The 72089-nt window shown below is 35.8% G+C and overlaps 3 protein-coding genes and 1 pseudogene across 4 annotated transcripts in view; 2 read left to right on the forward strand and 2 right to left on the reverse strand.

Annotated features, from left to right (window-relative positions):
* Positions 1-31361: 31361 nt before the first annotated feature.
* On the forward strand, positions 31362-33181 carry LOC120202097 (protein TRIGALACTOSYLDIACYLGLYCEROL 5, chloroplastic-like). 2 transcript variants are annotated; one of them, XM_039202577.1, is made up of 5 exons: positions 31362-31450; positions 31566-31615; positions 31707-31751; positions 32863-32895; positions 32976-33181. In XM_039202577.1, the coding sequence occupies exons 2-5, from the start codon at positions 31579-31581 to the stop codon at positions 33152-33154; spliced, it is 294 nt and encodes a 97-aa protein (XP_039058508.1). In that variant the 5' UTR covers positions 31362-31450; positions 31566-31578; the 3' UTR covers positions 33155-33181. The 2 variants fall into 2 exon arrangements, with proteins under 2 accessions (XP_039058508.1, XP_039058507.1); XM_039202576.1 differs by lacking the exon at positions 31362-31450 and having other exon boundaries at positions 31486-31615.
* A 1166-nt stretch (positions 33182-34347) lies between these two features.
* LOC120202096 lies at positions 34348-37264 on the reverse strand (annotated as a pseudogene).
* Positions 37265-40332: 3068 nt separating this feature from the next.
* On the forward strand, positions 40333-41880 carry LOC120202049. Its single transcript, XM_039202540.1, has 3 exons — positions 40333-40562; positions 41392-41453; positions 41539-41880. The coding sequence occupies exons 1-3, from the start codon at positions 40475-40477 to the stop codon at positions 41710-41712; spliced, it is 324 nt and encodes a 107-aa protein (XP_039058471.1). The 5' UTR covers positions 40333-40474; the 3' UTR covers positions 41713-41880.
* Positions 41881-70948: 29068 nt separating this feature from the next.
* LOC120202070 (nifU-like protein 1, chloroplastic) overlaps positions 70949-72089 on the reverse strand; it is a 2953-nt gene continuing 1812 nt past the window's right edge. The window contains 4 exon segments of the mRNA XM_039202556.1: positions 70949-71187; positions 71284-71420; positions 71498-71674; positions 71677-71766. Of these exon segments, the coding sequence (XP_039058487.1) occupies positions 70999-71187; positions 71284-71420; positions 71498-71674; positions 71677-71766 (593 nt within the window). The 3' untranslated portion in view covers positions 70949-70998.

Here is a 72089-nt window from a genome sequence, read left to right on the forward strand (position 1 = left end):
TTACCAAAATACTTACCATTTATCTCATAAGCTCGTAAGCTTATTTTACCATATACTTACCATTTATACCATAAGCTCGTAAGCTTATTTTACCAATATACTTTCCATTATTCCATAAGCTCGTAAGCATATTTGCATACTTACCATTTATTAACCAATAAACCATAAATCATAGACCATAGTATAACTGTATGAGGAACCCGATATAGGAGTCAAATATTGCACCGAAGTGCTGAGGTCGAGCTTTGCTTACCTAATAATGCACCGTAGTGCTAAGGCCGGGATTTACCCACCTAGTACACCGTAGTGTTTGTACTATGTCTTCACTAGACACTAAGGCCTGCACTATGTGCCTTCTCTAGACACTCTAGTGCTACCTAATATTGCAGCTGCTAGACTCTATGGCATGCCATTAATACCACTGATCCTCAATAACATACTTGGGCATATAATCAATTTTATTCGATCCATCCATGGAAAAGTATATCATTTAACATTGGGCAGTTCATACCCACAATACTATTCATGATAAAAATCATATATGTTCATAGTAACATCATATGCAAAAATCAGTGATCAATGCATTTTATATTCAACCTTTGACATATTTAGAATATGTCAAATATATGATAAATGACATAAATATCATGTCAACATAAGCAAGGTCGACTTATCGCAAGTCTTCCTGATGATGTATAAAACATCCATGTATAATATCATGCATGTATTGCACTCACCTTGACACTTTATAATTTTCCAAAATATGAGCCTCACTATTGTTCTACAGTATACCATTTTCTATTTGATTTGCTTCGATCACAAATCAAACACTATCTGTATAAATCACAAATTCATAATAATACATATGTTAGTATTGTACTAACATAAATACATCCCATAATAACTCCATACTATATTTAAAACTCATTCTCTATCAAAATACTTAACTCGTAATAATTCCTTTTAACATTGGAACCAAAATTTCCAATTTACACAAAATGGTCCTTCACCATTTTACCACTTAAATTCTTAATATCCATAATTCCAACATTGAAATTATTTCCATTCAAATGCTTTTACAAAAGCATAATTACATTTAAGTACACCAACTATACAATTGTTGTACTTAAATAACTAATCTTTTCAAACTTCCAAAATAATCATATTTCACAACTAACACTCATTTCAATTCCCAAAAAACAATTTCCAGCATAGTACATCAATTATATAATACTTACACAACAACCCATCAATTTTCCATATTCAGACAACTCGCGCTACCTTTAAAGAATCAGTATTCTGTATTGATATACACACTGGAATTTAATTCCATTTATTCCGTTGAAAACTAGACTCGAATAAGAATCTATCAATATAAAGAACTCCTTATAATTCATTCTTTACAATTTATGGTGAATTTTCAAAGTTGATCAACAAAATCTATTTTACGGAAACTGTTGTTCGAATTTCTGACCTTTCCCCGGTTAAAAATTCATATCATTTTGTATACACCTTGAAATTTATCCCCGTTTGTTTTAAACGAAACTAGATCGATATATGAACACAAATATATAAAAATAACCTCGAAAGTATTTTTATATAATTTCTGGTGAATTTTCGAACCTACTGCCAGATTCAAAATATAAATTGTTTTCTTTACTTCATCCTTAGGTTCTTCATCAATTCTTACAACCAATTCTTTAAAATCACTTAACTCTTCAAAACCCATAAAAAAACAAGAATCAACATCCCTTTTCATCAACTCAAGATGAACTTGAACATGAACCCTAGTAATATTCATGTCAAAATGTAGAGAATTGAACGTAGAACATTTTTCCTATTCACACCGAAGTCTAATTCTCAACAAGATTGCTTTAAAATTCAAAACAAGAATACTTACCTTGAAAGCTTGGGGGTGTCGGTCTTGGATGAAGAAGAAGCTGAAATGTTCCCCCAATATTGTTATTCTAATATTAATTATATCTATCACATGCTTAATATAATATCATAATGGAATTTTTTATTCCATTCCATAAGAATTTTCATTTTTGCCCTTAATGAATCTCCATAATCACCATAAAACCTTGACAACTCATCCTTATCATATTTCAAAGTCAAAGCTAAATTATTTTGACTTTTAATTCCGAAATTCCCCTTGAATTTTCAAAAATTGCGTTTTAGTCACTAAATTCCACTGTTTCGGTTAAATATGAAAAATTAAACAATTCCAAACCAAATTTCTCTAATCCAAAATATTAAAATAATATTTCCAACCAATTTATAACATCCTTTCAATTTTTGTAAAATTCCAATTCGATCTGAAATACCGATTTTCTTACCGGCTTTGACACTTTCTAGTTTCTTCTTTACTAAAATTCTAAATCCAAAAATATGATTTCCATAAAACCCCACTCTCAAGAGTAAACCATCTATTTATGGGATAAAAATCTTTTTAGGAAATTTATCACTTAATTCCCTAAATATTTTCCCAATTTTCTACTTTGACCATCAAACTTTCAAAATTTTCATTTCATTGTCTAAATTTTTGGGGTATTACAACTATTTTTTAAATAGTTGTACTTACTTTTTTTTTATGTTTTCAGATTTAATTATGGGTTTTTAGAATAAAAATGTGTGTTGTACATTTTTTTTCTTTTTATGCTTTTCTCACACACTGTGCACTGCATTATCATGACATGAGCTAAAACCCCGCTCTATACCATTTTAGCTTGAATGAGAAGCTACTCCCTCGTGTGGTTTTCAGCTCCGTATGGGATAGGGGACCATTCCTTGAGCTCATACCTTATGTTCCTCATGTGGTTTTCAGCTCTGTATGGACATAAGGAATTGTGTTCATTCGAATTGAACTCAATCCAAAACTCTGTAATGGACTAGGATTGAGGGTTTGGCAGCCCAAGGGGCACCGACAAAGGACAATTCGATGACCCTTTTTACCTTAGAGCCAAACCCAACATATAATAAAACTAGAACCTGAATCTAGATGAAGCCTAACCCAAAAGAATCTTGTAAGGTTAGCACACAAAGAAAAGCTTGTTGAGTCTTTTAACTTACATAGTAGTACTTTATTTTATGAATAAATATATGCGTACTAAAAATCATGCGGTTAGGTTTATTTTTCCGAACAAAGCATGAAACTAGATTGCATGAAGTTAGGATTTTATTGATTTTATTTTTTCATTTTTGCATTGCATTTTTCATACCATGGTGTTGATTCATGATTGATGTCTATATAGAAAGATGGGAATATGGAACAAAGAGTCCAACATGAAGTAGAAGACAATGTAGATGTTCTAAGATAGTCTGAGCAGTTTCAACTTATCAAGAGAAATAACTTATCATCGGGATACATGTCAGATATGATTGACTATACTCATATCAATATTCACCAAAACAATCTGAGTGAGCTGAAAGAAATCTAGGGGAAATGGGAAATGATTGACAAGCAACTAGCAGTTATATGGTGACATTAATTATCTCTTAGACATCCCTATTGACAGACAGTTGTTTAGAGCTCTATCAAAATTTTGGAATCCCGCCTATAATTGCTTTACCTTTGGTAGAGTGGACTTAACACCTAGTATGGAGGAATATTGAGCTCTTATTCGTTGTCCGAGATCCCATGAAGATGAGGTATATACTAAACCACCTAATATTGGTCCTTTTAAGAAGAAAGTGCTTTTAATAACTGGAATGAGTGAAGAATGGGTCACTAGAAATATCAAAAAGAAGGGTGATAGTGAATGTATCACTTAGGCTGCTCTGAGAGAAGTGATCTACTCCATCCAGACAAAAGAAAGAAGATTGATATGTTTGCTTTAGGTATTTATGGATTGATCATTTTTTCCAAAGATCCTGGGGCATGTGAATATATCAGCTGTGGATTTATTTGAAAGATTGGATAAGAATATAGATCATGTTCCAACTATTTTAGCTGAAACATTTCGTTCTTTGAATTCATCCAGACGTGAAGGAGAGGGATGTTTTATAGGTTGTGCACCTTTGTTGTTGGTATGAATTCTTAATCATCTCAAGCATGAGGAAAGAGCACCTGGCCGAGTATTTCTGGAAGATTTTTCACCCCTGTAAGATTTCATTTCCCGAAAATGGTCTGGATGTTATGATGAAGAAAAATGTATGAATATCTTCAAAAATCTCAAAGACTGTGATGTATTATGGCGACCCTCATGGAATACTTCTTCTAATATGTTGTATAGATGTGGAGAGCACGATTGGGTTCCTTTGCCAGGCATCTGGGGTTCTGTAGGATATGCACATTTGATGGTTTCCAGACAATATGGATCGAGGTAGTTTATTCCTTTAACATCGGGTTTGTCTAAATTAGAGTTTGCATTTAGAGGTGATCATTACAAAAATAAAGTCAGAAGGGTCGTTGATGCTTGGAAACAAAAATAAACTCATCGAGTAAATTTGTTTACTTTCAATCAGAAGCTTTCACAAGAATACGAGCAATGGAGAATTAGCCGAATCAATGACAACATCCCAATGGTTAATCTTGAGAGTGTTCAACCTATCAAAGAGCATTTGAGAGTTATAAAATCTCCATTAGAGTTGGCAAAACAGGACTTCGAGATTAAAAGGAAACAATGGAGGAAAACTCTGCAAAATTGGAAGAGGAAGTATACCATTGAAATAGACATCCTTAAAGGACGAGAAGATCAAGTTAACAAGGTTGAAAATAAGCTCATATTAGATTTTAATAATCTCTAGTCATCCTATCAGCAAATGGTAAAGACTGAGATTACAGAAGGTTCGAGCAAATTACCTGCTGAATGGAAGCAATAATCGGCAAGTTTGAAAAGAAAAGCTGAAGAAAGCAAAGAAGATCTCAAACGAAGTAAACATCATGCCAAGACACTTTCCAAAGAAAAGGAGGTATTAGAGCAACGGTTGCTAGAAAATCAAGCCCAAAATCATAAATTAAAAGGCAAGATCTTAAGGCTGGAGACATTATTGCAAAGCCAAGAAAGTAACTCAGAAGTTAAAAGCCTGAGAAAGCGAGTAAATAAACTTGAGGATAGGGTCCAAGATCTTCATAGGATGGAAAATGATCTCCCTATTATCCCTTATGAAGGAATTTTGCAATGGCGCTATCGTTGGGAATGTGCTCAATGGAGAGTCAAACAAAGGGATGATCTTATTACAAAATATTTGGAGAAAGTTCAGGGAGTGGCTCAATACTTAGTTAACTTGTCATATGAAACCACTACTTTAGTTGAAGGATTAGAGCTTGAAACCGAAGAAGCTCATAAGATTTTTGAGTTACTTGAGCACATACAGTAAATAGGTGAAATTGCTCAGATGTATCTGTGATGTTGTATTTGTACTATGTTTAAAAGCTTTGTAATAAAACTTTGTTTTAGTATAAAAGTTTTTCTAAAGGAATCATTCCAATATCAACACCTTGCATCTTGCATATCTTGCATAAGTATTTTTATTTTTCTCACATAGCATTTTACATTACATTTTAATCATATTTATCATATTCATTAAAAGGTTTTTTTTCTCGAAGAATACTGGACACCTCTAAGCATCCATACAGTACCAGAAAAAAGGTAATGGACGATAAGATTGCCCAAATCGAAAGGACTCAGCTTGAGATGCAAGAAAGTTTTAAGAAAGCTGAGGAAGAAATGTATGAACAAATGCTGAAATCCCAGAATGATATGATGGAAAATTTTGCAAGTATGTTACAAGGAAGAAGTATGGACCAAGAAAATACCTCAGCTATTGGTACCACCACCGAAGAACCTTTATACCCCCAGGTTTCAAACCACGAGCATATCGTCAAAAATCTCCAGTTATTGAAGAACCTTATACCCTCCAAGCTTTATACCACCTTATGTTAAGGTCCAACCAAGAGCAATTACTCAGTCAGAAAGAGTAAACATAAACTTACCTAGTGCCTCTATAAACCAACAACAAGCTGAATATGTTCCAGATTTTGATCAAGAAGTCAATAAAGAGTCAAACAAACAATGAGAACAACTAGTAGAAGAAATAAGGGCTATGAAAGAGTGCCCTATCATGTATGGAATTGAGGCCAAAGAATTAAGTTTGGTGTCTGATTTGGTGTTACCACCTAAGTTCAAGATTCCAGATTTTGAAAAAATTCGATGGCACAAAATTTTCTGCTCATATTACAATGTTTTGCAAAAAAAAATGACGGATTATATAGGGAATGATCAACTATTGATTCATTGTTTCCAAGAAAGCTTAACAGGTTCAGCCGTTCGATGGTACAACCAATTATGTAGAGCTCATATTAAATCTTGGAAAAATTGGCAAAATCTTTTCATGAACAATACAAGCATGTGAAAGATATAAGACCCAATAGACTGATACTGCAAAACATGGAAAAGAAATCCAATGAGAGTTTCAGACATTATGCTCGGAGATAGAGGGATGTAGTTGTACAAGTACATCCACCCATGGAAGAAGAGAAGACAAATATGCTATTTGAAAACACTTTTAAAGCTCATTTCTTTATTCACCTCATAGGGAATTCCTTTAAAAGCTTTGTTGATATAGTCACAGCTGGTGAAATGATTGAAATAACAGTTAAGAGTGGGAAACTTGACAGTGGTGAATTTAGAAAGAAACCACCAATGAAAAAGAAGGAAAGTGAGGTAAATCATGAGAGGAAATATGAATCCAATAATATCATGGTCTCTCGACCTCAGGATATAGGATCCTCTACACAAAACCCTGAATTTAGAAAGAAACCACCAATAAAAAAGAAGGAAAGTGACGTAAATCATGAGAGGAAATATGAATCCAATAATATCATGGTCTCTCGACCTCAGGATATAGGATCCTCTACACAAAACCCTGCCAAGCAAGGGGTAAGAGAACCGAGATAGGAAAGAGAGAAGCCCCAGTTTGACCCAATTCCTATGACATACAAAGAGTTGTTTCATATATTGTATGACAAACATATAGTGTCACCATATCATGTATCACCTGCACAACCTCCATATCCTAAGGGGTACGATGCTAGTTTACGATGTGAATATCATGCAGGGGCTCATGGACATTCTATTGAAAACTGCACCGCATTCAAAAGAATTGTCCAAAGCCTTAGAACAAAGAATGTCATAAATTTTAGTGACAATGAGAATCCTAATGTGGCTCAAAACCCATTGTCAAACCACACAGGAACGGGAATCAATGCAGTTACAGAGGAGAAATGAAAGCATGTTATAATACAAGTTAGTGAGGTGGAATCACCTATGTTTTGGGTATGGGTTCAAATGACCAAGGTTGTTTTATTGAGACCAAATCTATTAGCAGTACGATTAAACATTGGAAATATATGACATTACCATTGCCGCGAAGGACACGTTATACAACAATGTCCAGATTTTTGGGCTTTGGTACAAAAGATGATGAATAAAAATGAAATGGAATTTTTCAAGGAAGTACCAGGAGAAAAGGAAATGTATATTTATGCCTCTGAAGGATCATCTAGAGAGGTTTACAACTCTAATTATCCACTAATTATTACGCCAAGGATTCGTGTATCTGATAAAATATATCCAAAGGTGGTTATCACTACTCTATCCCCGTTCACGTACAAAGATGACAAGCATGTGCCATGGAATTATGACTGTAAAATAAAGGAAACAATGAGAAAAAAATGAAGAAGTAGATAAGGATGGTCATTTTACCCGAAGTAGAAGATATTATTCTAAAGAACTTGAGAAGCAAACTATTGTTGATAAAGGGAAGTATGTTGAAATACAACTGAGAGAAGATGAAATTGTCATCAACGAGCCAGTAACTGAAAATGAAGGTGTAGAAATTTTGAAGTTTCTCAAACACAGTGAATATTGTATTATTGAACAGTTACACAAATTGTCTGCTCGTATATCAGTCTTAGAACTTTTATTAAGCTTTGAAGCACATTGGAATGCTTTATTTAAGGTGTTAAATAAAACTTTTGTGTCAAAGGAATTGCCTGTAAACAAATTGGATAGGTTGATTGCAAACATACAGGTTGACAATTTCTTTTTTTTTTCTTCTGAAGACGAAATCCTTTCTGAGATGAATGGTAGCCTTAAAGCCTGCACATCATGGTTGAGTGCAAAGGACATTCTATCCCGAGTATTAGTTGATAATGGCTCAACTTTAAATGTAATGCCATTGGTGACTTTGAATAAATTACCAATCGACAGCACTCATAAGAAATAGTCAGAGTGTTGTCCGAGCTGTTGATTGAACCAAAAAGGAGGCATTGGGAAAATTGACATTCCTTTAACTATTGGTCCAGCTACATATGAGGTGGAATTCCTTGTAATGAATATTATACCCACTTACAATTGCTTACTAGGGAGGCCTTAGATTCACCAGGCAGGGGCATTCCATCCACACTACACCAAAAGTTAAAATTATAATAGATGGAAGGCTGATATGTCTTAATGCGGAAGAATATATTATTGCTTCAATCTCTACCACTGCTCCATATGTTGAATTGGATGAAGAAGCTATTGAGTGCTCTTTTAGATCGCTGGAATTTGTTAATGCCATATTTGTGGCTGCAGGAAAAAGGATGCCCAAACCCAAAATTTCGAATTGCACTAAAATGGGGCTCAAATTGACCATAGGAAAAGGGGCAAAACCAGAAAATGATTAGGAAATCACTTGCAGGGACCAATTAATCCAGCTTTTCTTATCCCTAAGAAAGATTTATTTTGTTTGGGATATCAACCGACTCTAAGGGAGAAATAGAGGGGCATTAGGAAGAATCAAGAAATGAGGAAGACAAAGTTAGCTGGAAAAGATCTCATATGGGAACCAATGACTTTTCCACCATTGAGTAATCATTTTGTGTCTGGAGGACATATTTTCCAAGAAGTTCAGCAAAATAAATGGTTGATTGTCGAGAATGCTTTGAAAAAGATAAGTATCAATGTCATATCAGATGATGAATCTGTAGAAAATAAAGCTATGAGCATCTACCCCGCACCATCAGACTTTGAGTTGAATAATTGGACGTCGTAAGAATTACCTGTAGTTTTCAAGTCTTTTTCAGAGTAATATAGAAGAACTTTCTCTATTGCTTATACCCTGGGGTAATAGTTTGATTTTGTGTAAAGGGTTAAACTATGTGTTTTTCTTTTTCAATAAAAGATGCGTTACTTCCAAATGACAAACTTTTTTACATGCATTTTTATGATTATATTTATATATCCTTGTTCATTTTTGCTTTCAGGAACTCAAATATCAATAACATGAATATTGATGACACTGACCCGGAATTTGACTTCGAACAACCCATGTGTCATGGGGAAGTCAAAGGTTATGATAATGGCGAGGGATGTGATTTACCTTCTGAGCTGTTAAAAATGGTGGAGAAAGAGGATGAGCAGATTTTGCCTCATGAGGAACATACGAAGATTTTAAATTTGGGATCAAAAGAGGAGAAGAAAGAAGTGAAAATTAGTACTACTTTATCTGATAAAGGGTGACAAATTTGATCGAGTTGCTTCAAGAATATAAGGACATATTTTCTTGGTCATATGAAGACATGCCAGGTTTAGATACAGAGTTGGTAGTACACAAGTTACCAATAAAGCCAAAATGTAAGCCTGTGCAACAAAAGCTAAGAAGAATGAAGCCCGAAATGCTGTTAAAAGTCAAGAATAAAGTTTAAAAGAAATTTGATGTTGGGTTTCTTTAAGTGGCCAAGTACCCTGAGTGGGTGGAAAATATTGTCCCTATATCAAAGAAAGATGGTAAAATCCACATGTGTGTTGACTTCCGAGAACTCAATAGAGCTAGTCTAAAGGATAATTTTCCTTTGCCACACATAGATACCTTGGTGGATAACACTGCTAAAAATTCTTTTTTCTTATTCATGGATGGTTTTTATGGCTATAATCAAATTAAAATGCACCCTGATGATATGGAAAAAACAATGTTTGTCACCATATAGGGAATATTTTGTTATAAAGTGATGTCGTTTAGACTGAAGAATGCAAGGGGCAACATATCAAAGAGCTATGGTAACATTATTTCACGCATGATGCATAAAGAAATAGAAGTTTATGTCGATGATATAATTGTCAAAGCAAAGTCAGAGGATGAACATATTGAGAATTTGAGAAAGCTTTTCCAAAGATTAAGGAAATGCCAGTTGAAGCTTAACCCAAATAAGTGTTCATTTGGGGTAACATTTGGAAAGCTCTTGGGATTTGTTATAAGCTAGAAAGGAATTGAAATAGATCCAGATAAAGTCAAACCTATTCAAGATTTACCACCCCCATAAACACAAAAGGAGGTTCGAGGCTTTTTTGGGAAGATTGAACTATATTGCTCGATTCATCTCACAGTTGACTGAGAAATGTGATCCCATTTTTAACCTTCTTAGAAAAAGCAATTACGGGGCTTGGAATGATGATTGTCAAGAAGCTTTTGAGATAGTTAAGAAATATTTTTCAAGTACCCCAATCCTGGTACCACCCATCCCGAGCAAACCCTTAATTCTTTATTTATCAGTTTGGGACAATTCAATGGGGTGTGTATTAGGACAACATGATCAAACTGAGAAAAAAGAGAGAGCTATTTACTATCTCAGCAAAAAGTTCACTGAATGTGAAACTAGATACTCTCCAACTGAAAAATTGTGTTGTGCTTTGGTATGGGCCACTCGAAGGCTTAGGCAGTATATGTTATATCATACTACATGGCTTATATCTAGATTTGATCCTTTAAAATATCTTATGGATGTACCTACATTATCCTAAAGGTTAGCTCGTTGGCAGATCCTGTTGTCAGAATCTGATATCCAATATGTAAGTTAAAAAGCAGTAAAAGGGAGTACAATAGCAAAATTTATTGCAAGTAGGACTTCTCAAGAATATGAGCCGATAAGCTTTGATTTCCCCGACGAAGATTTAATGGCAATTTCAATAGAAGAATCAATTACATCCATTAATGAATGTTGGAAGTTGACTTTTGATGGTGCTTTGAATGCCTTGGGGCATGGAATTAGGGCAATCTTGGTCTCACCAAATTGAGAACATTATCCGTTTACCAGTGTAGACACCCGTTTTTAACCGGGTTCTCAAAAATTATTATTACTATTATTATAATTATTAACATATGTACACTGTTTTGCAGGCCTAATTTCAAGCCCGAAACAATTACCCACATGAGGCCCAATTCTAGTTACTTTTACAAACCAGCAGCCCAATACTCAGTGGAATCCAAACAACTTGAAGTGCTCTGCAGCCCGACCACTAATCCATGTTTCAAGCCGGCCATTAATCCCTATTCCAATCCACTCAAGCAATAAATCAAGAGATATTATATTTAAACATAATGACAACAAATGTGTAATAATTTTTTATTATGTTTGATATGTAAAATGGCTATAAAAGCCAACTGAAAATGTAACCCAAAGGAGAGGAATTTTGGGATCGATTTGTTCAAGTAAATACAAAGCAAGTCTTAAGGTATTTTTGTGTATTTTTTTTTCTTTTAGAAATACCAGTAATATATATATGCATAATAACCATATTTTTACAGCATGTAGTAAAAAATAAAGATAGATTAAAGAGGATAGAATAGAATCCTAAGCTACTTCATTAATCCTAGTTTTAAATTTGTTTGCTTAATTCTCAGATTACAACTAAAAAATCAGTTAGTATAATTTTTATTTATGGTTTCTTTTTTCCCTAAAAATATATATGAGTTAGGATTTTAAAATTACCTAGATGCTGTGGTGTTCGTCGGGTTAGCGTTGACATCGCCGGATTTGGTGTGTCGTCGTTGTCGGATTTAGAGTGTCTATCGTGGGAAGGTTGAGTGATTAGAATGAAAGAAAAGGAATAAAAGTTAGGGTTCTATAGCAAACTGAGAATGAAAATGGGGAAAGGGTTTTTTTGCCTTAATTCACGTGTTCTAGAAGTGAACAAGGAAGGAGGAGTGTTTTAATTTAGATTGTGGGTTAACCTCACTTAGGGTCCCCATATTGTTTGTCATCTTTTACTTTGGTAGTTTAAAATGTTGGTCTATTCACTTTCCGGTCCTTAAAACTCTATATTTTATTTGTTTCATTTCTGGCACTTTAATTTCATTATTTTTAATTTAATCACTAACATGTTGTATTTCTTGTTTTGTTTGTTTCTAATTTGGGTACTTTATTTTCTGTTTATTTTATTTTAGTAATTATTTACTCTTAATTTGATACTTTTTTTATTTCTTTTATTTACTGTTTATTATTATCATTTTTCAATTTTAATACTAACTCTTTGTTTTTGTTTGTTTTATTTTGATTTTTTTAACTTCATTTATGATTTTTTTTAGGATAATTTTAATCAATTAAAGGTAAGTTATTTGAATCGAATCTCTAAAATTTAATTTTAATTTCAAATTTCGCAATTAAGACAACCGACAAATTAAATGGTACTGAAAGGGAAATTGAAGGGTGCTAATCTTTCCTTAATTGTAATCGACTCCTGAATCCGAAATATTTCTTGAAAAACGCAGATCAGGTAAGATGGTATCCGATCAACCAAATATTTATACGAAAAATAAATGATCGGTGGCGACTCTAATATTTTATTCCAAGTCGAAGCTGAATTCCGGGCCTACCCGAGAAGCGGTTGCGACAGCTTGGCGACTCCGCTGGGGATGAGGGTAAGTGAGTCAAGCCATAATTAATTTTCGGTTGTCTTTTTAAGCGAAAATAAAAATTTAAGTTTTAATTTATCTATTCGATTCTAATTATTTATCTTTGATTATATTTTCGAGTAAATAGTTGTACTAATCGTTTTATAATGATTTCAGCCATCAAAGTTCTCTTTTCACTTAAGGCTCTAAACCCGAGCTCCGAACCCGTTTTTAAGTGGGACCATGATTATTATGGGGTGGACGCAATGGAGCTGAGCTTGGTTCCAGATTTGGTGCTTCCACCTAAGTTTAAGGTTCCTGAGTTTGAGAAGTTCGACGAGAATAGCTTCCCTTCAGCCCATATCACTATGTTCTGTCGAAAGATGATAGGGTACGGGGGAAATGACCAACTCCTGATCTACTGCTTTTAGGAGAGCCTGTCTGGTTTAGCTATCCGGTGGTACAACCAGCTCAGCCGAACTTATATCAAGACGTGGAAAGACTTAGCCAAGTCTTTCTTAGAGCAGTACAAACATATCAATGATATGAGACCAGACCAAGTTATGCTGTAGAGCCTAGAAAAGAAGCATAACGAAAGTTTCCGACAGTACACACAGAGATTGAGGGATTTATCTGTGCAAGTTCATCCACCCTTGGATGAAAAGGAAACTAGAAAGTTGTTTGTACAGACGCTAAAAACACCATACTTCAGGCACCTGGTGGCAATCACATCGGGAAGTTTCTCAGATCTGGTCATGGCCGGTGAAATGGTCGCCATAAAACAAGGAAAAATCGAAGGAGTGGACTCCAGTAAGAAGCCTCCCATGAAGAGCAAGGACCGTGAGATCAACAATGTCAATACCTACAACGCTAACAAAGGTGTAACGATCTCAAGTTCAAAAACCACTGCAGCTGTACCATACGATACTTCTAACCAATCTCAGAGAGAACCAATGAGAGAAAGGGAAAATGAGAAGTTTGATCCTATTCCCATGATATATAAAGAGTTATATCAATAACTGTTTGACACTCACACTGTATCACCCTACCTAATAGATCCGATAAAGCCCCTATATCTAAAATGGTTTGACAAAAACGCCCACTGCGAATATGATGGAGGTGTGCAGGGGTATTCAATTGAAAATTGTCTCGCATTCAAGAGGCTTGTACAACGAATGCGGAACAAGAATTGGATCCATTTCAACTCTGGAGCACCGAACGTTGCCCAAAATCCCTTGCCTAATCATTCGGAGGAAGGAATCAACGTAATTACCACCGAGAATGGCAAGAAGATTAAAACTCGTGTTTCGGAAGTTAAAACTCCTTTGGCTTGGATATGGAGCCAGATTGTAAAGGCGGGGATTCTTACACCCCATTCACATACAACAAGGATTGAAGATGGTAACCATTGTTGTTACCACAACGAAGAGGGACATAATGTGCAAGAGTGCCCATAATTCATATCGATAGTCCAGCTTATGATGGACCGGAAAGAGCTGGAATTTTATGAGAAATTCAATATTCTTTGGAAGCAGATGTTTGTGCCACCGGAGAATCATCAGACAAAAGATTCGTTAGGGGTAGTCCTTTGATAATTACCCCTAAGGTAAATATGACAGCAACAACACCAGCCAAGGTAGTGATCACAGTACCTCGGCCTTTTTAATACAAGGACAATCGACAAGTTCCGTGGAAATACGAATGTCAATCAATACCTCTAAAGAATATGATAACAAAGTAGGGCAGAGACCACTAGAGCCTTTCAAAGAAGATGTGCTGGCTATAAAAAAACCTATAAAGGAGGAAGAAGCTAAAGAGTTCCTCAAGATCTTGAAACACAGCGAGTACAACATTGTAGAATAACTCCATAGCCTATCTACGCGTACTTCAATGCTAGCACTATTTTTAAACTCGGAGGCATACCGAGAAGCACTGTTGAAAGTCCTTAATCAAATGTTCGTGCCACAAGACATAACAGTCAGTAAGATGGATCGACTGGTGAATAATATTCAAGCCGATAATCTCATCTCATTTCAGATGATGAGATTCCATTCAGAGGAAGAGCCCGAACAAAGGCGTTACACATTACTACCTACTGTAAGGGCACGCTTTACCAAGTATCTTAATCGACAACGGCTCGGCCCTGAACGTGATGCCTTTGGTTATATTGAAAAGGCTGCCAATAGATACCTCTCATATAAGAGCCTATCAGAATGTGGTTCGAGCATTTGACGGGACCAAAAGAGATGTAATCGGTAAGATCGAGGTACCATTGACCATCGGACCAGCCACCTATGATGTTGAGTTCCTTGTGATGGATATCATGTCGTCCTATAGTTTTCTTTTGGGAAGGCCATGGATTCATCAAGCAGGTGTAGTACCCTCCACACTGCACCAAAAAGTTAAATTTGTTATTGACGGGGCCTTAGTAATTATTAATGCTGAGGAAGATATCGTGGCAAGTGTGACCACGAAGGCCCCATACATCGAAGTAGATGAGGAAGTGATAGAATGTTCATTCCGCTCCTTGGAGTTTGTGAATGCCACATTCGTGGCAGAAGAAAAGAAGATTCCCAGACCTCGACTCTCCAAGTGCACAAAGATAGAGATCAAGCAAACTCTAGGCTGAGGTGCCAAGATCGGAAAGGGGTTTGGGAAGCAGTTGCAAGGAATGACAAATACAATCTTTCCCATGTCAAAGTTAGATCAGTTTGGGCTCAGTTTTCAGCCCAGTTATCAGGAAAAGAGGAGAGAGGTCCAAAAGAACCGGGAGAGGAGGTTAGCAAGGCTGACTGGAAATAAACTCCAATGGAAGCCTATGACATTCCCGCCTCTTTACAAAACATTCAAGTCAAGTGGTTATGTGCTTGAAACCACCATATCCGAGTTAGAATCGGCTCTGGAAGATCTGAGCATCAATGTCGTGAGCACAAAAAATATTGACAATTCAGATAGATCCAGAATTTACCTTCTACCACCTGGGTTTGTGGCTAGCAATTGGTCGGTGAAAGAACTACATGTGGTTTACAAGAGTCTTCCAGAGTAATATTCGAACTATCCCTATTTTCCTATACCCAGGGCAATAGGTGATCTTTTGTAAGGGTGAATAAACGTTATTGTTTAATTTCAATAGAATATGCATTTTCCCTTTCCATGGAAAACAAGTTTTCTTTATTCTTATTTCGTTTCTTTTGTATTCATTTTTCACCTTCTTCATTTCAGTAATCCATTTCCATTTTCTTTCGAATTTAATTTTTGACTATTCTGTGTGGGATGTTTTCCTCTCACGTATACACATTCTTTGTTTCCTTCAGGTCCCCAGATAACGATAATGTAAGCACTGATGATTCTGACTCATAAGTGGATTTTGAATCAGCCAATTGTCTCGGGGAATTTGATGAATGCGACAATGAAGAGGAGTGCAACCTTCCTGTCGAATTGTTGAGAATAGTAAAAAGAGAAGATAAACAAATACTGCCACACGAGGATATAATTGAAATTCTGAATCTGGGTACTGAAGAAGATCGAAATGAGGTTAAAATTGGCACAACTCTTTCGACTGATGCAAGACAAAACCTGATAGTCTTACTGCATGAGTAAAAAGATGTGTTCACTTGGTCATATCAAGACATTCTGGGATTAGACACAGATATGATAGTTCACAAACTGCCTATCAAGCCAGAATGCAAACCGTACAGCAAAAACTGAGGAGAATGCGACCAGAAATGCTTCTTAAGATCAAGGAAGAGGTCAAGAAGCAATTTGATGCCGGTTTTCTTCAAGTGGCCAAATATCCGGAGTGGGTGGCTAACATAGTACTTCTGGTGAAGAACGATGGGAAAGTATGCATGTGTGTCGATTACCGGGACCTTAACAAGGCAAGTCCCAAAGATAACTTTCCTCTGCCATACATAGACACTCTGGTGGATAATACAAACGAGAACACCTTCTTCTCATTCATGGGCGGGTTTTCAGGGTATAATCAGATCAAAATGCCTCCTGAGGACACGGAGAAGACCACATTTGTTAGAATATGTGGAACTTTTTGCTATAAAGTGATGCCCTTCGGATTGAAAAACACTGGGGCAACTTATCAGAGAGCTATGGTGACCCTGTTCCATGATATGATGAACAAAAGATCGAGGTTTATATCGACGACATGATTATAAAGGCACAAACTGAGAATGAACATGTCGAGAATCTGAGAAAGATCTTCTAGAGATTGAGAAAGTTCCAGTTAAAACTTAACCCTAGCAAATGCACATTTGGGGTAATATCCGGGTAATTATTAGGCTTCGTGGTAAGCAGAAAAGGTATCGAGGTTGATCCTGATAAAGTCAAGGCTATCCAGAACCTGCCTCCTCCACGAACACAAAAAGAGGTCTGAGGTTTTCTAGGCAGATTGAACTACATAGCACGGTTTATATCCCAGTTAACCGACAAATGTGACCCAATCTTTCGACTTCTCTGAAAGAATAACCCCGAAGCATGGGATGAAAACTATCAAATTGCATTCAAAAAAGTAAATGAGTATTTGTCTTGCACTCCTATCTTGATATCCCCATCCCAGGCAAACCTCTATTCTTGTATCTATCTATATTCGAGAATTCGATGGGTTGTGTCCTAGGTCAATATGACGAGTCTGGAATGAAGGAAAGAGCCATATACTACTTGAACAAGAAGTTCACCGATTGCGAGGCCAGATATCCTCCCATTGAGAAAGTTTGTTGTGCTCTAGTCTGGGCTACAAAAAGACTCAGACAATACATGTTGTATCACACCACTTGGCTGATTTCCAAGCTAGATCCTTTAAAGTACATGATGGATGTGCCTGCTCTATCTGAAAGGTTAGCCCGATGGCAGATGCTACTATCTGAATTTGACATCGAGTATGTGAGCCAAAAAGAAATAAAAGGAAGTGCCATATCGGATTTTCTGGCAAGCCAAACGGATGAGAACTATGAGCCGCTGAGTTTTGACTTCCTAGACGAAGACTTGATGGCTATCACCTTAGAAGAGGCAAGTAATTCCACGGACGATTCCTGGAGAATGCATTTCAATGGTACATCAAATGCATTAGGACATGGCATCGGATTTATATTGATCTCCCCAGAAGGGAATCATTACCCATTCACTAGCAGACTGAACTTCAATTGAACCAACAATATGGAAGAATATGAGGCTTGTGTTTTGGGAATTCAAGCTGCAATGGGGCAAGATATAAAGACCTTGCGGGTATATGGAGATTCAGCCTTAGTAATCTATCAGCTTCGTGGAGAGTGGGAAACCAAGGATGTAAAATTGCTAGAGTACCGGAAACTAATACTGGATCTGCTCGAAGAATTCGATAAAGTCACATTCCACTATGTACTAAGAGAAGAAAATCAAATGGCTCATGCTTTAGCTACCTTGGCAGCCGCGTTCAAGGCTGGCGGGGAGTCTGAAATGACGCCAATTGACATGCAGTCCTACGGGTACCCGGCTCATTGTTACCAAATCGAAGAGTGAAAGACACTAAGCCTTGGTACTATGACATTCTACAATACATCAAGCATCGAAATTATCCAGAAGAAGACACCGAAACTGATAAAAGAACCATTAGAAGGATGACAACTGGATATGTCTTTGACGGGGAAGTCTTATACAAGAAAAGCCATGATCAAGTCCTGTTAAGGTGTGTCGATGCAGAAGAGGCAAAAATGATAGTGGAAGAAGTACATGACGGAGTTTGTGGAACGCATGCAAATGGATACATGATGTCAAGACAAATAATGAGATGTGGGTATTTTTGGTCCACACTAGAAAGTGACTACATCAACTACGCTAGAAGATGTCATAAGTGTCAGATTTATGGGAATAAAATCAATGTTCTGCCTCATCCACTTCATGCGATGACATCGACATGGCCTTTCTCTTTGTGGGGCATGGATGTTATCGGGCAAATCCATCTGAAGGCTTCAAAGGGTCACCATTTCATCCTTGTAGCAATCAATTATTTCACAAAATGGGTGGAGGCTGCGTCATATGTCAGTTTCACTCAGTCCACTATTTGCAAGTTTTTGAAGAAATAGATCATATGTCGGTATGGTTTACCTGAAAGGATCATTACCGACAATGCTACAAACCTGAATAACAAAATGATGAATGTTGCTTGTGAGCAATTCAACATAAAGCATCATAATTCTACTGTTTACAGACCCAAGATGAACGAAACAGTAGAAGCATAAACAAAAGCATCAAAAAGATAGTGGAGAAAACAACTGAAACTTACAAGGATTGGCATGAGAAATTGCCATTTTATTTGTTCGCTTATCGAACCTCGGTACGAACCTCGATAGGGGCAACTCCATTCTCACTAGCTTATGGAATTGAAGCAGTACTGCCCATTGAAGTAGAGATTTCTTCACTACGGATCTTGACAGAAGTCAAACAGGATGATGCAGAATTGGTGCAATCCAGATACAATCAGCTTAATCTAATAGATGAAAAGAGACTGAAAGCCATTCATCATGGTCAAATTTATCAGAAACGAATGATCCGAGTACATGACAAAAAGGTGCGCCCGAGAAAATTTCGCGAAGGAGATCTGGTGCTAAAGAAAATTTGGCCAGTTCAGAAAGACTTCCGAGGAAAATGGACGCCAAATTGGAAAGGACCTTACGTCATGAAAAAGGTCTTTTCTGGAGGAGCCCTTGTCCTGACCGAAATGGACGGACCTGAACTGCCACATCCTATCAATTCAGATGCAGTCAAGAAATACTTCGCTTAGGATGAAAACCCGAGAGGGCGTCCAAAGAAAAAAAAATATATAAAACGTTTAGGGTGAAAACCCGAAAGGGTGCCCTAAATAAAAGAGAAAAAAGAACAAAAGAAAAAAAATAATAAGGTGGGTTCAAGATGAAAACCCGCAAAGGGCGTCTTGCTATCAAGGATGAGTCCAAGTTGAAAACCCGAGAGGGCGATTTGGACATCGATTAAGAAAATCCAGACGGTGGAAACATCCAAGCATTTGAATCTTCTACACACTCTACGAGTCGGAGAAAGGTTGCACTCTTCAGAACGTTGTTGCATTTTCGAAGATTCATTGACAAAGGTTGTGTTCAAGATCACCTAACGGCTTCTCAGTTCAGAAGTGCCTACATTATCAAAATCTAAGACATTCGTTCATACTTGTCTGGCATTATTTGTTCTTTTCCCTATAAATGAGGACAATCTTTTCTCTAAATCAATTCCTTTTGAGCATCTTGGGTTGAATTTAAACCTAATGATTTATTTACTTTTGCAAAAGATAGTCGCATATTATTGTACAAAGATTCGTTGCAAAGTACAAGTACTCAGAAGCCGATCAAGACTCATGTACATACTTGAGATGGTCAAGAAGCCTTTCCCAAATCAAGAAAAAATAGAACGTGCACATCAGATTTGAACGTTGAAGAATTCAAGATCGGGAATCAGAACTCCAAGATTCCAGAGTCAAGATTCCAGACAGGCAATTGAAGATCGATATTTCTTTCCAGAGCCCAAAATAACATATGTTGCATATGCATTTTAGGCATACCTAAGAGCATTACATCCATAACATCACATATATGCATAACTTTGCAGGTTTTAGCTAGAGCCAATTTCAACTTCACAACGAAGGATATTGAACTCGAAATGACACCATTTGTTTGAAATTGGATTTCAACTCCTCGATGGAGGATATCCAACTCAAAACCAACTCTACATTGGATTTCAACTTCACGACGAAGGATATCCAATTTCAAGGCTCAACTTCACAACGAATGGGTCATCCACGGTTTCAACTTCACGACGAAGGGAATCGTATAAACAAGCAGCATTCATCTCTAGATTGGATTTCAACTTCACGACGAAGGATATTCAACTTAAAGAAGGAGTGGTTGTCAATAAACTTTCCAGTTTCAGAGTCAATTTTAACTTTACAGTGAAGGATATTGGACTCAAAACAGCGCAAGCTTGGATTTCAACTTCACGATGAAGGATATTCAAGTCAAGGCTCAAATTCATGATGAAGGGGCCATTCATGATTTCAAATCCACGACGGAGGATATCATATCCACGGATCCACGATTTCAACTCCACGATGGAGGATATCGTGCCCACACATCCATGGTTTCAACTTCACGACGAAGGGAATCGTACACACAAGCAGCATCCATTTCTAGATTGGATTTCAACTTCACTACAAAGGATATTCAACTCAAAGAAGGAGTGGATGTCAATAAATTTTCTAGTTTCAGAGTCAATTTCAACTTCACAGTGAAGGATATTGGACTCAAAACAACACAAGCTTGGATTTTAACTTCACGACGAAGGATATTCAAGTCAAGGCTCAACTTCACGACGAAGGGGCCATCCATGATTTCAACTCCACGATGGAGGATATCGTGCCCACACAACCACAGTTTCAACTTCACGACGAAAGGAATCGTGTTCAAACTTCACTACGAAGGGTATCCAACCCAAAGCTCAACTTTAGGACGAATGAGCCACCCAGGATTTCAAGAAGAATATCGTGCCCAATGGATTGACTCTGTGTCACAACAATTTGTCATCCTCGACCATATCTACTCATCATGTAGGAGCCGTGTCAACTTTAGATAACCAGTCGTCATCATCACGTAGGAAATGTGTTATCGTCCTTGGACGATCCGAACTCTTCATGACCAGTATAGTCCTCCAAAAATCAAATCTCAAAACAAAAAGGACCGGATAAAAACTGGTTGTCTTTTTCGTCTTTGCCCTATCCTTGTTAACACAAGAATGCGCAAAAAGGGGCAGCTGTAGACACCCGTTGTTAACCAAGTTCTAAAAAAATATTATTACTATTATTATAATTATTAACATATGTACAATGTTTTGCAGGCCTAATTCTAGTTACTTTTACAAACCAACAGCCCAATACTCAGTGGAATCCAAACAACTTGAAGTGCTCTGCCGCCCGACCACTAATCCATGTTTCAAGCCGACCACTAATCCCTGTTCCAAGCCACTCAAGCAATAAATCAAGAGATATTATATTTAAACATGATGACAGCAAATGTGTAATAATTTTTTATTATGTTTGATATGTAAAATGGCTATAAAAGCCAGCTGAAAATGTAACCCAAAGGAGAGAATTTTGGGATCGATTTGTTCAAGGAAATACAAAGCAAGTCTTAAGGTATTTTTGTGTATTTTTTTTCTTTTCGAAATACCAGTAATATACATATGCATAATAACCATATTTTTATAGCATGTAGTAAAAAATAGAGATAGATTAAAGAGGATAGAATAGAATCCTAAGTTACTTCATTAATCCTAGTTTTAAATTTGTTTGCTTAATTCTCAGATTACAACTAAAAAAACAGTTAGTATAATTTTTATTTATGGTTTATTTTTTCCCCTAAAAATATATATGAGTTAGGATTTTAAAATTACCTAGATGCTGTGGTGTTCGTCGGGTTAGTGTTGACATCGTCGGATTTGGTGTATCGTTATCGTCAGATTTAGAGTGTCTGCCGTGGGAAGGTTGAGTGATTAGAATGAAAGAAAAGGAATAAAAGTTAGGGGTCTATAGCAAACTGAGAATGAAAATGGGGAAAGGGTTTTTTTGCCTTAATTCACGTGTTCTGGAAGTGAACAAGGAAGGAGGAGTGTTTTAATTTAGATTGTGGGTTAACCTCACTTAGGGTCCCCATATTGTTTGTCATCTTTTACTTTGGTAGTTTAAAATGTTAGACTATTCACTTTCAAGTCCCCTCAATTTCTGTTGTGTTTTGCATAAGGAACCCCAAATATATGCATACAAATTGCATATAACCCCCTTAAATATTGTTGTGTTTACACATTCCGATCCCTAAAACTCTATATTTTATTTGTTTCATTTCTGGCACTTTAATTTCATTATTTTTAATTTAATCACTAACATGTTGTATTTCCTGTTTTGTTTGTTTCTAATTTGGGTACTTTATTTTCTGTTTATTTTATTTTAGTAATTATTTACTCTTAATTTGGTACTTTTTTTTATTTCTTTTATTTACTGTTTATTATTATCATTTTTCAATTTTAATACTAACTCTTTGTTTTTGTTTGTTTTATTTTGATTTTTTTAACTTCATTTATGATCTTTTTTTAGGATAATTTTAATCAATCAAAGGTAAGTTATTTGAATTGAATCTCTAAAATTTAATTTTAATTTCAATTTTCGTAAATAAGACAACCGACAAATTAAATGGTACTGAAAGGGCAATTTAAGGGTGCTAATCTTTCCTTGATTGTAATCGACTCTTGAATCCGACATATTTATGGAAAAACGCAGATCAGGTAAGATGGTATCCGATCAACCAAATATTTATCTGAAAAATAAATGATCGGTGGTGACTCCAATATTTTATTCCAAGTCGAAGCTGAATTTCGGGCCCACCCGAGAGGCGGTTGCAACAACCAGTCGACTCAATTTTGATTGCACAAACAATATGGATGAGTATGAGGCATGTGTTCTGGGTCTTAGAGCTGCTATTGACCGTAAGGTAAAAATGCTCAATGTATATGGGGATTCAGCTCTAGTAATTTACCAAATTAGATGGGAATGGGAGACAAAAGATTCCAAGCTTATAGAATACCATAAATTGGTATTGGAACTCATCAAAGAATTTGAATAAGAAACTTTCAATTACCTCCCCAGAGAAGAAAACCAAATGGCAGATGCCTTGGCTACTTTATCAGCAACATTTAAGGTAGATGAGCATTCGAGTATGATGCCTATTGAAATATAGGCTTATGAGTACCCAGCTCATTGTTTTAACATTGAAGAAAAAGAATAAATGAACCCTTGGTACTATGATATCTTGCAATACATCAGATATCAGAGTTATCCTGAACAAGCAACCAAGAATGATAAAAGAACTATCAGAAAAATGACATCAGGATATGTACTCGATGGTGAAATCCTGTAAAAAAGAGCTTGGATCAGATCTTATCGAGATGCATAGACACCAAAGAGGACAAAACAATTCTTGAACAAGTGCATGAAGGAAGACATATTATGAGATTTAGATACTATTGGTCAACTATGGAAACTGATTGTATCAATTATGCCTGAAAATGTCATAAGTGTCAAATTTATGGAGACAAGATGCATACTTCTCCTCATCCATTGTATGTGATGACAGCTCCTTGGCCATTCTCTATGTGGGGCATAGATGTTATTGGACAAATGTTTCCCAAAGCTTCAAATGGTCATCGCTTCATTTTGGTAGCAATAGACTATTTTACCAAATGGGTAGAAGCAACTTCTTATGTGAACATCACTCAGTCCACAATCTGTAAATTCTTGAAAAAGAAAATCATTTGTCGATATGGTCTACCAGAAAGGATTATTACCGACAATGCTTTGAATTTAAACAACAAGATGATGAAATCAGTCTGTAAGCAGTTCCAGATAAAACATCATAATTCCACCACTTATCGCCCAAAGATGAATGAAGCAGTTGAGGCAGTTAATAAGAATATCAAGAGGCTTATAGAGAAAATGACTGAAACTTATAATGATTGGAATGAGAAGCTACCATTTGCTCTGTTGGCTTATTGAACTTCAGTACAAACGTCGATGGGGGCAACTCCATTTTCGTTAGCCTATGGGATAGAAACAGTCCTACCTATTGAGGTAGAAATTCCTTAACTACGAGTTGTGTCAGAGGTAAACTAAGATGAGGCAGATTGAGTACAAGCCAGATATGACCAGTTGAATTTGATTGTAGAAAAGAGACTGAAAGCTATTTGTCATGGTCAGATGTACCAAAAGCGGATGATACGAGCACATGATAAGAATGTTCGTCTCCGAGAATTTTACGAAGGAGATCTCGTACTTAGAAGGATTTTACCCATTCACAAGGACTTTCGAAGAAAATGGATGCCAAATTGGGAATGACCATATGTTATAAAGAAAGCTTTTTCTGGAGGAGCTCTATAACACCCATATTCTATATACGATTACGTATACAAATATGAATGTCCCATTACTGAAAATACGGTATACTTTTTGTGAAAATCCTTCAAAATTTTGTTAAAAACTTAATTTCACATAATTACATCATAAATACATATTCGTCAAAACATAATACAAAATATTTTGTTATATTTGATTACATGCCAAACAAGTTCCAAAATGGTTATTAAAGTCCTAATGTTACTGGGGTGTCAACCCTTAGTAGATGATGTTTGTTGCTACAACTTCACTCCTTACTTGATGATTATATGATGTTACCTACACGTGGAAATACACATGATAAGTATATCTTAGTGAGTCATAATACAATAAATAACCATTGGTGTTCAAATATATTTTATTTCTCATTTATCAGAACCATTTACCATGATTCTTTCTTTTCGTTTGTAACCTCCATTTATGTTTATAATACATCATTATGCATTTTAAACATAACATCTTTTCTGTTGATAATGCACCCATATGCATTTCAACCATAGTATACTTTTATGTTAAAATGTACCCATATACATCTCAACCATAGTATACTTTTCTGTTGATAATGTAATCATATACATTTCTACTCTATCATACTTTTCTGTTGATAATGCACTCATAAGCATTTCAACTCTAGTATACTTTTCTATTGATAATGCACCCCTATGCATTTCAACTCTGGCATTAGTTCATGCCAATAATGCACCCATATGCATTATTCTTTTATGCTGACAGTGTACTCATATGCATTTCAGCTATGGCATCCTTTCATGCCAATAATGCACCCATGTGCATTATTCTTTTACAATCGTTTTAGAGCAATTCATACTCTAAAACCTCATTCACAATATCAATTTCATATATTCCATAACACATAATAATTTCAGTAAAATATACATTAACATATAAATATTACTTTCTAAATAATTTCTAATCATATTCATCTAAATTACATACAATAAATGTACTCACCTGGCTTTTCTTGCTCAACGTTCAAAAGTAAAGATGATTACTGTAGAACTTAGCCCCTGCCTTTCGTCTTACTCGACTAAGGAGCTTGATTTCGATCTATCCCACATTCATTAAATACATGAGTAATATCGATTGTTAGTGTATTTCCTAATAATTTATAGCTTAAACATTAATCAAAACACTGATTATTAAATTTTCTACAACCATATCAACACAAAATACAATTTCTGGCCCTTCAGAATTGATACCCCTACTATGGTATCGATACTACCCTACTATGGTATCGATACCCCTTACCAGTATTAATACCAAAATTAGATTTGATGTGGCCCAGTATCGATACCCATATCACAGGTATTGATACCACTATACTATGGTATCGATACTCCTATAGGGTATCGATACCAAAATTAGGTTCGATGTTTACCCGATACCCTCACCATGGTATCGATTTAGTATTAATACTTCTAAGATAATTTACCCTAATTTTTGCTTATGGTATCGATACCACTTTATTAGGTACCGATACCCCTACCCAGATTTTCCAGTTTTCAACCCGAAATTTACCCAACTTTGGCCAATTTTCCACTCATTTTATTTTAACAATACTATATAACACTTGTTTACTTAACCCTACTTCCTTTCCTTCATTTAGACACTTAAAAAAATCCAATATTCCTCAAGAGCATTTGATTCTAAGAATCACCCCACAATTTCTAACTTGTTATTTCACTCAACCAATGCTTATAATCTTTCATTTACCTTAATGACAAGTCAATTTTACCAACAAACATTAATAAACCTTCATATATTAACATATCATTATCAAACACATTTTCTTTAATCTCTAATATTTCATTTATAACTTAGTTTTAATCTCTTCTAAAACTTTATTAAGTTTCTATCATATGCAAGGATTTGATAACTAACAAAAATTGAAGGAATAATTCATAAATTTGGAAACTTACCTTTAGCTAGGGTAAAAGGCTTTTCACGTAAAAGAGGAAGAAGAAGAGAGTGTTTGACTTTCTTTTTCATCCTCTCTTTATTTCTACTATAATAAATGAATTTTAAATTCATTTATATCAAAAAACCCATAAGTGCCCTTTGTAATCTTTCCTCACTACAATTTAGTCTAGACTACTATTCCCACTCATTCTCATCTTTATCAATTAATCAATTTAGTCCTCCATATTTTAATTCCTTTCAATTTAATCTTTATCCTATTATTTTGGGTATTACAAGCTCTAGTTCTTACTGAGATGGATGGACTAGAATTACCCTACCCAATAAATTTCGATGCGGTTAAAAGGTATTTTGTCTGAATGAAAAAAGTAGGGTCCAAGGATAAAAATCCAAAAAGGATATCTTGGAACCAAAGGAGGTCTCAAGTTGAAAAACCATAAAGGCATGTTTGAAAAAGATCCTGGATTCATTGTATAGATTGAGAGATTCATGTATGGGGTAACAACATCAAGTGTTGTTCAGTATTATGATTGAAGATTAGTTTCAGTACTGGAGATTTGGCAGTGAAAGAAGGAATTTTACACCTTTATTACAATCTCGAGATCCTTTTGACAGAAGCTACACTTGAGCCACTTTGCGACGTGCCAGTTCAAAAGCATTTGTGCTTTTGATGTTTGAATATGCCTACTTCTTTTTCTTTTACATTTTTTTTCAGTAAAAGTTTGCAATGTAGTTATTTTAAAACTCTTTATATGAATAAAAGAGACATTTTCTTGTTAACTCTCCTTTTTGCAAGCATCTTGCTTTGGAAATTTAAAACATGTTTAACTTGAAGTACCTGAAATCATGGTGTATTAGTGTACAAAAAAGTTTTTGAAAAATGCAAGTATTTTGAGGATGACAATGATTTTAGCATGTGATGACATGATACATAGAAAATAAAACATTGAAGTGTATAAAAAATTTTAGATATTTAAAGATGATCTGAAATATTTGTCACTAATTGAGTGGTTTGTCATTCGTACTGGTGGAGTTCAAGAAGAAAAAAAACTAAGATCGTGTTCGACCAAAGAATATGGGATCAAGAAGTTCAGCTGGGATAAAACGGTCATGTTTGGTATACCCGAAATGAAACCGAGTCAAAGATGGACAACAAGAGAGGGTCTTCATTTGAAAAATAAAATACCCTAAAATTTCATCATCGCACACATTTTTGGCATAAATAGGACCATGAAATTCGTAAATGCATGATAGCATATATATAATAACCACAGGTTTCTCAAAAGAAATCTGAAAGTTGAAGATACTAAAACTCCAAGATAGGGGTAATCAACTCAAAATCCCTAGAAAGAGGGATATCCAAAGATTTTATGATTCTAATCTCCACGAAAGAGTAGTGGAACATGTTCTTCTCAACATTACAGATTTGGTCTCCACAGAAGAGTAGTGGAAGCAAATCAATCTCAAGTTTGATCTTCATGGAAGAGTAATGGAACAAATTTTTTTCAATGCAAATCCAGCATTTACAGAAAAGTAGTAAAGCAATTCATCATTTACGGTAGAGTAATAAAGCAATTCAGCCTTCACAAAAGAGTAGTGAAGCAATGCAATCCAACCTTTACAGCAAAGTAGTAAAGCAATTTAGCCTTCACAAAAGAGTAGTGAAGCAATGCAATCCAATCTTTATAAAAGAGTAGTGAAGCAATGCAATCCAACCTTCACAAAAGAGTAGTGAAACAACGCAATCCAATCTTCACAAAAGAGTAGTGAAACAATGCAATCCAACCTTCACAAAAGAGTATTGAAGCAATGCAATCCAACCTTTATAGAATAGTAGTAAAGTAATACAACCTTCACAAAAGAGTAGTGAAGCAAAGCAATCAAAGCCTTCACATAAGAGTAGTGAAGCAAATCAATCTCAAGTCTGATCTCCCCTAGAAGAAAAGTGGAGCAGATATCCCATCAAAGTATGAAGTCCACTGGACGAAAACTCCTTGTCCTTTTATTTTTGCTCTATTCTTATTAACACAAAAATAAGTAAATATGGTAGTTGTCGTCAGTCATTTTCGTCTGGACTTATATTATTATATTATTATATTCATTTTTATATTATTATTATTATTATTATTACAAAACTCGAAGGCCTAGTTACAACAAAACCCGAAGGCCCAGTTACAACAAAACTCGAAGGCCCAGTTACAACAAAACTCGGAGCCCATTTTACAAGGTCAACTCTCACCAGGCCCAGAATCGAACCAAGCCTAGAATCGATCCAGGCCCAGACCAATAAGCAGGCCCAAAAGGACAAAATAAAGACAGGGTTTTATACATCTCAGCTCCAGCCACCGCAAGTCACAACTGTTGGATCTGGAGAGATCCAACGACCCAGATGGAGTTTCCAGAAACCCTAGGATTTCATTACAACCCTAGGGCTATTCCGGCTGCCGCCATAGCTTGATGATGAACTCACTGGCACCGCCTTCATGTGCTCCAACCAGCAGCCGCCACTTCACCACTGAATCTAGGAGATCTGGGTGCATTTAATGCACTAAGCCTACTAACCACACACCTCACTACCCCTAGGGTGAGTCACCACCGTAGCTCCGATGACTCATCTAGGTTCCCTCTATTAACCGATCTGAATGATGCATCAAGGGGGCATATAAAAGGTTGTCGAACCTGCAAAGGAAAAAGGATAGGAAGCAAGCTACGAAAACAACAACCAACCCACAAAAAATTGAGAAAAACCGAGAAGAAGAAGAGCCTTACCCTTGAAGCCTTGTCCGTCATCAGAAGCTACAAACGTCACCGGAGAAAAGATTTTTTGAAGGTAAAATTTGTAGATCTACTTTGGTATGATAGTTTTCGGTTGAAAACAAGGTCGGATTTAGGTTCAGGGGAGAGAGGGCTTTGATTCGGGGTATTTTGGTGTTTTCGGCGTACGGTGGCCGATCGGTGGTTGTATTCCCTCCGGTGAAGGATTTTAGAGAGAGACGAAGAGAAATTTTATTTCTCTCTCTTAGAGATAGAGGAATTGAGGAAATGAGAATAAGAAGGCCTTTAGGGTCAGATGTTGGGGATTTATACATCTTCCCAAATGATGCCGTTTTGGGGAGGGGGTTTATGTGTAATTCAAAGATGGGAAAACCCCTTGCGTAGTCCTTCTGATTTTGTAACATTTCAATTTAGTCATTAAAATTGATTTTTGTGCATTCCAATTCGGTTTTCAGATTTTATTTGTTTTTATTTTAGTCGTTAATTTCATGTATATATATTTAGGGTAAAATATTCATTTTAATCCTTTAGATTTTAATAAGTTACATTTTAATATCGATTAGTAATAAAGGTTAAATTTCACTGTTAGTACTTACATTTCATGATATTTCGAATTAGGACTATTAATTTAGATTTTTTATAATTTAATCCCTGTAATTTTAATATTTAATATTATTATAGGATTATTTACACTTATAGTACTTAATATATTAGTATTTGTAATAGTAACCTGGAACTTGCTATTTTCATGTTTTAATCATTAAAATCAAATTTGTAAATTTTACTGCAAAGACAATTAATTAATGAACAACGGTACTAATTTTGGGCATTGTAGGGGTGCTAATCCTTCCACATACGTAACCGACTCCCGAACTCATTTTCTGGTAAGCTTACCCTTTTTGTGTTGTTTTAATAATACTTTTATAATTTTATTAAAATAACATAGCATTTTTGTGACCAATCACACATCGGTAAATGATTGGTGGCGATTCCTCAAATTTGTGTTTTATCTTATACAAGAAAATAAACGCTTACTTTTTTTGAGACGAGATTTAGAAAGCAACGACACTTTTTTTTTACCGGGCGAATACCGTTTCGATAATGAGGATTAGGCACGATGACCACAAGGATAGACTGTGGGTGTTGGGTTGCTATTATACCCCTAGTATTTTGAAATTCTATTCTATTCTAAATTTTTTGTTTGTATTTTTTATTGATTATCTAATTTCATATCTTCTAGAATTTTATAACTTCATACCTCTAAATTTTTAATATAACTTCTTAAGTTCCCCTCACATAAATTTTTGCATCCGTCCTTGATGACCACATGTAGGTGACCTAACCACTTGTTAGGAATTTTAGAGACATGTAAAAAAAGTACTGTAACAAATTTTTAATTATAGAGGAGTAATTCTCAATCGATTTAACGATGTTTTAACAAATATTATGTAAGAATTTAGGTTGTTGAAGACTTGGTGGTAGTGCTTTAATAGAATTTTGACTTACGAAAGAACTCAAGTTGTTGAAGACTTGAAGACCAACACGTGAACAAATTTTTTATGAAAAGGGAAATTATTAGATATTGACTCAAATTCTAATTGATAATTAAGTTAGATTTTATTGTATTCTAGTTGTTAGAGATTACTTGATAATTAAGTTTATTAAATTAGTAAATATTTATTCTAGACAATAAGTTTTATGGAATTGAACATAAATTGGGGAAAGAGCAAAAAATTTCAAAAAAAATAATACAAGGACTGAATTTTACAAAAATAAATTATATGGACTATTTTAAATGTTGAAATAGTGTAGGAACCTTTAACATATTTAAACCTGTGTTTGATAATCTTTACCTGTAACCGGGACTTCCCGGTTTCTTATGCATTTATCCTTGCGATTTGTTTCAACAGTTCATACTCCTATTTTAATTGTTTTAATCTAACGGTTAATATTGCTTTATGCTCATGTGGAGCTCTTTTTAGAGAGCTCTTGTTAGAATATCCCTTTCTTATCCCTTGCAAATAAACAAGGAGTCGCAAACCCGAAGATCAATTACTTCATCGTTGACGACGAGTTCTGTTCCTTACAGTAAAGGTTAGATTTTTGTCATTTTTCCCATTCTACTGCAATAAATTTTACTACCGTTTATTTTTCTTTCTTTTTCTTGCACTCATTTCTCAGTTTGATTAGCATCTGCTTTTATTCACAGATAAGAAGGCAAAATGATTACCAACTTCAACGGTTTTGGCGTAGGCCTTGGTATACCCATGTTTATTTTACAGTTCTTTTTAACATTCTACTAAACTAAATTTCTTGTCTTTGAGCTTTTTTCTGTCAACTTTGTTCTCAGGTTTTGGCGTTGGATGCGGCTTCGGAGTTGGATGGGGTTTTGGGGGTCTGTTTTCTTTAATCGGCTTTCATTTTTTTATGTTTCAGCTTAAATCTTCGTTTTTAATTTCCTAGTGCATAAAAGTTTCTATTCGCTATATGTACCCAACACTGGAATTGGATCATGTGTACCCTCTATTCATGTTATTCGATTCAAGGAAAAGTAGTTATCAATTCTTGTTTTCATCGTTTGCGAGGTTGGACATAGTTTTCCTTTATGTTCTGGTCACTGGAACTAAGAGTCCAACACACTACCAACAGATGACATTGGGGAATTAGGGACTTTTTTTTTGCCTTGATTGTTGATGTCAGTTAAAGATTATAATTTTTCGTGTTGAATATTATAACACTTTAGATTGAATTATTGATGTCTCGTGAGAATTAAGTTCCAGACATGTTCTCTTCATCATCAGTCAGGGTTATTTGTTGTTCATTGCTTCATCTGTTAGTCATATGTTGCTGGAGATACCTTCTGTGATGTTTTAAAATTAGTTCTTTTATTTTGTGTGCCGTTGTTGCTGGTAATTTCATGCTACCAATTGAATCCTGTTAGTTAGACAGTTACAAGGCAAGAATTTGTCAATGCAATGTGACTTTTGTTTCCTGTTTATCATAGATTCTTCTTCTCGTTGCTGGCATGGGTTTATGTCTTATGGTATCTTTTCTTTAATGAGGGGACTGTGACTTCTGGCCTTTTATGTCTGGAATTGGGGTTTTTGACGTATGGTATCTTTAGTGAGAAGATGTGGGATAACTAGTATTTGAACATTTGATGATGAAGGATTATAACTTCGAGTTTCAACAATCTTATGTTAAATAGGATGCTTTTTGGTTGCATTTTCTCTAAACCTTGTAAAATTATCTCTTCTTTTTGTTCCAGATTTTAGATGCATGCTATTCCTTTTAACTTTAGTTTTCTGTAGCTCTACTCATTCCATTGATTCTAAATTATAGATGGCTAAATCATGAACTTTGTAATGTTATAATTAGTGCTATTCATGCTTTATTATATATGTAAATTCTTGCAGCGTATCTTTAAAAATGATCAATACTTTCTCAGTCTATGAATGCGATTGTAATCTTTTTTCTCTTTTTTGTGATTCCATTCTCACCTGCAGGTATGCCTTTAAATATTTTAGGTCTCGGTGCAGGTATTCCTTTAATACTTAACTCTTACAATTCATTCATTAATCCACTCCGCTGATACTAATGAATTACTGTGTATGTGAAGGTGGTGGCTGTGGGGTTGGCTTTGGCCTTGGATGGGGCTTTGGATCTGCCTACGGTAGCCAGTACAGATCATCTAGGGTCACATTCCAAGGCTTAGAATTTGGCAAAGAGGACCCGAGACGGGATGGTGAATTAAAAGAAATACCGAAAAACACCAAGGACAGTCGCTTGTCACAGTAGTTTTATTTTTCCAGTTTGCAGTTGAATTCAGACCTTTAAACCAATTAAATATAAATGTGATATTCTCGTTTATCTTGGTCAAGAATGTTGATAACAATGGAGTTTTGCTGAAACTTAGAACCTAATCTCTTTACTTTATCTCCAAGTTGCTGTTAAATAGTATAACCAAGAGGAGTAATAGAACGTATTTAGTCATTTACATATTCTTACGGTTTTGTTTTGGTGATCAAACTATTTTTTTCTTCAAAATCATAACTAAGTTATATTTTGGTTTCGTTTTGGTTATCTACTATTAAAAAAATTATCGATGTTATCATTGAAAAAAATCAAAAAATGTCATGTCAATAGTTCAATTTATTTTCTAACGACGGATGACTAAAAAGTAACGTTAGATATAATTTTTTAAAAAAATTGAATCACTAAAACGAATAAATATGTGACCAAATACATAATTTACCGTAAAATAAAAAATATCCCAATGAATTGAAAGATGAATACAAAACGGTAATTAGTTCATTTAGTTAGGAATATGTGAAAGGCACAAAACATAGCTTGCAACTTAAGCAACTTGTGGACCTACTTTGCGACATTTACCATCACGGTGTTGGCGCTTAACTATGGTGAATTTCAAGCTAACTACAAGACAGATAAAATGCAGAAAACTCCCACAAGGCTATGCCTCAGCAATTTAAAACGTTAGGGGCACTTTACTACAAGACAGATAAGATCATGTTTTAAATGTTTAACAAACATAAAAACAGATGCAATGCAACTGTCCAATATGTTACGCATTTCTTTACCCTCATGTCATTTCAAGTTCGCAGAATCCCCTAATATAAGTTCTCAAGTCAGACAATAAGAGTTTGATAGTTCGGAAACAAAAGGGTCTAAGTTCGAAATGTATACCAACTAAAAAAATGAGGCAACAGCATTAAACCAGGACAGCTTAAGATAAATTCACACACAACATTTGAATTTATTACAAACATGGGTGCTTCCTTTTTATTTACATGCATAATATACGACAACAATCAAAGGTTATGATTTTAACCACACGATATCGTTTACGAGCAGAATATAGATAAACGACATGATAGATTATTCAATCTAGGTGGATATTTATAATTTGCAAGTGAAATGTAGTCTTGTTCTTCACCAAAGCAAACACAGGAGAATGGCCCCCGTGATCGAGGTCGGGGTAATGCTAGTCAGTCTTTGGCCTGAAATTTCATGATAAATAAAGTTAGATATAATCTAATTCAGTGGGAAAACAAAAGCAACATTCTGATAAAATAAGTATTCAAAAAACTATGTCCTAGATGTTACTCTGATCAATAAAGAAGATAAAATCCTGAACTTGTTTACACTTGAAGTAGTATTTATTCAACAGAGAATCATTGATACTTGATAGTGCTGTTGAGAGCTTCAGCCTCACATTCTTGGAGGCCTGTGGTAATTGCATATACAGCCGGCATTTGATATCTTTTTTTATGTAACTTGAAATGGTTACTTAAATTTTACGAACATGACAAAGAAACATCTTCTCCGACAATGATTGCTGCTAACAGGATGAACTGAGTTGTTTCTGTCGATGACAAAAGCCGGCAACTAGCTTGATCCAGAATAAGAGAAATGTTTTTTATGTTTTTGCACCTCACATAGATGCCTAGGACCTTGCTATTAAGTTCCAGGAGTATGACAGATTAGTTCAAATTCAAAATTTTCAGATACGAAACAGGTCATCCTAGTGTTATTGCCATTTAGGCAATTCAGCTATTGGACCCCCAGAAAAAAAGAGAAGAAAAAAAATGAAATCGGGTATCTTTTCTCAAGTAAGTTCTGCAGAAGAAGGCATCACCCTTTACTCTATTTGGCAGACCAGCCAAAATCGTCTATTACTGGATCTCAGCGGCTCTTCTTCAACGTGTTGAAGAATTATAAATAAAAATATTGTTGAGTTTTTAGCATCTTTTAAGAGAAGATCTAAAAAGTAACCCTCGAAGGCATAATCAAGGTAAAAGAAGTGACCTAAAAGTGTATCGGCCATGTAAATTTGTAGGCCATCCGGTTTTGATCCTTTTTCTACTTAAGAGCTTGATGTTTTACATGTTTTATGACTACAAATCTCAAGACAATTAGATCCACTTGTGGCCTTTGCTTGTCTGATAACATAACATCTTTCATTCCACATAAGTTAGAAAGGGAGGAGGTGAAATGAAAATAATACCTGCATCTCAAAGCTTGTGCTCTCAGTTATGTCACCACCTCCTGAAGTAGATTTCAAATCTGCATTCCTGCAACATAAAATGCAGCGGCTCAGAATTTTTGGTATGATAATAATGACATTAGCGCAAAAGGAAATCGAGGATTGCCAACATCAGACTACCTTTCATGCGTAAAAGTGGCCTGCTTATCTGGAAATGAATTTATATCTGGAGCAATGGAACCAGGAACTCCTTCGTCTGCAGATCGAAAATTTCGCTCTCCCTATACAAAGAATTTCGTCAATATAAAATTTTCCAAGTATTCTCTGCAAAAGAAGTCACCAAATAAATCAAACAAAGCCAGAAAGGGACTCACGTCAGAATTGTCTTCCATCCACCCTGGAACTTTGTCTGAAAGAAGGGTAACATACTGTTCCATAGCTGCCTCTGGATTCATGTTCCCCAGCCTTTGCCAAGCATTCCTTGCACAATGCAGCTGTCAACCCTGTTATTATAACTACCGCTCAAGCTATACCGTGTAATTTGGTATAGACAAGGCTCTAATGTATTTCATACTCCAGTTGTGTTTTCTAAGTAGGACAAAATCTCCCTGTTATAGTGGCCAATCCGAATTCAACCACTATAGAAATTCATTAGATTTGTAACATTCTACATTGACCTAACACTTAGTGTGTTTCAGATAGCTAAATTTGTCAAATGATGACCATGTTATTCTCAACTACATAATGGGAAACAAATGACCAATATAAGCTACCCCATCCTCTAATTTGCTAAATATTACTTGGTGGTTTTACCAAACGATAGAACTTTTATCTTCTCTAACATACTAACAAACATTAATTGTGCTTTAGTCTATTGGGACATTGATCTTTTGTCTTCCACAATGACACCAAGAGAGACATTTAAACCTAAGAAAGTTAAGTGTAACCATCTACATTCAACGCCAACCAAAAAGATAATGCAAACGGAAGAAAAATCAAATCAATGAATAGTGAAATATTAGATACAGGGGAATTTAGATACCATTTGGAGCGAGAAGATGCCATGAAAGCCAGTGGCTGAGGCTCACGACAAGGCCCTTCTGTTGCAATCTTGTGGAGTCCATAAAGTTCCATTTGAAAATCATTACTCATACCCAAATCCCCGTTATGCTCGATGAACTTGGCAGCTGCTCCAAAAACCTTTTCTAATTCACTCCTCTATGCCTTCCCAATCATCATCATTCTCTACTTTCATTTTCTTTTCTTCTTCCCCAAGCACCTTCATTTGACTCTCTTCAGGCTGCACTTTGGTTTGGTTTTCAGCCTCTGTTTCTTCACCGATTTCTTCAATCTTCCTTTCGACAAGAATCTCATCGAGTTTCAACTCAATGACCCCAGCTTGTTCGGCTTCAAGATCATATACATCCTTGGCTGTTTCTTGCATAAAATCAACTTCCTTTCCACTTTCAAAGCCTTCAACTTTCGATCCGGCTTCAAATGATCTACTGCCTTTTCACTACTTTCTTCAACTTTCTTCTTACTTTCAAAACCCTGATCATCAACCCCAGCTTGTTCTGATTCAAAAACATCAACCTTATTATCACCGCTTTCCTTAATCAGATCAACTTTCTTTTCATTGTAAATTCCTGAGCTTTCAATTTGTCGGATAATTCCAACTCTTGCATGATAATCGCATCATCAGCATCAGTCACGGGCTTTCCATCCACCCCAGAAACAGAACCACCAGCCCCAGTAGCCAAAGAAACAATCTTGGCTATCAAGAAGGAAAAAACAAGATCAATAAAAGCTGTCAGAAAAGGCTCCATGATGATTATAGCAAATAAAACGCAAAACCCGAAGACTAAAATGGAAGAAACGATATGATTAATGGGAAATAAAGTGGATTAACGATTAAATGCACTAATATAGATAGGAACTTTTGGAGCAATAAATGTAATATAAAATAGGAAAAAGGAGGGATAGAAGGGAGAGAGCAAAGCATATTCGGCTTTCAGGAGACTGGAGAGTGGGATCGTCTAATGGGGCGGAGGTGGGGCCCTTAAGTAGCTGCCAGTATTAGTTCAGTTACAGAGTCCTTTTTTAGGGTAAATTAGACAAATGTCCCCAACTATACCGTGATATTTTGTTAAATCCCTACTATTAAAAATTAAAAAATAGCAATTTAATTATAAATAATTATTTTATTGAATCATCTAACTATTAAAAATTATAAAATATTATTGACTATTTATTTGTTCCAAACTTATTTTTATGTTAACAATTTGGCGACCATTTAAACTAAACGCTAATTTATTGACTGATATATAATAAAATCTAATACCAAAATTGTTTGAGCTGTATTTTTTTGGATCAACTCTGTTTATATTATGTCGTCGATCTAGTGCTTTAAATATTATGTCGTTGAGTTAGTGCTTGAAATATTATATCGTCGAGCCAGTGCTTGAAAATAACGACGATACTAATAGATAACCCTAAAATATGATTTTATTATATCTTAATCAATAAGTTAAAGTCTAGCTCAAACGATCATCAATTTTTAATGAAAAAGGATAAGTTTAAAATATATGAATAGTCGGGTGACCATTTTGTAACTTTTAATGATACAACAAAACATGATAAACATCGTCTTGTGATTAAAAATCATTTTATAATTTTTAATAGTTAGCAGACTTAATAAAACAGAATCTCATAATTAAACTACTATTTGTGTACTTTACCTTTATTTTATGAGAAAAAGTGTAGTTGAGCCTCCAAAGTTGAGCTGACGTGGAGACAGTTTGCGTTATCTAACAAGTAGATAATTTGTCACCCGAGCAATCTTTAGTGATTATACTTGCGCTTGTTTCAGTTTCCCCCATTCTCATGAGTGGCGCGTGTGAGTACAATAATAATTATTCCTTGCCTCGTGGATTTGTTCCCATTATTTTTTATTAAATTTAAGTTGAAAATGATTTTAGAGTTGGTCCAGTTATAGTTTACACCCTCTTAAAACAATGTTTAAGTTCACACTTGCCTTGGTAAATATTGTTTTTGCCTAACATATCCTCTTATTTATATCATTCTTCACTTCACTTTTCAGATAAATGTGGTCCGTGAAGTAAGTCAGATCTCATCAACATGTACAAAAGAAAGGGAGCTTTGACCCTCTTGCGGTCTTGCCAACCAAAATTTCTGAATTCGAGTAGTTGCATCCGTTGGGTGTGTGTTGTCAATGGATAAGAAAGATTTTGAACATATACTATTTTGTATTCACTCTAGATTATTTAAAAAAAAAGATGACGAATCTTGAGCAAACAACCGAATACACTGATCTCTAAAGCTATGACAAAAAAAAAATCTTAAATCTGGAACAAGATCAATAATACTAACGGGACAACCAAAATAATGAGTCGATGAACAATCATCATTCTTTCCATAATCCTTACCATCCCAAAACAAAATCCATAACACTTCTAGTCACCGATGAGAGCCTTACAATTAACATCTCCATCAATATTATTATAGATTTCAAGATCAACTTGGATTTTAATACAAATATCAATCCCAACATTATCACCAACAAGTGTTTTCCCAAAGCTCTAGATGTTATTAGTTCACCTACCTATAACACAAAATAAGGCAAATTCAAGAACAATTTAATTGGCATGGTGTTGTGGAAACTGGAAAGGATGATGAAAGAACTTCAATCGCTCAAGAGTGATGCCTACAAGAAGAACAAGCGCTCATCAACCATAATGATATGGATTTGTATCGAATCGAAAAAATTAATATTTAATTATATAGTTATTTTAAATCATTCATTCTCGATCCCCAAAATTCATAAATCCTTAAATCCTAAATATCTAAATCCAAATATTGATTGATTGATTTTACTAATTTTTTTAATGATAGTTATGAATCAGACATTTAAAATGATAACATCGAAAATTTTAGACACTTACAATAACAAAAAAATTAAACACCTAAATAAAAAAAACACTCGATTTAAGCATTTTTTTTATATCAAACCTCATATTTATGAGTAATAAAAATTCAAATCTCAAATAGATAATTTCATCAATGGACTTGGACCTTCAGACAGCCAATGGCGTATGGGCGTTTGAAACTAAGTTTTACACTCAAAAGAAGAGCCGAGGAGGTGCCCCATGTTTTACACTTTAAAATAGATGGAAAACGGCAGTTAAAATTCCACTATTATTAAAATTCTGTCTTGAAAAGGGTTAATTGCAACTTAAATTCTTTTAATTTTTAAAACATATATATATATATAAAAGTTGTAATACATGTCGATATCTAGCGTTAGTGGGACAATCGGTAAATGATATTTATTGTAGAATTTTACCTTTCTTGACTATATGGTTGGATTCAAATTAATATAGGAAAGAAATTAGCAAAATAAAACGAGAAAAAGAAAGCCTATATAACAACCTCAGTGTCATTAACCATTTACTGCTTTCATAGTCAGTCCCAAAGCAAAAAACTGTAATAATATCCTCCATGATTATATCGATCAACCTCCATGATTTATCATTGTAGCTGTTAAACTGGGTTTTATCATTCAAGACAAGAAACAAGATTTATCTGTGTCCGAGACAAGGCAAGCAAACGGTGGCACGAAACCGTAAAAATGGAAGTGCATGGCAGTTGGCGCAAAGCACGTGCCTCCACTGCTCGCATTCCACCACATTTGTTATCTCTTTTCTTTTTGCCGGTGCATTTATGTCTCTTCTTTCATTCGTCACCGCAAGCACTTTTCCATTCCTCCCCTGTCACAGCTAATATCAATGGCAATTACTGCCTTCCTCTGTACCCCTACTGCCTACACCCATGAGATGAGATCCCACACAATGAAATTCACATGCTTTCTTTTATTATTCACTTACCCACATTAATGTCTATCAATAGTTAATATCTTTATCTTTCTTTTTTATATATGGCATGGGTCGCTCCTAGGCATTCGTTATCTCCTTTAACGTTTCTGAAATCTGGGGTTTTCAACATCTTTTCTTTCCCTTTTTAATATATTTTGGTGGGAAAATATGCTCTTGGGCTGAGTCGCCGCATATGTAAGAAAACTTTTCAACATTGACATAATGAAGGTTCCTGGGATTTGGGTTTTCTTCTTTGTGCTCGGGACAGCTTTGCTTCTCTTTAGCGTCTCCAACAGCTCCTCCATTCCTAGTAAATCTCTTAACCTTTTCCCTTTTACGTCGATTTCTAATACAATAGATAATTCTTTGTCCTTTAATGGTTGATTGCTGCATTGGAGGATGGTGTGTTATTGCATGTTAGCTTTAGTTGAAGCGTATACTATTTTGACTTGGATTTGGTATACTTTCTTATGCAGTTTGTATTTAAGAGTAATTTCAAGATGAGTCAAGTTTTGATTGTTGAGAAATAAAGTTTGTAAGTTACGAAAAATCCTAAGCATTTGTTGTGATCTTTCTGCGACAGCAGAACATGGCTTGTTGCAATTTACAGAGTGACTGAACGACATCCCCTTTCTTTCCATATTGTTGTATGTCAATAATTTCGGTCAACTGTCTCAAAATCTTGATGATGAATATCTCAAAATATTGTGATTGCAATGTGTAGTTGTTTCAATCAATCTGCCGACAAAAAATTGTTTTCTTACATCCTTTATTATTATTATTTTTTTTTTAGAACAATACATCCTTTATTAGGTTGTTGGCTAAAGGGATAGGGGGATTAATTATTGATTGGTTTATTTCCTACTATTTCATCAAGCTTATAGGCTTTGGTTGGTTCATCTAAAATCATTGCCACTAATTCCATAAGCTTAAATTTCAGCTTGCATGTCAACGCAAATTCATGATATAACTGGTAAAAAAAATGGCTCTTCTTTGCTTAGGTGAAGAAGAATTATTCTTAAAGTTACTGCAGTACATTGGTAAATCTAGTAAAAGAGCAGCAACCATATGCATATCATTTTAGGAATCAATAATTGTATGTATGTTAAAGGCTACCTGCTTCTTGAATCTCATTTCAGATATGGAGTTTTCCAAGAATAGTGATGTTTTGAGTATCACAAGAACAAGTAGGAAGCTGAAGGTATACATTCACTACTTGTCCAAATACAAGTGTTGAACACTTTCTTATATTTTAGTTTGAGACAAATCTTCTTTCGAAATTCCAGGAGAATGGCTACAACCTGAGCAACGAAAAGAGGAGCGAAGTCGATCTAGAAGATTACCGCCATCACATTGATCCAGTTCCGAGCTCAAAGGCATCTATAAAACATGGTCCTATTGAACATGGTACTCCTCTTATGCCATACATACCAAAACCCCCACCTCCAGGCCATCCCTAAACTGATGGTTCCACTTAACCATCATCTCAGAGTCAGTTTTGTTATCTGATGAATCTGTATCAGCATTAAGTTCAGACTATTACTTCAAGTTGTCTATGCATGTAGCAGCTTAAATTAGTGTGTTAATGTGTTCTGTCAAAGAAATAACAACCTTATTTGTGTGCTTTCTAAGTAAGTATTCTCCTTTCTCCCGAGGCATAATTAGCACAACAACATGAGATTATTACCATCAAACTAACTAACAACAAGAAAAAAATAGAAAACAGTGTTGAACAGCTACTAATTGATCCCAACTTGATGCTTGGTCAAAGAAAAACTTGAGATCAAATGTGATCTGTGATAAATTAGTTGTAGTTTTCATTGCTCACAAATTGACATCTGTGCTACTTGTCTGCCATAGCTTGATTTGGTGTCATCTCTTGCTCTTGTGTTGTTACTTTTCACCATAGCTTTGAAAATGAAATATCGTCTCCTTGCTGTAACGATAATGCACCAATGTCCTCATTGAAGGCCCCCCACAAGCTATTCCCTTGTTCTTTTTGTTTGGTTTCTAAATAAAGATTAATAAACAGTCCAATTTGCACTTCAACTACATTTTTACCATCATAATTTTTACTTTGAATGTTGTTGAAACAGTTTCAGGACAAAATCTGCTCTTTTGCTTCATAAATTTATGTATATGCATTTGTCTTTAGTTTGTATTCAGCATTACTGACAGAAAGGGTAGTGTGAGGACTCTATTTGTACTGAATCCAAACCATAGCATGCAGCAATTAAAATATATTGAATGTAATCATTGCATAAAATCATGAACCCCATGTTAGTATTTTTGTATTTCTTGATGTCACTTTCTTCATTATGTAGAACTTTTTACTTATAGTACTATCGTTTTCTTTCTTCCTTGTCGTTTTCATTCTTCCTTGTTCTGCTATTCCATCAATCCTAGGCTATTGAATTATGCACAAGGTAAAAAAAAAAAAAAGTAAAAAGATGATAACTAGTTCAAATGGTAAAATCTTGTGGTAATTTAAAAAATATATATATAGAATTTTATCTCGACTTAGATCTTACCATACATACTAAGATACAGTTGAAAGAACTGGAAATAGAAAACACACCATGAATCATGAAAAATTACCAAAATATGAGTTTTATTTACTATTTCGAGTCCTGTTTAAGCTGCTTTCAAATTTCACTTATAGGTGGAGTCATCGACTGCAAACATCGAGACACAGGAACGGGGTAGGATTGAATTATAAAGGTGTAAACAAAATTGTTTAATTTTAAAATAAATAGTTTAAAATAATAAACCATAAAAATTAAAAGATTATGGGTTTAATTTCATTAATTTTAAAATTTAAAGTTCTTAAAATGTAATTAAACCAGAAAAATTTAAGATCAATGTTTAATTCTATTAATTTCAAAACTGATATTATTTAAAAATAATTATAATTTTTTTAAGAGAGACAATGGTTTAATTGTAATCGTTTTAAATTATCAGTGGTCTAAAAAGTAATTATATCATCAAGGTTGGGGGCCATTGCCTCTTCCACCTATAATATGAGTCCGTTCCAACCGAGACAATCTCCTAATTAATCATGATTGAATATTCACTTGACCTATTAAAAATCTTTTATATTTATATATATATTAAATATTTAAGCATATTTAATTTTATATCTTTCATGTATAATAAAAGATCAGTTATAGATATATACAATTATACAATGACTTCATTGAAAAACTTGTAATAATAAATATAAATAATTTAAAATTTTAATGATCAATTGTTCACTATGACTTCATTAAAAACTTGTAATAATAAATATAAACAATTAAAACTTTTAATTATTAATCGTTGTAGTGACAAGATTGTTGTAAGTTCGTGTCGTATTTTGAAGTTAATTTGTCCTATTCACCCCTTCCCTAATTTTGTAATGAAAACAAAAACTTTAAATAGTGATCATTGTGAAGTTAAATTGTCGATGCATAGAATCAATAAATGGTGGTGTATTATGATAAAAAAGGGTAAACTACAAATTTAGTATCTAAACAATTACTTTTCTCCATTTTGGTACTTAAACTTCATTTATTTTTTTTCAAAACTTTACCAAACGTTTAGTTTAAGTTTCATTTTTGTACCCATCATAAAACAAACTTAACGATGATGTTGACATGTCATCATAAGATAATGACACATCATCATTGAAAAATAAAAAATGTCACGTTAGCAATTTTGTTAATTTTTTAACACGAGAAACCAAATTAAAACATAAACTAAATATCAGGTATGTTTTTAAAAAAAATAAAGTTTTGATACTAAAACTAAATAAAAGTAATAGTTTGAGCACTAAATGTATAGTTTATCTTGAAAAACTAAATGACGGTGTATTACATATAGTTGGGTCACACTCATGTTCTTTTTTAAAGCGATGCCTCAAATGTGGTCCATCAACTATTGCGTCATCAATCTGATTTGTCGGTTCTTCAATTTACTTAAATGGAAACATGTTTTATTTTGGATAATAATTCAAGTTTTAGCATTCAACTGATTCAACGATATTGACACAGGGCTAGACTGTTGGCTAGATGGTCCGTGCGATCCTTAGTCGATTTGCTTGGTTGTTGGGCTCTAAGGCAACCTTAAAACCTAAGTTTGGTTGCTTAACTTGTTGCGAAAGTAAGAACAAAGTGAGATGAACAGAAATAAGAGATGCATAAGAGTATTTGGCTTGAAAACTGGGTTAGTCTTTTTTCAAGAGAAAGAATGAATGAATACAATGGGGGTGGGAAGGCCCCCTTATATAATGAGAATCCCTTAAGAGTTAATGAATAAGTCTACTTCTACTCTAACTAAAAGTACATCCCTACTTTAGTTAAAAGTCTAAAGGTTGAATCCTACTTAAACAAGGATGGTGGTTTTGTTCTTTTTCTTAGAAAGGGTTCGTCTTATCTTGGAGAGGGCGCAAGTCATGGTATGCTCGACCTTATCCAATTCTGGTGCGGGCTTGGCTCATCCATTTGTATGTTTTGGGGCAGACTTGGCTCGTCACCTGATGCGTCTGGGCCTAGGACTGCTTTGGTGCATACGGATGTGCACTGGTGGATGTTGGACTCGTCCTCATGATCGCGGTCCGTGACATTCTCCTCCACTAGTTCTAGCGACGCCCTCATCGCTTGGCTTGAATGAAATTGCTCAATTTTGTCCTTGAATTACCATAGGGCTTCGACAGGTTCCTAGCTCCCCTCGCTTTCTAGAAGCCTATTCCATTGAACAAGGTATTTGTGCCTTGGTTTGTGCCCCACTCAGTGATTGGCTCTTTCAGCGTGGATGGCTTCAGCCTTTTCATAAGAGGATTTTATTCCAACTGGAGCTCGATGTGAAATACTTCGGTTGGGATCATCTTTGTCTGCATGAAAAGGCTGGAGTAGGCTCACGTGTAACACAAGGTGAGCCCTAATGGTTTGTGGCAAGTCTAACTTGTAGGCCATGGTGCATATTCGTTTCTTAATTTTGAATGGTCCTTCGTATCTTCACACCAACCCTTTATGTTTGTCTTGGTTGTGTAAGATGTATTTGGAAATGATTATGTCTCCTTCTTGGAAATTTACGTCCCTTCGATTTTTTTGCCCACTTCTTAATACATTTTCCTGCTTTATGTAGGCAGACTCTGGCTAACTCATGGTTGTCTTTCCATTCCTTGAAAAATTGACAGGCTGATGGATTAGGTCCTTGGTACCCAACTATAACCATGTTGGGTGTAAGTGATTGCTGCCCATTTACAATCTCGAATGGGCTTTGGTTGGTGGCTTCGCTCTTTTGCAAGTTGTAGGAAAATTGTGCCACGTCTATAAGTTTTGGTCAGTCGAGTTGTGTAGAACTTACGTAGTGCCTAAGATAAATTTCTAGGAGGGCATTGACTCTTTCGGTTTGCCCATCGGTTTGTGGGTGTAATGTAGTTGAAAAGTTCAAGCTTTTCCCCATCAATTTGAATAGCTCGGTCCAAAACCTGCTCGTGAATCGAGTGTCTCAGCCTCTGATGATTGTCTTTGGAACACTATAATATTTTACTACATGTTTGAGGAACAAACATGGTGCTTCCTTGGATGGGCATACTTTAGATGCGGAGATGAATGATCTATACTTGGAGAACCTATCAACTACACCATGATGCTTGATATTCCATCCGAGTGTGGGAGTCCGACGATAAAGTCCATTGAGATGCTTTCTCATAGTTGTTCGGGAATGGGCAAAGGTTGTAGCAATCCTGCTGGTTTTCTCATTTCTATCTTATCTTGTTGGTACACAAGGTATGTTTTCACGTAGGCCTCTACATCTTCGTTCATGTACGACCAATAGTAATGTTTATTTAGCAAGGCCATTGTTTGATGGATGCCAGGATGTCCTGCCCACTTGGAATCGTGGCATTTTATAAGGGTTTCTTGTGTAGTTTTCCATACTTGGGCACATAAATGAGGTGCCCACGGACATATAGTAGATCTCTCTCGAGCCAAAATCTTCTAGATTTTCCTTTTTTGGCGTATTTGATCAGTGATTTGGCTTATGGATCATGCGATAGCCCTTCCTTTATGTGTTTTAACATTTGTCCCTTCAGTGTGCTAATGACTTCGATGTTGTACCTTCAGCTTAAGGCATCGGTGAAACAAGTTACTTTTCCTGACTTGTGTTCCATGAGGAAATCAAATTCGGTAAGGAATTCTTGCCAACAGTTTGTGGGATAACTTCTTTTGTGTCAGGAAGTAATTGTTCGTGATGTTATCGGTAAACGCTATGAATTTTGATCCAAGTATATAGTGTCTCCATAGCCGTAAGTAGTGTATTACAACAGTCATCTATTTTTCATGGATTGATTATTTTTTTCATTCTCATTGAGTTTTCGATTTTCATAGGCAATTGGGTGTCCATCTTGCATAAGGAGTTTGAATCTCGAAAGGTTTGCTATAGTTTGGCATGCACAACACTGGCTTGCTCATTAGAATGAGTTTGATCTTGTCAAAGGCCTCTTGGTGTTTTTGTTCCCAAACCCATGGGTTATCTTTATTAAGTAGTTCGATTAAGAGTGTGGCGATCCTAGAGTAGTATTTGACAAATCTTTGATAATAATTGGCTAATCCTAAAAAGGATCTTAGTTCGGTTACCTTGGTTGGCGGATTCCAATCTTCCATGACTCGAATCTTGTCTTTATCCATTTAGATCATACCATCTCATATGATGTGACCTAGAAAGGGGACTTTCTTTGATGTATAGCTCGTTCTCTTGTAAGACTTGGAAAACTTGCCTCAGGTGTTGGACATGTTCTTCCAGTGTCTTGCTATATATCACGATGCCATCCAAGTAGACAACAACAAATTGAAATAGTACTAGTACTCCATAGGGTACCTGGGAAGGCTTAATGTAACATGCATAAAGGAGTTCCTCCGCCTGCGTAACTCTTTTAATTCTGGTGGAGCCATTCGATAGGGTGCTTTGATAGGTGGTTTTGCGTTTGGCAGAAGTTCTATCTTGTGGTCCACTTTCCTTTTTGGTGGTAATGCCTTGGGCAGTTTGGGAGGCATTATATCTTTAAATTCGGTCAATAGTTGTCCTACTTCCCGTGGGACATCTTCGGTTGCAATTTATGTCTCGCTTACTAGTGTGGCTAGAAAGGTCGGCTCCTTCTTGTGCATGGCTTTGGAGAATTGTATTACGGATAGGTCCTTGGCCCCTATTCCAGGTCCTTGATTAACTAGAATAATACAATGATTTTTTGGGTCCAAGATACATAGACAGTCGCTAAAGGGGGTTGGGAAGGCATTGATTTTGTCGAGAAAACTTAACCCGAGTACACATCAAAATCATTAAGAGGAATTACTTTAATGACTTTTTTACCGGTTCAGCTTCCGATGTTGAGTTCAACTCCTTTGGAGATTACTGTGATTGGAACTTCTTTGGCATTCAAGGTTTTGATGAAGCCACTCGCCCTATCTATGTGAAGGGCGAGTTTACTAGCGACTTGATCAAACAAGAATAGTTCTGAGGCGTCAGTGTCCACAAGTGCACTTTGTTTCTGCCTCTTTATGGAGATGTCCATAAACATTAGTCCTTTTTTCTTTCGACCCTTTTTGACTTCCATGGTACTGATGATGGATCCATGTTTAAGAGTCTCAGCTTTTATTCTTCCTCATTGTAACAACCCCAACCTGTACCCGACCCGGATACGAATCTGCAGCGTCATATTGACTATTCAAAACATTTACATTTATAAAATCATAGAAAATTTAAACTTTCATTAACATAAAGTTAACAATTTATAGAAATATGTTCAAAACATTACAAAATCGATCAGAGCATATATACTTCACGACTTTGTTTACATCCCAATATATCAATTACATAAAAACACATATTGTGCAAAGTACTTCTGATCTGATCTTCTAGTGGAGGTATGTTGTTCTGTTGAATCTAGGTCTGATCCTTCTGTTTCTCAGTACCTACGTGTAAAATGCTTACATGCTAAGTCACAGACTTAGTGAGGCATAAAATACAATAATGTATTTCCTAATGTATGAACATGTAATCCAATCATTTCATGTATCATCACAATTATAAATTCATTATTTAAGAATATCACATATGATCTATTATTAACAAATAATAACATAATATCTTATAAGAAAGTAAACTCCTTTAAATATTTTATGTGCCCATGTATATTATTGAGAACTTAAGGTATGTGAGTACTTTGAGGTTGTGCACATATGTTGTCACCACAGCTCATATAATTCCCACTGAGTGGCATATAAAATTTATCCCGAAGGACCTCATGTATATATCCCGAAGGACCTATGTAACCCTCGACTCTTGGCATGCCAACTATACCTATAGCTCTCATATCACATAACATGGTCCTTATCATTATACTCCATATATTCATATAATCATTACTTCACCACATATTCATGTACTCATGTCATTTCTCTAATAATCACATATGTCTTATCTCTTGTCACATATCACATATACATATAACTATCAATCTCATATCATATAGCATATGTTATTTGATTATGCTCACATAGATCATATAGTATATATCAAAATATATAAAAAACATATATCACTTATGCATGTGTTTATAATGATAATAATATATGTATGTTCATAACTATTGGACCATAAAAATTAACTTAGGAAATATACTTATCACAAGTCTTATTTCCATAAAACTACATCTATAGTATGCACTCACCTTCTCCTCACTTGATCTCAATCACTTCTATGACTTAATTTCTCTTTCTTGATCGTTCATAACTTTTCGGTCATTCAGGAACTTGCTTGTGCTTTATATCTACACAATCATTGACAACTGTCGTTTCGGATGTCAAAATAATTCCTTATTCTCAATCAATAAATTAAGGAAATGCGTAGCAAGGAGAAGTAAGGGTCGATTCCACAGGGACTTAGAAAATTATAAATTTATGTCTGAATTATTTATGCCAGGTGGGAAATAGTAAAAATGGGGGGATTTTAGTAAAAGATAATAAAGTGATTAAATAAAAGTAATTAAAGTAAAAATAAGAAGATGAAGATTGTGAATAAATACGGTAAAAGTAGCCTCAAGCTTCGCTTTGATTCAATTTCCTTTAGATCATCGAATAAGATTTTCTCTTCGGGATTCACGTCGGTTACTTTGTCTACAAGGACTATCCTTGTAACTCTATCTTGTATACCGAATACCCAAGGCAATCTTTGATTCCGGCTTCGGTAGTTGATTCTAACAACATCTATTGTCGTAGATCAAATACCTTTTAAGTTCGTGGCGACCAACTCGGATTGTTGTTTCTATAACCGTCAATTCTGATCTCAATTCCCTCTTGGCGAAGCTATCTCGCCAAGTGTGTTCCCAGGAAGTCGAATTGCTTTCTATAAGTCGAATCTTCCTCCCACACGTTTAATCGCAACAACTTCTTGACCAAAGTCAATCTTCGATTTTTGAAAACTGTTTTGATTTTGAAAAAATAAGCGCAGAGATTGAGAGAGAGATTCCGAAGATATTAAGGACCGTTTCAATTCTCCCGTTGGAATTGAATCATCGCGACAGCTCTCGGCTTATGAAAAGTTTAGCTAAGCATGACAAAAGTCATACTTAGCATAAAAATAAAACTTGAAAATAAAGAAAAATAAAAAGAACTTGAAAAGGAAAAGAGAAAACTTTTATAAAAACTAGAGAGAAAAGAAGAATGTATTCTGAATGATTCGTTTAGGCTTACCCCAAGTGGGTATTTATAGCCTCTCAAAGCCTAAAGGATAAACAAAGAAAATAATAAAATAATCCTAAAAGATAATTATTTTTAATTTAAATTCAAACTTAAACTAGTCTCCTAATGCAACTCTGCTCGTCAATCTTCCAGATGGCGTGCGGACGAAGTCTTCTAGAAGCCGCTGCTGACTGGACCTTCTAGAAACTGCCACGTCAGACCGCGTCGTGCCCATGTCTCCAGCCATGACCAAATAATAAAAAAATGCAGAATTCGCCCGTTTTATCATTAATTCTGGAAAGTAAGGACCTGCACGAAAATATGCATAACACAACCAAATCAACAGCAATATCTCCACAAAATCGAAGAAATAACGAGCAAAGATTAACTATTCTGAACACTCATCAAATTCCCCCTCACTTATCTCATGCTTTCCTCAAGTATGATTAACCAAATCAGTCAAAAACTTCATTAAACGTTCTTTGTCAAGTTTCATATTCAAGGAAGCAAGGTAGAGACCACAATAACTATTCAAGTCAAGAAATCAATCAATAGAACATCACCAATTGGAACAAGTCAAGTGCAATTGTAATATCCATTCATTCATTAATCTCAATGCTCATAACTCAACACCTTACCGGGATTCACTCAAATCACTCAATGTGTTTGGGGTAAAGAAACGCTCAATGTCAGAATTGACACGGTATTACCATAAGCCTGCAAGTAAATCAAATCTCCACTACTAATAAGAACAAGATGCATAAATGAAAGGGTCTTTTATTGGTTGTAACGGGGCTTAGGTAAAGGAGGGAAAAGGCTAAATATATGGCTAAAAATTCAAGGCAAGGAACTAACAAATAATAATCTCAACTCCATCAAAACATTAAGCACAACAAGATAAAAAAGACGATATATAAAACAACAAATTTCTTTTCGAAATGCATTTTTTTTTCTTTTTCACACTTTGTTGTTTTGTTTTCTATTTTTTTTTCTTTCATGTCTTTTTTTCTTCTTTTTCGAACAGCTTTTTTTTTCTTTTTTTTTCTTTTCGAATTGCTGTTTTTTTTTCTCGATGGAGCATACGATGGAAAAATTATTCACTTGCCCTGAAAAGGTAGAAAAGACGGATAAAATAAAAAGGCTTGGGTTTAAGAATATGGTGAAAACAAAGAAACGAGAAAAGGCTCAAAAGTGGTTAATTAAGGGGAAAATGCATGGGTAGGCAATTTAGTGGGGAAACGGAGTGGTTAATCCTAAGTTGCCCAAATCATTTTTAAGCATCATGTTCATGTGTAATCTCGATAGTATTTAACATGCAGGTTCTAGAATATCAATACCAAATTCGACACACTCAATCAAACAAAATGAGAGCGAAAATGATATGCTCGTAAAGGCTCAAATCTCACAAATTGTTTCATGCATTGAGCTAATCACATTTCAACCAACAAAGTCATGGAATATCACAAAAACACCAACTTATCACAATTCATGCTATTCGCTATCAAGAACATCCTAACTTAAACAATTATGTGTTCCCAAACAAGCATAGCATTCCAAAAATTTTCACCAAGACAAAGACAATCAATGAAATTTCCGACCAATTCAACCAAAACATATTAGATTCAAAGCATAAAGACAAGCGAAAGGGAACTCAATCCTACACTCTACTCCCCCTCACTTAAAGCGTTTTGCCTCAAAACGAAAAATTAAAATACAAGAGAAGGAATAGAGTACTCCCCGGATCTAGTGTCGACCACGGCTACGGCCTCGGTGGGATGCGCTAGAACAGTGAAGTGGGCTGCCCGGTTTGATGCCGTGAACTGGAAACATTATCAGGTGGAGTCGTCGGTGGAAAACCAGCATCTAAATCCCCTGTAAAACCATAAACGAGATAGTATATTAGTAATGGATGAATGAAATTATAATCGAAATTTACCTCATGAGAGTTTTCGGATGCTGCCGAATTCATGGAACACGTCGGGAAATCCGACGGGTGTGGATGAAATGATGTTGTGCGCACAGTCGACATTGATTGGAACGATGGAGAAGGGAAGCGCAACAGTGTCGGTCGGTTTCGCGTGCGCACCATCGTGGAGTAAAGAGGAGCAGATGGCATGAAAACTCGTTAGTGAAGTCGTAGGGGTTCGGTGATGCCACCGGCGATGAGAAGGAGGAGGCGTGCGTTTGGGGGTTGTCGAGTAGAGAAGATAAAGGGAAGAAGTTTATTTGATTTGGGTTTAACTTGATGCTGCCGTGCGTGGGGGGAGAGGTTGAGTCAAAAATGGGTTTTATTTGTTTAATGATAAAGTGTTTGAAATTTGAAAAAGATGGATAGATGGTGATAGGGTGGGGTCCATGCAATATCAAAATGGGGGAGGGATAAAGTGGGCGGCAGAATAGTCAAATTAGGGGGAACATATTTTGGTTTTGCTAACGTGAGCCGATCCTCCCTTGGGCTTTGCTAACATGCGCCGCTAATGAAACGGTGTGCACAGCTGGGCTTCTTCTCTTTTCCTGCTTTGTTCGACTATTTACTGCTCAACAGACTCTGAAATTAGCACTGTTCGAATCATAATCTCGTAAATCCTCATCGTTTAAGCTTGAATAAGAATATTCGGTTCCTGCAAAATAAAAATTAAATTAAACATGCTTGAATGGATAAAAATAAAATGAAACAAAAAGTAAAGATAAAAATAAAAAATATAACGGAATTGAAAACAATGGGTTGCCTCCCATGAAGTGCTTTTGTTTAACGTCGTTAGCTCGACGACCTGATTCAGACTACATGTTCCGTGACAGACACTTCCACTTCATTCGCTTTTTCCAACTAAGAAATTCCTTATGAGAAATTTGAAAATTCTCACAAAGATTTCTTCAGATATTTCCCAATTTTAAAATCTTGTCCAGAAGAATGGCCGTCAAAACATCTTTTTTACCAAAAAATGATTTCTTCAAACGGCTCCTTGATGATTTCGACTTAATTTTTGGAGCCTGCAAAAAGGAAGGTAAATCTTTAGTTTTTAAAGGAGTTGAGATAAAATGTGAATCAACAACTGAAATATTTTTCAACTCCCTTATGTCGTCTTTTTCATCATCTGATTCCTTGTATAAATCATCAACAAAGTTAGATTCATCATCAACAAGTTAAAAAATGCCAACAAAATTAATACTATGAACGTTATCCGGATATCTCATTGCTTTATAAACATCAAATTTTAAGATCTCACCGTCGAACTCTATAGTAAGAATACCGCTTCGAACATCAATTTTTGCATTTGCCGTGCTCAGAAAAGGATGATCGAGGAGGATTTCAGAACCAATGTTGCTACGATCATTTTCCATATCAATCACATAAAAATCAGCAGGGAAAATTAAGTTTCCTACCTCCACTAGAACATTTTCTATGAGTCATTCAGGATAAATTATTGATTTTTCGGCTAGCTGAAGTGTAACTCTCGTCTCCTTCAAAGGCTTGGTGGAAATTAAATTATAGACGGAGAGAGGCATTACATTGATAGAGGCACCTAGATCGCACATAGCTCGCTTGATTTTAACCTCACCAATTTTACAAGGTATTGAAAACATACCTTGGTTTTTATACTTCGGTGGAAGCGGTCGTTGGAATACTGCTGAGACGTTCGCGCCTAAATCCACTTTCTCGACCCCGGTAAGCTTCCTTTTAGTCATATAGAGATCTTCAGACCGGCAATACCTTGGAACTTTCCAGATAACTTCGAGGAGAGGTATGTTAACTTCCACCTTCCGAAGTACATTTAATATTTCCTTTTCCTCAGCTTTTTTATCCTTTTTAACTAACCTTGATGGAAAAGGTGGTGGCACGTCGTAGGGAGATGGCTTCGGATCGTCCAATTGTTCTTCTTCATTCTTATTCTGGGATCCTGCGTCATTGGTCTTCTTTTCTTTTTGGACTGCTTGGTCCGATGGGATAGGTGGCGCTACTACTGTACCACTCCGAAGGGTGATGGCGCTAACGTTTTCCCTCGGATTCACTTCAGTTTGAGACGGAAGTTTACCTTGTGACTCTAATCTCCCAACGGTTTGAGCCAGTTGGCTCAATTGCTTGTCCATCTCTTGGAAGTGGGCTTCAGTTCGGGTCTGGAATTTCTCCTGGGATAGTGCTAACCTTTCGACAATCGATTCTAGTGATGTCTTCTGCGGCTGTTGTTGTGGTGGAGGTCTCGCTTGATAGCTTTGATTCGGTCTCGGGTTCTACGCATAACTGAAGTTCGGGTGATCCCTCCATGCTGGGTTGTATGTATTACCGTAAGGATTATAAGCTTTTTGGGGAGGTCCCGGGAAGTTTCCTACTACGTTGACTTGAGTTGTTGCATCGTCTTGAATCAGTGGACAACCATCTGTTGGATGATCAGGTAGTGCACATATTCCACATAATCGGTTTTGTCCTGTCTTTCCTGCAACAAGAGAGTTTACGACTTCAGTTAACTTATCTATTTTACTTTCCAAGGAAGATGAACTTATCTCATGACCCTTCGAGAAGGTTCATTATTTGCGCGGAACTGTTGGGAATTTGCAGCCATCGTAGATATTAAGTCTCTAGCCTCGGTAGGAGTCATATTCACCAAGGCTCACCGCTCGCAGCATCGATCATCTTCATTTCCAGGGGAGATAATCCTTCATAGAAGTATTGAATGAGTGTTTGTTCGGTTAGCCCATATTGTGGGCAACTAGAACACAACTTCTTTAACCGCTCCCAGTAGTCGTAGAGCGACTCTCCATCAAGTTTCTTGATTCCAAGTATTCTCTTTCGTAGTTCACTTACTTTTGCCGCAGGGAAAAACCTGTCAAGAAAAAGACGAGTCATATTAGCCCATGTAGTAACAGAAGTAGGAGGAAGATAAAATAACCACTCCTTAGCCGAGTCGGCTAAGGAAAAAGGGAAAGCTCTAAGTTTTATTTGGTCCTCGGTTACTCCCTGTGGTGTCATGCTAGAATAGACCATGTGAAATTCTTTGAGATGTTTGTGTGGATCCTCGTTTGGCAATCCGCGGAATGTAGGGAGGAGATGAATAAGGCCAGTTTTCAATTGGTATGGAGTTTCGCCTTGGGGAAGATCAATGCACATAGGCCCTTGTTCAGTGGGTGTCGCGGCTAACTCCTGAATAGTAAGTTCGGCCATCGGATTTGTATTACCTGAATTTGATATTTCTTCTGGATCTAATTGTTGTCTTCTTCTTTCCCGAAGTGTCTGTGCGTGGAGTCTCCTAGCTTCAGCTTCGATCTCCGGGTTGTACTCCACTAATGTGCCCGGATTAGTCCTGGTCATAAATCAAAAACAAACAAAAATTAATAACTTTGGCGAAGTCCCCGGCAACGACGCCAATTTGACAACTGTCGTTTCGGATGTCAAAATAATTCCTTATTCTCAATCAATAAATTAAGGAAATGCGTAGCAAGGAGAAGTAAGGGTCGATTCCACAGGGACTTAGAAAATTATAAATTTCTGTCTGAATTATTTATGCCAGGTGTGAAATAGTAAAAATGGGGGGATTTTAGTAAAAGATAATAAAGTGATTAAATAAAAGTAATTAAAGTAAAAATCAGAAGATGAAGATTATGAATAAATACGGTAAAAGTAGCCTCAAGCTTCGCTTTGATTCAATTTCCTTTAGATCATCGAATAAGATTTTCTCTTCGGGATTCACGTCGGTTACTTTGTCTACAAGGGCTATCCTTGTGACTCTATCTTGTATACCGAATACCCAAGGCAATCTTTGATTCCGGCTTTGGTAGTTGATTCTAACAACATCTATTGTCGTAGATCAAATACCGTTTAAGTTCATGGCGACCGACTCAGATTGTTGTTTCTATAACCGTCAATTCCGATCTCAATTCCCTCTTGGCGAAGCTATCTCGCCAAGTGTGTTCCCAGGAAGTCGAATTGCTTTCTATAAGTCGAATCTTCCTCCCACACGTTTAATCGCAACAACTTCTTGACCAAAGTCAATCTTCGATTTTTGAAAACTGTTTTGATTTTGAAAAAATAAGCGCAGAGATTGAAAGAGAGATTCTGAAGATATTAAGGGACCGTTTCAATTCTCCCGTTGGAATTGAATCATCGCGACAACTCTCGGCTTATGAAAAGTTTAGCTAAGCATGAAAAAAGTCATACTTAGCATAAAAATAAAACTTGAAAATAAATAAAAATAAAAAGAACTTGAAAAGGAAAAGAGAAAACTTTTATAAAAACTAGAGAGAAAAGAAGAATGTATTCTGAATGATTCGTTTAGGCTTACCCCAAGTGGGTATTTATAGCCTCTCAAAGCCTAAAGGATAAACAAAGAAAATAATAAAATAATCCTAAAAGATAATTGTTTTTAATTTAAATTCAAACTTAAACTAGTCTCCTAATGCAACTCTGCTCGTCAATCTTCCAGAAGGCGTGCGGACGAAGTCTTCTAGAAGCCGCTGCTGACTGGACCTTCTAGAAACTGTCACGTCAGACCGCGTCGTGCCCAGAGTCGTGCCCATGTCTCCAGCCGTGACCAAATAATAAAAAAAATGCAGAATTCGCCCGTTTTATCACTAATTCTGGAAAGTAAGGACCTGCACGAAAATATGCATAACACAACCAAATCAACAGCAATATCTCCACAAAATCGAAGAAATAACGAGCAAAGATTAACTATTCTGAACACTCATCAATCGTACATTTTATATACATATCAACATTCCAAATATCATGATTTGATCCTTAATTTCTTAGGCTAAAAGAAAGGATTAATTCAATTTTCTACTTGGAGTAGTATAGGTACCCAAGGTATGGTACTGATACTTTCATAGCTGTGGTATCGATACCAAGCCTAGGTATCGATAGCTATTTTCGATTCTGTAATCCTTATTTAAAAAAATGGTATCAATATTGTCCTTATGGTATCGGTACACTTGGTATCGATACTACCTTTCAAGTATCGATACCTCATGAATAACTTGTCAATTTTGGGCTTATGGTATCGATACTGTTAAACCAGTATCGATACCCTTATTCCAAATTTCATTCATTTACCCTTACAGTATCGGTACTGGATGAAGAAGTGCCGATACTCATAGCCCATAATTCACTTTTACAACCCGAAATTTCACCAATATTAATCTAAACCTTCCCTTTTAAGCTCATATTGTGCCATTAAACTCAACTACTATTACGCAAAACAACTTATATACATATAAACCATCATTATCTTCAAGATCTCATCATTTGTCTTGAAATCAGGAATCCTACCAATTTTCCAACATGTTCTAATTTCAATTCTAACACTTCATATTTCTTAATTTAGCTGAGGACAAAATAAATTTAGTCTCAAAATTTAATTACTACCTCTCTCCTAAGATTTCATTTAGAAACCCCTTCTCTTTAATCCTTCCTAACCCCTTAATATTATAGTTTTAAGACAACTTAAGCTTTCCTTAAGCTTAAGTATCATCTTAGGATCCTAAACAAACTTAAATTTAACAAATAATCAACTCACAATAAACTCGCCTTTGCTATGGTAGCTCACGGCTGGAAGAAGAAGAAGAGCTCTTTAAAGAAATCTTTCATTTCCCCCTTTTTACCTATCTCCACGTGTATATATCATCACCATATTAGATTTTTAATTCATTATTTGATCAAATGACCATTTTACCCTTTCATTCATTCTTTGTTATTTAGTCATACACAAAATTTTCCATATGTCCTTGAACTGTTCAATTTATCTACTTTAGTAATAAACTATGAAGTTTTACAATTTGGTCACTAACCCGGTGTTGAGGATGTTACAAATCTCCCCCTCAAGAAAATTCGTCTTGAATTTTCACTGCACAAAGAAATGTGGTATTGATTCATCATATCCTCTTCACGCTCCCACGTTTCTTCATCTACCTTGTGATTTCTCCATAATACCTTGACCAATGGAATAATCTTGTTCCTTAACTGTTTCACCTCATAAGAAAATATTTCTATCGGTTCTTCCTTATAAGTCAAGTCAGCCTGAACTTCTATTTCTTCTGGTGTCACCACATGGTAGGGATCAGACCTATATCTCCGAAGCATGAAAACATGGAAAACATTATGAATCTTTTTCATTTCCTGTGGAAAAGCCAATTGGTATGCCACTGATCCTACTCTTTTAATGATCTCATAAGGTCCAATAAACCGATGACTAAGCTTTCCTTTTCATCCAAGCCTCAATATTTTCTTCCACTGAGACACTTTTAAGAATATTTTATCTCCAACTTGAAATTTTATCTCTTTTCTCTTAAGATCATCATATGATTTCTATCTATCAGCTGTCGCTTTGAGATTGTTCTGAATAGCTTGAACTTTTTCTTCCACTTGCTGAATCAACTCAGGACCAAGAACTTCTCGGTCTTTAAGCTCGTACAAATTCAAGGGCATACAACATTTCTCCCATATAGAGCCTCATAGGGAGCCATCTTGATGCTTGACTGGTAGCTTTTGTTGTAAGCAAATTCGGCAAGTGGCAAATATTTTTCCCACGATCCTTTGAACTCTATTACACAAGCTCTCAACATATCCTCCATAATTTGGATAGTTCACTAGGACTGTCCATCGGTCAGTGGATGAAACGATGTGCTAAAGTTCAATCGAGTTCCTAACTCTCAATGCAAAGTCTTCCAAAATCTTGATGTGAATCTAGGATCCCGATCAGAAATAATTGAAACAAGTACACCATGCAATCGAATAATTTCTCTGATGTACAATTCAACATACTTATCCATGGAGAAATCAGTTTTTACTGGAATGAAATGAGCTGATTTAGTCAATATATCCAAGATTACCCAAATTGAATCTCTTTTGTTTGGTGTCAATGGCAATCCTGTCACAAAATCCATCGTCACCTACTCATTTCCATTGAGGAATAGACATTGGTTGCAATAGTCCTGATGGAACTTGATGTTCAACTTTGACTTACTGACAAGTCAAGCACTTGGACACAAATTCTGTAATATTTCTCTTCAGTCCTGGCCACAATATTAACTCTTGAGATCCATATACATCTTGTTTCCACCCTGGTGCATCATCAATGGACTACAATGAGCTTCTGTTAACATATGATTCTTCAATTCATCATCATCCAGAATCATTAATCTCCCTCTGTAATATATATTCCCATAAGATTTAATCTCATAATCTTTATTCTCTTTATTCTTTATTTGTTGCATCCTCTTCAAACATTTTTCATCTTTGGTTTGTAATTCAAGGTTGTGCACATATGTTATCACCATAGCTCGTATAATTCCCACTTAGGGGCATATAAAATTTGTCTCGAAGGACCTCATGTATATGTCCCGAAGGACCTATGTAACCCTCGACTCTTGGCATGCCAACTATACCTATAGCTCTCATATCACATAACATGGTCCTTATCATTATGCTCCATATATTCATATAATCATTACTTCACCACATATTCATGTACTCATGTCATTTCTCTAATAATCACATATGTCTTATCTCTTGTCACATATGCATGTACATATAACTATCAATCTCATATCATATAGCATATGTTATTTGATTATGCTCACATAGATCATATAGTATATATCAAAATATATAAACATATATCACTTATGCATGTGTTTATAATGATAATAATATATGTATGTTCATAACTATTGGACCATAAAAATTAACTTAGGAAATATACTTATCACAAGTATTATTTCCATAAAACTACATCTATAGTATGCACTCACCTTCTCCTCACTTGATCTCAATCACTTCTATAACTTAATTTCTCTTTCTTGATCGTTCCTAACTTTTCGGTCATTCAGGAACTTGCTTGTGCTTTATATCTACACAATCATACATTTTATATACATATCAACATTCCAAATATCATGATTTGATCCTTAATTTCTTAGGCTAAAAGAAAGGATTAATTCAATTTTCTACTTGGAGTAGTATAGGTATCCAAGGTATGGTACCGATACTTTCATAGTTGTGGTATCGATACCAAGCCTAGGTATCGATACCCATTTTCGATTCTGTAATCCTTATTTCAAAAATGGTATCAATATTGTCCTTATGGTATCGGTACACTTGGTATCGATATTACCTTTCAGGTATCGATACCTCATGAATAACTTTTCAATTTTAGGCTTATGGTATCGATATTGTTAAACCAGTATCGATACCCCTATTTTAAATTTCATTCATTTACCCTTGCAGTATCGGTACTGGATGAAGAAGTACCGAACTGGATGAAGAAGTACCGACACTCATACCAGAATTCACTTTTAAAACCCGAAATTTCACCAATACTAATCTAAACCTTCCCTTTTAAGCTCATATTGTGCCATTAAACTCAACTACTATTACTCAAAACAATTTATATACATATAAACCATCATTATCTTCAAGATTTCATCATTTGTCTTGAAATTAGGAATCCTACCAATTTTCCAACATGTTCTAATTTCAATTCTAACACTTCATATTTCTTAATTTAGTTGAGGACAAGTCAAATTTAGTCTCAAAATATAATTACTACCTCTCTCCCAAGATTTCATTTAGAAACCCCTTATCTTTAATCATTCCTAACCCCTTCATATTATAGTTTTAAGACAACTTAAGCTTTCCTTAAGCTTAAGTATCATCTTAGGATCCTAAACAAACTTAAATTTAACAAATAATCAACTCACAATAAACTCACCTTTGCTATGGTAGCCCACGGCTGGAAGAAGAAGAAGAGCTCTTTAAAGAAATCTTTCCTTTTTCCCCTTTTTACCTATCTCCACGTGTATATATCATCACCATATTAGATTTTTAATTCATTATTTGATCAAATGACCATTTTACCCTTTCATTCATCATTCTTTGTTATTTAGTCATACACAAAATTTTCCATATGTCCTTGAACTGTTCAATTTATCTACTTAAGTCATTAAATTATGAAGTTTTACAATTTGGTCACTAACCCGGTGTTGAGGATGTTATAACTCTCCCCCTCAAGAAAATTCGTCCTTGTATTTTTACTCCACAAAGAGATGGGGTATTGATTCCTCATATCCTCTTCACGCTCCCACGTTTCTTCCTCTACCTTGTAATTTTTCCATAATACCTTGACCAATGGAATAATCTTGTTCCTTAACTGTTTCACCTCATAAGCAAATATTTCTATCGGTTCTTCCTCAAAAGTCATGTCAGCCTGAACTTCTATTTCTTCTATTGTCAACACATGGTAGGGATCAGACCTATATCTCCGAAGCGTGAAAACATGGAAAACATTATGAATCTTTTCCATTTCCTGTGGCAAAGCCAATTGGTATGCCACTGATCCTACTCTTTTAATGATCTCACAAGGTCCAATAAACCGATGACTAAGCTTTCCTTTTCATCCAAGCCTCAATATTTTCTTCCACGGAGACACTTTTAAGAATATTTTATCTCCAACTTGAAATTCTATCTCTTTTCTCTTAAGATCATCATATGATTTCTATCTATCAGCTGTCGCTTTGAGATTGTTCTGAATAACTTGAACTTTTTCTTCCACTTGCTGAATCAACTCAGGACCAAGAACTTCTCAGTCTTTAAGCTCGTACAAATTCAAGGGCATACAACATTTCTCCCATATAGAGCCTCATAGGGAGCCATCTTGATGCTTGACTGGTAGCTTTTGTTGTAAGCAAATTCAGCAAGTGGCAAATATTTTTCCCACGATCCTTTGAACTCTATTACACAAGCTCTCAACATATCCTCCATAATTTGGATAGTTCACTAGGACTGTCCATCGGTCAGTGGATGAAACGCTGTGCTAAAGTTCAATCGAGTTCCTAACGCTCAATGCAAAGTCTTCCAAAATCTTGATGTGAATCTAGGATCCCGATCAGAAACAATTGAAACAAGTACACCATGCAATCGAATAATTTCTCTGATGTACAATTCAACATACTTATCCATGGAGAAATCAGTTTTTACTGGAATGAAATGAGCTGATTTAGTCAATATATCCAAGATTACCCAAATTGAATCTCTTTTATTTGGTGTCAATGGCAATCCTGTCACAAAATCCATCGTCACCTACTCCCATTTCCATTGAGGAATAGACATTGGTTGCAATAGTCCTGATGGAACTTGATGTTCAACTTTGACTTACTGACAAGTCAAGCACTTGGACACAAATTCTGTAATATTTCTCTTCAGTCCTGGCCACCAATTTCAACTCTTGAGATCTATATACATCTTGTTTCCACCCTGGTGCATCATTAATGGACTACAATGAGCTTCTGTTAACATATGATTCTTCAATTCATCATCATCCAGAATCATTAATCTCCCTCTGTAATATATATTCCCATAAGATTTAATCTCATAATCTTTATTCTCTTTATTCTTTATTTGTTGCATCCTCTTCAAACATTTTTCATCTTTGGTTTGCAATTCCCCAATTCGATCTCGCCATGTTTGCTTAAGTGTCAATTCTGCACATATTACACCATCTTCATTCAATGATAACCTAGCATCTAAAGCTAATAAGGCTGCAAACGTCTTTGGACTTAAGGAATCCGCTACCACATTTACTTTTCCAGGATGAAAATCGATTACCACATCATAGTCATTTAGAAATTCCATCTTCTATGTCTTAAATTCAACTCCTTCTGGGACATCAAATTAAGCTCTTATGATCAGTATATAAATAACAACGTTCACCATATAGGTAGTGACGTCAAATCTTAAGAGCGAACACTACCGCAACCAACTCCAGATCATGCGTTGGATAGTTCTTCTCATGTGGTTTCAATTGTCTAGACGCATAAGCCACTACCTTGTCTTCTTGCATCAACACATATCCCGAGCCATTATGGGATGCGTCACTTTAAACCACGTAGTTCTTGCCATATTCAGGTTGAACCAATATTGGAGCTTCTGTCAAAATCTTCTTTAACATTTCAAAACTTTCTTGACACTCATGAGTCTAAGAAAATGCCACATCTTTCCTCATCAACCTAGTTAAAGGTTAAGTTATCATCGAAAAGTTCTTAACGAACCTTCGATAATAACCTGCAAGTCCCAGAAAACTTCAAACTTCAGACATAATCTTTGCAACTTCCCAATCTAAAATAGCTTTTATCTTCAGATTATCAACCCGAATTCGTTCCGTAGAAATCACATGTCCAAGGAATGTCACTTCATTCAACCAGAACTCACATTTAGATAATTTGGCATATAACTTATTGTCTCGTAGAATCTGCAAAACTATCCTTATATGTGCACTATGTTCTTCATTCGACTTCGAGTACACCAATATTTCATCAATGAAAACCGCTACGAACTGATCCAAGTAAGGTTGAAATATTCTATTTATCAAGTCCATAAAGGAAGCCGATACATTCGTAACTCCAAACGACATAATAATAAACTTGTAGTGACCATACCTTGTTCTAAATGTTGTCTTTGGAATATATTTCTCTTAAATCTTCAACTGATGATATCCATATCGTAAATCGATCTTAGAGAAAACTGAAGCTCCTTTCACCTGATCAAACAAATCATCAATTCTAGGGAGAGGATACATATTCTTGATAGTCACCTTGTTGAGCTGCCTATAGTCAATACAGAGATGTATCGACCCATCATTCTTCTTAACAAATAACATTGGAGCTCCCAAGGTGACACACTTGGTCTTATAAATCCTTTATCCAACAATTCTTGTAATTGAATATTTAACTCTTGCAACTCTTTCGAAGCCATTTTATACGGTGCCATTGTAATGGGCGTTGTTCCAGGTATTATCTCAATCTGAAATTCCACCTCTATATCCGGAGGTAAACCGGGTAACTCTGCAGGAAAAACATCTGGAAACTCTCTGACTATGTGAAATTCTTCAATCCCTTTCTCATTGGTTCTAGTATCCAGCACATTAGGAATGAAACTCTGACATCTTTTAGTAATAACTTCCATCTTTCACTAACTTCCAGTACATTACGTTTTCCAATGGATTTCATCTTTCACTAAACACTATAACTTCCAATCCGTCTGAACTGATTAATGTTACCCTCTTCAGTCTACAATCAACATTCGCATGATAGCGATATAACCAGTCCATGCCCAGTATCACTTTGAATTCATCAAAGGGTAATTTCATCAGATTAGCAAGGAATTCAATTCCCTGAATCAGTACGGGACACCCTCGACACACTCTATTTACTCGAGCATTGTGCCCTAATGGATTTGTCACTATCACTTCACTAGTAGTAGCTTATAATTGAATTCCCAATTCTCTCACCAATTTACTACTACTATATGAGTATGTAAAACCCAGATCAATCAAAACCATAACACATTTATCATACAGTAGAAAAGTACCTGCAATTATCTCTGGATCATCACGATCTTCATTGGTCTTGATATTATACACTCGGGCAGTGGAACACACTTCCTGTTGAGTAGAGGACTCAGGTTGACTTATTCCTCTACCTTTTCCCCTTCCTCTTTGAGAAATCGAAGCAGATTGCTCTGACTGTGTAGGCTCTCCGACCCTCAATGAACAATCCCACATATAATGTCTCGTTTCCCCATATCGGAAACAAGCTCCTGATTTTACTTTGTATATATCGCTATGGCTTCTTCCATAAATCTGATATTGTCTGATTTGACCCTGATGTGTTCTCCCATCAGCAAACCCTACTGATTGAGTCTGTCTGGCTCTCATATGATTTTATCATCTAGCAGAGGATTCTACTGACTCGGACCTCGTTTAAGATCGAAAACTAGAATCTCTACCTCTCATAGGTGGTACAGAACTTGATGAAGCCCCAGTTCTTTTAGACAGTTTGGCTCTTTGCTCCCTAAACCGTTCATTCTAAGCTCTTTCTAGAGTTTTAGCACGATTTACTACTTCTTGAAACGATGACAAATTCAACACGATCAACATTTCTTTTAACCTCGGGCTCAAGCCTTCCACAAACCATTCACGTATCATTCTTCGTCGGAATCAACTCAGCCGCAAAATGACTTAACTTATTGAACTCGCACTCGTATTCATACACAGTGCGATTTAATTGCTTCAGGTTCAAGAATTCTTTCTTCGTCTGCTTAATGAATTGATCTCCTATATACATATAGTTGAACTCTTCTAAGAATAAGGACCATGTCACCTGATCAAAGGTCATCCTCAAAGTGACATTAGTCCACCAAATTCTCGCTTGCCCACGAAGCATGGAGACCACTCCATCTAACTTCTCCACATCATAACAGTGGAGTCCATCTAACATGATCTTCACATCAATGAGCTAAAGGTCTGCAACAATAAGACCTTCCTCGACTTAACCTTTGAACTCAGGAGCTCCTAATCCCTTTAACTCTTTTTCTATATTCATTCTCTGAGTAGAGGGAGATGGAGGTTGGAAATACGTCAGCATAACGTCTTATGTCCTGAAGAAAATGTCTTGATCTTGTACAGGCACTCCAAAAGGTGACTATTCTTCACATTGCCTTCCCAGGGCAGGTGAATTACTACTCTCGGCTGACCTATCATCTCCCATTTCACTTCGGGAGCTATCGTGTCCAGACATCTAATAAGATATAACAATATAGTTCTATTAGCAAAACAACATACTTACTACCCTATCATATCAGAAGTTCTAACTTTTATGTTGGCATGTACACATTTAAAGACACTCTAGACTTCGGTTTATACCTAGAATCGGCTAAACCATAGCTCTGATACCATTAAATTTAACACTCCCAACCCGTGCTGACCCGGATACGAATCCGAGGCGTCACATTGACTATTCATAACGCTTATATTTATAAAATCATAGAAAATTTAAACTTTCATTAATATAAAGTTAACAATTTATAGAAGTATGTTCAAAACATTACAAAATCGATCAGAGCATATATAATTCATGACTTTGTTTACATGCCAACATATCAATTACATAAAAAGACATATTGTGCAAAGTACTTCTGATTTGATCTTCGAGTGGAGGTATATTGTTCTGCTAAATCTAGGTCTGATCCTCCTGCTTCTCAGTACCTACGTGTAAAATGCTTACACGCTAAGTCATAGACTTAGTGAGACATAAAATACAATAATGCATTTCTTAATGTATGAACATGCAATCCAATCATTTCATTTATCATCACAATTATAAATTCACTATTTAAGAATATCACATATGATATATTATTAACAAATAATAACATAATATCTTATAAGAAAGTAAACTCTTTTAAATATTTTATGTGCACATGTATATTATTGAGAACTTAAGGTATGTGAGTACTTTAAGGTTGTGCACATATGTTGTCACCACAACTCGTATAATTCCCATTTAGTGGCATATGAAATTTGTCTCGAAGGACCTCATGTATATATCCCGAATGACCTATGTAACCCTCAACTCTTGGCATGCCAACTATACCTATAGCTCTCATATCACATAATATGGGTCTTATCATTATGCTCTATATATTCATATAATCATTACTTCACCACATATTCATGTACTCATGTAATTTCTCTTATAATCACATATGTATTATCTCTTGTCTCATATCACATGTACATATAATCATCAATCTCATATCATATAACATATGTTATTTGATTATGCTCACATAGATCATATAGTATGTATCAAAACATATAAACACATATCACTTATGCATGTGTTTATAATGATCATAATATGTGCATGTTCATAACTATTGGACCGTAAAAATCAACATAGGAAATAGACTTATCACAAGTCTTATTTCCATAAAACTACATCTATAGTATGCACTCACCTTTGCTTCACTTGATCCTAATCACTTCTAGGACTTAATTTCTCTTTCTTGATCGTTCCTAACTTTTCGGTCGTTCCGGAACTTGTTTGTGCTCGATATCTACACAATTATACATTTTATATACATATCAGCATTCCAAATATCATGATTCGATCCTTAATTTCTTAGGCTAAAAGAAATGATTAATTCCATTTTCCATTTGGACTAGTATATGTACCCAAAGTATGGTACCGATACTTCCCTAGTTGTGGTATCGATACCAAGACTAGGTATCAATACCCATTTTCGATTATGTAATTCTTATTTCAAAATGATATCGATACTGTCCTTATGATATCAATACACTTGGTATCGATTCTACCCTTCAGGTATCAATAACTCATGAATAACTTGTCAATTTTGGGCTTATGTATCGATACTGTTAAACCAGTATCGATACATCTATTCCAAATTTCATTCATTTGCCCTTGAAGTATCATTACTAGATGAAGAAGTACCGATACTCATAGCCCAGAATTCACTTTTACAATTTGAAAATTCACCAATACTAATCTAAACCTTCCCTTTTAAGCTCCTATTATGCCATTAAACTCAACTACTGTTACTCAAATCAACTTATATACATATAAACCATCATTATCTTCAAGATCTCACCCTTTGTCTTGAAATCAAGATCCTACCAATTTTTCAACATGTTCTAATTTCAATTCTAACACTTCATACTTCTTAATTTAGCTGAGGACAAGTCAAATTTAGTCTCAAAATCAAATTACTACCTCTCTCCCAAGATTTCATTTAGAAACCCCTTATCTTTAATCCTTCTTAACCCCTTCATCATATAGTTTTAAGACAGCTTAAGCTTTCCTTAAACTTAAATATCATCTAAGGATCATAAACCAAACTTAAATTTAACAAATGATAAACTCATAATAAACTCACATTTGTTATGGTAGTTCACGGCTGGAAGAAGAAGAAGAGTTCTCTGGAGAAATCTTTCCTTTTCCCCCTTTTACCTATCTCCACGTGTATATATCCTCACCATATCAGATTTTTAATTCATTAGTTGATCAAATATCCATTTTATCTTTTCATCATTCTTTGTTATTTAGTCCTACAAAAAAATTTCTATATAAGTCCTTTAATTGTTTAATTTATCTACTTTAGTCACTAAATTCTGAAGTTTTACAATTTGGTCACTAACCCGGTGTTGAGGATGTTACACTCATCAGTTCCTTCGACGGAAGAAAGTTGATTCTTTTAAGGGCACTCCCTAGCCAAGTGTCAATGACCCTTGGAATTGTAGCATTGGATGGACTATTTTTCTCTCTTTTCCCCTTATTGGGTTTTGTTATTCAATGGCTTTCCAAGACCACTCGATTCTTTGTCTGATTTTCCTTTGAATGACTTTTCCTTATCTTCACCTTTGGCTTTATGTTTTGATTTAGAGGAGACATACTTCTGAACCCTAAGTTCTATAAGTGACTCGGCGATAGTCAAGGCTTTGGTGAGATCATTGACTCTTCGACGTTCTAGCTCATTCTTCACTAACGTTTCAGCCCATCCATGAAGGTGAAGAACCCGTCCTCTTTACTTAGACTTGGGACTTAAAGGCTTAACTCGACAAATTGTCAAACGTGCTCCCTAAGTGGGCCTTAATGCCTAAGGCGCCTTAGTTTTGATCATGCCTCGTTCTCGGTATGATGAGGGTAAAACTGTTCTTTGAATTCAGTCTGAAACTCTTCCCAGATTCCCATGGTGGTGTCGACTTATTTCATCTAAGCACACTTACGTCACCACCATAAGAGTGTTAAATCCGTTAAGTAAATAGAATCAATGTTTACCTTTTCAGTATTATTCTCGATGCCCATGGCTCGAAAGTATTGATCCATGTCCCACATAAAGTTTTCCACATCTTTGACCGATCTGGTCCCTTTAAACTTTTTAGGTTTAGGGACTTCGGCCCGGCCTTTGAGGGCGCTGGTCAGCATGTTGCCAGCCACGATAGCCTTGCAAAAGGCTACCTCAGTCTTAAGTTGCTCGATCTCCTTCTTCAGGTTTTCGACTTCGGTCCCGGAATCCTTATTATTATGTTCTTCGACCTCTTGTCTTAGAGCTAGAATTTGGGCTTCAACAACATCTTCTTATTAAGAACTCTTCATATTGAATCCATTGAGTGTCGCTTGTACATCATCCTGGATGTTCTTTAAGGCTTCAAGCTTCTCGAGGTCTAGTGATCTCAGCTTCTCAAGATTGATGGATTTTAACAGATAAAAAACCTCTCTGATCTCTCTCGCATAGTCTTCAAGTATAGTGATCTTAACTTGGAACGATGCGAGCATGTCTTTCGACGTTCCTCACTTCTTCTCTGCATTGCGAGTCTCAATGCCCTCGAATGTTGCTGCCTCACCACATTATGAAACCATCTCATCTAGTCATGAACTTGGCTTTGATATCACTTGACACGGGGCTAGATTGTTGGCTAACTGGTCTGTGCGGCCCTTAGTCACTTTGATCAGTTGCTGGACGCTAAGGCATCCTTGAAAACTAAGTTTGGTTGCTTAACTTATTGCGAAAATAAGAACAAAATGAGTATGAACGAAAATAAGATATGCACGAGAGTATTTGGCTTGAAAGTCGAGTTAGTCTTATTTCTAAGAGAAAGAATGAATAAATACAATGGGGATGGGAGGCCCCCTTTTATAACGAGAATCCCCTAAGAGTTAATGAATAAGTCTACTTCTACTCTAACTAAAAGTATATCCCTACTTTAGTTAAAAATATAAAGGTTGAATCATACTTAAACAATGACGGCTGGTTTGTCCATTTTCTTAGAGAGGGTCAGTCTTGGCTTGGAGATGGCCATAGTCATGGCGTGCTCGGCCTTATTTAATTTTGGCGCGGGCTTGGTGCATCCCTTGGTGCGTTTTGGGGAAGACTTGGCACGCCGCCTGATGAGTCTGGGCCTGGGAGTGATTTTGTGCGCACGGATGTGTGCTGGTGGATGTTGGACTCGCCCTCATGGTCGCGGTCCGTGACAATATGCTAATATTGTGGCTCATACCTTGGCTCAACTTACTTCTACCACTTCGACAACACTGGAGTTCACTTATGATTATCCTTCTTCTTTATATAATGTTCTTGTAACTGGCGTTATCTTTGGTTAATTCTATTATGGTTTTATTCTAAAAATATCCTTAAATGATTAAGTAATTAAATAGTCCCCAACTATAAGGTGTTGCTCTATTAAGTCCCCCAACTATTAAAAATTATAAAATGATCCCCCAACTACAATGCATTACTTTGTTAAGCCCCATACTATTAAAAGTTACAAAATGCTCACCCGACTATTCAGATGTTTCAAAATCTTCCTTTTCTATTAAAACTTAATGGTCGTTTAAGTTGAACGTTAACCTACTGATTGAGATGTGATAAAATTATATTTTAATGATATTTACTAGCATTGTCGTTGCTTTTAAACACTAGTTCAACAATATAATGCTTCAAGTATTAGCTCAACGGTATAATATAATCGGAGACTCGGTCCATAAAATACACCTTAAACAATTCCAAGATCAGATTTTATCATATCCTAGTCAATAGAGTAACGTTCAATTAAAAAGACCGTCTAAGTTTTAATGAAAAGGGACACCCTAAATTATTTCAGTTACGCAATGCTCTTTCCATGTGTAAAGTTGATAGGTGAAATTGGCTTTTTTTATTTTTTATGGGGGTATATTTTGACCATTGATAGGATAGAATTGCTTTAGAGTGTAACTCAGAAGGCAACCAACCAGGGCCGATCCAATGAGTTTTAATGCCCTGGGCGATATAATAATTTTATGCCCCTATCCGAAAAAAATTGTTGTTCGCTACAAGGGTAGACTCAAAATAAACACTCATCCATTACAAACCAAAATGGAAATCCATTCAGATAAGTCCACTGTAAGATGAAAACCTTATTGCAATTGCCATCAACCAAGTATGGAGAAGATATTCCATGAGAGAGGTCATAATTAGACAAAACATCTTTCAACGTGCTGCTTATGTTTAGCTCATAAAAAAATTAGCTAAAAGCTACAAAAGACCTGGAAGAAAGCTTGACAAGTAATCCTATCAAGCCCTACCAAGCGCAACCAACATGGAACAATCAAATTGTCATTTAACAGGCAGTGAAATATGAATATAGGCAAGAATGCACATAAAAAGATCAAAACTTTTCAGCTTCTGATATAAAGAATGAAGCTTTATGAGGTTAATAAAATATTGGTGATATCTGGGAACTTCTCTTTAATGGCGGCTTTAATTCCCGATCCAATCGATTCGGGACCTATGTAGTTCACAACGCATTCCCCTCCATCAATGGAAAATACTTCAATGCTCCCACCGTAATTCTTGATAGTTGGTCTCAGTATATCAAGATGACGATTCACTGCCTGTTTACTCGCGAATTCCAAAGAAATTTCAATTTAGATGAATAATCTTTGTTTTGTTATTTTCGACGAATCTCAAGTTTGGTATAGAAAATTCACCTCGACGGTTGTTTCCTTCACTAAATCGTCGTACACTTGCCGGATTTCCTTGACTGCATCCCCAAAATTTTCTTTCAAAACCCTTTCGATCCCCATTTTCATGGTAGTTGTTGAGCTAGGGCAGCTCTCACATGCTCCTGAAACTCGATCAACTCTACATTAGCCAAAAGCACATGGATAATTAAATCATGAAACGAAGATAAAAAAGAGTGACCTAGGAGTTTGAGAGAGACGTCGCCGTCTTCGACGGACAAAACGTCGACGTTGCCACCATCGAAGATCAAGTAAGGCCTCACATCCTCTAGAACCAGGTCCACGTTTTGAGCGGTGAGCTCGAACTGCTTCGACGAGTACAGGCCGAGAGACGAGCCAGTGGCCGCGCCTGGGCCGGGCTCGACGCTTTTACAGCCGTTTTCAGTCGGATTCTTCCTGGAGGGACCCGTCTGCGTTGATTTAGGGATGAGTATAGAGGCACAACAATACCTGAAATTACCTTTGTGGCTACAGGGAACTTAGCAAAACTGATGCCCCTATATGTTGTCCTGGGCCGTCGCCCCTATATGTTGTCCTGGGCCGTCGCCCCTACATGCTTCCCTGGGCCGTCACCCATCTGGCACATGTATTGGGTCGGCCCTGCAACCAACCATGACAAAATAAGCATAAAGCATGGATGGAAAAAGAATCGTAGTGCCATCCTAGGAGGACAGCTTGCTTACTAAAAGACCTAAAGCTAACCATGAAAAGTTGTCAGTTGGGAGATATAAAAGAAATGGTGACCAAATGCACAACCAAACTCCAATTGTTCA

The sequence above is a fragment of the Hibiscus syriacus genome, unplaced genomic scaffold (assembly GCF_006381635.1).
Source record: "Hibiscus syriacus cultivar Baekdansim isolate YM2019G1 unplaced genomic scaffold, ASM638163v2 tig00008146_pilon, whole genome shotgun sequence".
NCBI classification, from domain to species: Eukaryota; Viridiplantae; Streptophyta; class Magnoliopsida; order Malvales; family Malvaceae; genus Hibiscus; species Hibiscus syriacus.

Excerpts from the sequence above, each read along its gene's own strand:
- LOC120202049 (XM_039202540.1), top strand. The coding sequence starts at position 40,475 with ATGAAGGTTCCTGGGATTTGGGTTTTCTTCTTTGTGCTCGGGACAGCT. Across the intron at positions 40,563-41,391 it reads CAACAGCTCCTCCATTCCTA|ATATGGAGTTTTCCAAGAAT; the intron begins GTAAATCTCTTA and ends ATCTCATTTCAG. Across the intron at positions 41,454-41,538 it reads GAACAAGTAGGAAGCTGAAG|GAGAATGGCTACAACCTGAG; the intron begins GTATACATTCAC and ends TCGAAATTCCAG.
- LOC120202097 (XM_039202577.1), top strand. The coding sequence starts at position 31,579 with ATGATTACCAACTTCAACGGTTTTGGCGTAGGCCTTG. Across the intron at positions 31,752-32,862 it reads AGTTGGATGGGGTTTTGGGG|GTATGCCTTTAAATATTTTA; the intron begins GTCTGTTTTCTT and ends TCTCACCTGCAG. Across the intron at positions 32,896-32,975 it reads TATTTTAGGTCTCGGTGCAG|GTGGTGGCTGTGGGGTTGGC; the intron begins GTATTCCTTTAA and ends GTGTATGTGAAG.